Source organism: Dryas octopetala, chromosome 3, assembly GCF_963921425.1.
Source record: "Dryas octopetala chromosome 3, drDryOcto1.1, whole genome shotgun sequence".
Lineage (NCBI taxonomy): Eukaryota > Viridiplantae > Streptophyta > Magnoliopsida > Rosales > Rosaceae > Dryas > Dryas octopetala.
In genome coordinates, this window is record NC_141368.1 from 17,486,764 (window position 1) to 17,547,711 (window position 60,948).

A 60,948-nucleotide genomic window follows, 5' to 3' on the forward strand; every position below is an offset into this window, starting at 1 on the left:
AAGAAAAGAGAAGAAGAAAGAGAAAGAAGAAAAAAAAAAAAAAAAGTCCAGCAGCTAGACTAGATTGCCTAGACATAACCGAAACCCAAAGGAAGAAAATAAGAAAGAAAGAAGAAGAAGAGAAAGAGAGGTTGGAAACTCTAGTAAGGTTAGAAATTGAAATTTCATCTTAGAAGTTTTCTTTAAACTTTCCATAAACTAACCTCTTTTGTCATCTATGGTTTTTCTTTACTGTAGGAACTCACAGCTTTTAGCCTCTATAGAACTCAAGGGGGGTATAAAGAAAGGTGAGTTTAAGGAACGAATAATGCTATATTTACCACATTCTTATACCATATTTTTATATCATCTTACGTGTCATTATTTTATTAGACAAAGTTTTTCTTTTTCTTTTTGAATTTTTGTTTTTATTTTTTAGTGTCCAATGCATGAATGCCATGTAAGTTGTCACATAAGGTGGTATAAAATTATGGTATATAAATGTGGGATGTCTAGCACTACTGTTAAGGAACCCATGGAAACATGGGTGTCCTTAACAAATTTTTTTTCTAAAACTTGTTGTTTTATAATTTTATTTACACACCTTTCTTTTATGTTGTAAAACTAAAAATTAGGTTGTAGATAGCCTTATTATAGCCTTAGAAACATGTTTTGCGGTTTGGAATTGAAGGAAAATAAAAAACAAAGAAATATGAAAAATCTGGAAATTTTTCCAGAAAATTCACATGTTCGTATGGCCTCATTTTGAGCCTTATAACTTGAGTTTTAACCGTCCGTTTTTCATGTTCTTTATATGGTTGTAAAGAGGTGATGCAAAGCTTTAAAACAAGTATAAGTTTGCTCAATTTGGTGAAGGTTTGATAGGTCAAAAGTCGAGTAAAAAATGAGATAAAAAAACTGAAAAAATCTGGAAAACATGGACTGTATAAATAAGACGATGAACAGTGACTGGCCAGCCACCCCACTCGCACCGCCGGCGCGTGATGGCGCGTGCGGCTGTTTCCGACGCCGTTTTCGCCCAATTTTTCACCCTCCTAACTCTATTTTTCGATACGAGTCCAATGGTACAAGTTTCGCGTCAATCCGACACCTCTAAGTTAGAGTGTGAGTTACACTCTCCTTAAAAAGAGAGTGAAATAAATTTAAATTTAATCAAGTTATATCTAAACTATATTTTTAAACTTTTTAAACCCGAACACATAGGAACTAACCAAGAAGGAACTCGTGCTCAAGAAATTAAGGTAGGGTCTCTATTTCCCCAATGATTGGACTATATTACAATTAATCCTTGTGTCATGTTGTATGATTTATTTTCTTGTGATCATTTATCTTTATTACTTGTGATGTTATTTCTTCATTAAATGTATCAAGTGCATTATATTTGTGAATAAGCTTTTATTATTAATCTTGTGTGTGCACTGTGAAATTCTTAAGTCTGTGATACACTCAAATTGCGTAAGGTTAAATTATTATGCAGGTACTATTTAATTTCTCTATACATGCATTAATGTTTATCTTTACATGCATAATCTTAAGTGCATAAGAAAAGTGTGATTGTGAACAAGGTTAAGAAAATGAGTAATTGAGACACCAAGAAGAGAGGGAGATGAACTTGGTGGTCTCGTGATTTATTAGAGATACCATGGAGAAAGGGAGATGTACCTGGTGATCTCATGATTTGTGGAAGAATTATTGAAGAAAAAGTGGAATTAATTATATTCAAAATATTTGGCTTTAAGGGACGGACGGGTGTTGGCTCATACTTGGGACATTCGGGGCCACAGTGGAAGGATGCACGGTATGGGACGTGTAGGCCTGTTTGTCTTGGGTATGTGTCAACGGGAATGGTTAAGGAGTGAGTACACACATTCTCATTGCATATAATTGAAATCATTATCTGTATTTATTTTCTTTTACTGAGACATTGATTAAATGTGATAACTGGCCATGAGAGATCACTATACCCTACTGAGCCTTAAAAGCTCACACCCTAATAAATCATGCAGGTGACGAAAATATGACCAATGATGTGGAATACCCAAGGGAAATTTAGAGAATTGCTGGAGTACTATGTTTTGTTTGTTTATCAATACATTGTAATATATAAGAAGATGAACATCTAGTATGGTACTCTTGGAATAGTAGTTTGCTAAAAAAAGTCTATTTTTCATTTTCACTTTACTTAATCTCTTCAATTATTTTATATTATTTTATTTTATTTTCTTCTCACGTCTTAATTGTAGAAAAATTTTTTATTAATTTGCGATTAGGACGTAAGTCACGCTTCACTCCTAGATATTAGATTTTATTCAGGATTGGGGTGTGACAAATAAGCTATACAATAAAGTGGCCGAACATTTGCTAAACTGTATTCTAAAAAGTACTGTGTTTTAAAAACATTTTCTTAGTGTTTGGTAAATTTTAACGTTAGAGCAATAGACATTATACTAAAAATGTTTTTTTACTCATTTGTTTGACAAAGGACACACCTTTTATTTGTATTTATACATTTTTTTCTAAATATTTTTCTTAAGTTTCATTAAGCTTTAAAAAATCAATTAATTACAAAAAAGTCCACATGCATGTCACAGCTACACCAAATGCATTATGTTTTGCAATGCTGATGCAAGTAAACTACCTAGGCAAAAGCTTGGTTCCAACCAAGGGTTCAAATTTCGATTTTAGGGGGGGTCTAAATCGAAACGTATAATCGCCAATTTTTCGTGATAATTTCGCCGAAATTATCAAAATCCTCGAAATTTCGGCAGGTGAGATCGAGGGAGAAAGAGAGGGCGGCGAAGGAGAAAGAGATGAGGGGCTTGAAGAAATTGGTTTTTGGTGGGTTTCTGCGGCAGGGGGAGATGAGGGAGAAAGAGAAGAGGGTGAGGGTGAGGGTGAAGGTGGGCTGGTGATGGAGATGTAGAGAGAGAGAGAGAGAGAGAGAAAATCACAGGCGGCGAAGAAGGAGAAGAATAAATGAAAAGAAAGGAGAGGAAGGAAAGAAAAGGAGAAAAAGAGAGTCACGGGAAAAGAAAAAAAAAAGAAAACAAAAAAGAAAACAAAAAAGAAAAAACAAATAAAAGGTTTTCTTTTGATTGGGATTTGGGGCTTTTGGGCAATTGGAAAGAAAAAAAAATGATTTGGGTTTCATTTGGCCATTTAACAGTATACTAATTTCATTTATTCATTATACTAATTTTATTTAACAGTATTTACCTTCAGCATATATTATATTCATCTTATATCACATGAATCTTACTATATAATTTAATTTCTTCAATGTTTTTTATCAATGCAGTAGATAATATGTTAAATAAACATATGGTAAAGTTTTCATTCAAAATTTTCGTATTTTGATAGCAATTTCTGGCGTTTTCGTTTAATTTCTGTCGAAATTTAAAAATCTTCGAAACCCGAAATTTTATTCCTTGGTTCCAACACACATATTAAGGGGACAAAGTCATGATTATGCACTAAACCAAGGACACCTCTCATTGCAAAATCATATAATACCTGCAAAAAGCAAGGACTTGAGGAAACAAAAGAACCAATTTTCAATCTATTTTCTTCCTAAATATGGTACATTTATATTTATGAAAGAAAATATTAGAAATTCAATTTTCAGGTTAATAAAGCTATGAATAGAAGGGAAAAAAGAATATAAGATTGCCCATCACTAAACCGCACGGCACATCTTCGTTTTCAATCATTTCACAAACTTCATTCATGACTAAATATGATTTGTGACCACCGATTACCTCAGCTTGTTTCTTGCCATCTTTCCCAACTGTTACAAATCATCCTCATTAGTAGAGCCCAAGGAATTAAAAAGGGGAGGAGGAATAGCCCAAGTTCCTCAGAGATATCTTATCGATATGGAATTTACCTGTATAGTTGGCATCTTCTGCCCTGATATGGAAGCCCACCATGTAAAGATGCATGAAAAGAACATAACTGTTAATCAACATTCTTCAAACATATATGGTCGAAGCAGGCAAAATAATGGAATAGACAAGTTTAAGAATCTCCCATGGTTGTATTGTCACAAGCAAGCAGAATTTCAGATTTTGGAAGCACATCATGTACAAAGACTTAACTTTATAAAGTTGACATAGATAGCATTGGGGTACGTAGTTCACAAAGTTCAAAAGTCATATAGCTTTTCACATCACCCCACCTCTCTCTCTCTCTCTCTCTCTCACGAGCACATGCAAACAAATTAACTCATTTAAATGATGTCCGCAACTACAAACTAAATCAAACCCATAAACTTATGAAGAATATAGATCACTTCACTAATCGGTTACAACGATTTCCATGACTAATGATGAAAAAACCTTGTGCATGACATAGTAGACTTTGACTGTTAGTCATTACTGAATTACTGTGAAGCTGTACACTTGGCAATCGATAATATATACATTCAGTACCCGTAGAAGGTTCAACAATAAAACACTTCAGCTCAAACTTACATGACCCTACTTCCATACAAGTCATGCTGGCATACTCTTCAGTCCTTACTCATTTGACTCCACACTTTCACAACTATTATCTATATGTCAGAATCTGTAATCATCTTCATCCTCTTTTTGGAACTTGTCTCTGCTGAGAGTGATAACTCACTTAATCAGCACTTGGTTTTGTTTAGCACATTTAGGAGGTGGCATACCCAGCCTGCACAGATTATATAGGGCAAAAGGCACTGGTCAGGTTCTTGAACCTAACCACCCTGAAAATTCCCTGCTAAAGATTTGACATTATTTTATAAGTTTTGATATCGTAGGAATTCTTAAGTTAACAGGGATAATGTCAGTTCCATCAATCAAATGATAGACAAAACAATCACCAGACCGTATATGCCAAACCTCACAAAGTAACTCAGTTACATGTTTAGGTTCACAATTCCAAAATACAAACTCAATTTAGATTAGCATATGTTCTATCGAGCCTGTTATTATCTTCTCCACTTTATTGTATAAGAGAATTGATTACACAGTGACTAACATAGGTAAAAGTATTAGTTATACTGATAGCGTTTAGGTAGATAGGAATAATAAGTATATATTACAATATTTTGAGCACGATGAAAAACTTACAGTGACCTCAGCATGAGCGACAAGCTTGTATGGAACAGAACTGACATCAATACAATAGAACGGCAATCTACAGCAAATCAATTTCAATTTAGATTTATTGTCCATTGTAGAGCCAGAAAGATTTATAGCATAGTACTCCTACATTATCACAGTACATACGTATATATTACACACACACGCATGTACATACATTAACTAGTATGCATGCATGTATTTACATATGACACAAGTCTCCCTTTGCTTTCAATGTGACATTGTTCAATAAGTGCCAAACTAACCTCGAAGAGTAATCAGCTCCCAACTTCTCCAAGTTTGGTTTCAAGTATATACACTTCCTGCACCAGCTTGCCATCCTACAAATACATGCACCCCCACCCCAGTCACCCATTTCAATAGAAATTTCACGTCGTAAGAAGCGAAATACTGTTTTAAGCAAATTCAATAGAAACTTCTACCAGTTAATCTATTCTTGGACTTGTTGTAAGCAAATTCAGCGTATGACAAAGTGAAGTCTCAATTGTGCTTTTCCTTCACAACTAAGCTTCTTAAGAGATTTCCAAGAGATCAATTTACTACCTCTGTTTGGCCATTCGTTTGAGGATGATGAGAGCTGCTAAATTGAAGATGAGTTCCCATCTTACGCCATACTGTTCTCCAAAAATGACTAATGAACTTGGGGTCTCGATCAGAGGTAATGGACTTAGGAATGCCATAATGGAGTTTAACAACCTCTTTAAAGTACAAGTCAGCCACATGAGTTGCATAAAATATTTTGTTGCAAGCTAGAAAATGAGCCATTTTAGAAAACCTGTCCACCACCACAAATATGGAATTGACACCATGTTTGGTTTTTGGGAGTCCCAAAACAAAATCCATAAAAATATCCTCCCAAGGCGCTTCAGGGACCGGTAATGGCGTGTACAAACCTGCATTTTGGGACTTACTTTTAGCCACATGACAAACCCGGCATCTCCCCACATGCTTCATCACATCTTTGTACATTTTAGGCCAATGGAAATTAGCTTCAACCAAATCCAATGTCTTATCACGACCAAAATGTCCGCTAAGGCCTCCATCATACAATTCAAATATTATAACTTCGCGCAATGAGCATCTTGGTATGCATAAGCGGCTGCCATAAAATAAATAACCATCATGCAATAAAAATTTGAATGATGTTCCCTCTTGGCAACCAACCCAAGCCTTCTCAAAATCAATATCATCGACATACTGCTCTTTTAATACTTCAAAACAAATCACCATAGCTTGCATAGAAGTCAGCAAAAGAGACATTTGGCTCAATGCATCGGTCACTCTATTTTGGCTGCCAACATTATGTCTTACGATAATAGTAAATTCTTGCAGATAGGCTACCCATTTCGGATGTCGAGCATTCAGCTTATGTCTCCCATTGATGTATTTCAAAGCCTCATGATTAGAAAACACAATGAACTCTCTTTGAATCAAGTAATGTAGCCAATGTCACAAGGCCTGAACAATAGCATAAAATTCCACATCATATGTTGAGTACCGCTTCTTGGCCTCACTTAGTTTCTCACTAAAGAATGTGATTGGCTTTCCTTCTCGGCCAACAAAACACTGATACCTTTGTGGGAGACATCACAATCTAGAGAAAATAGTTTATCAAAATCTGGAAGAGCTAATACTGGGGATTTGATCATCTTTTTTTTCACCAATTGAAAACTTAGCTTCTTCACTCCAATTAAAATTACCACTCTTCAAACAATCAGTAATATTAGATATAATTGAATTGAAATTTCGAATGAATCGCCTAAAAAAAGAGGCCAATCCATTATGGGTGGGAATGGGTCGGTTTTTACCAACAACCGATCAATTACCAACCTATGTTTCCTGCCCGATATGCACCCGACAACCGACCCAACCAAGTCGGGCTGATAATTCCAATCGACCCGTGTAGAGGCGGGTTGGTGTGTATCACACCCTAATTATAGAACTAGCTTCTATAATCAGAATGTGACAATTAAAGGAAAATAATATAAATACAAATAAATTCATTACTTCCAATATACAACAAAACAATATTCAAACTTAATTTACACCATACAATTTGTCTCAGGGTCTTAGATTTTATAGAGCCTCCAAAAGTATGACTAAACGTCAGACTTTGTTCACACTTATTTACAAAGACTATGTCGTGTTACTCCTCTGAAGGGTTTGGATCTTCAATTGCTAGACCTGCAAAGTCTAAGAGGGGTGAGCTCTAACCAACGGCTCAGTAGGGACATTTAACCTTATCATATAAATTTAAAATTAATTATACTGAAGCTCAATGAAACATACAACATGGACATGGAGCAGATAATATATATAATATAATAATCATAATAATGCATGAATGTTATGCTACACTTCCTTAATAATCACTTCAAAAATATAAATTATCACACATCCTAACTTCAGTCTCCGCCGAAGGTCCCAATGCGCCTTGGGAGGTTAGATCATTTTATCCGTCTCAGCTGAAGGGGCTTCACTCCCTACGCACGCTACGAAATGTAAATTTAACTCTCAATCCCTTCTCACCACCAAGACTTCCATTTTTCAATGAATCATACTTCATGTTCAAATAAATGCACAAATAATAATTTATAATAATAACTAATTCCTATCATGCTCAAGCAATTAAAATAATTCATATCTGTCACGTATTAGCACATATATCGCATTTTTCAACAAAGATTCAACAAAATCAAATTTTTGCAGTCAAAGGTTCTCCGGATCCCCCTACCTTGAATAAAGGCTTTCTTCGCTGCTAGAAATAGCCTCGGGTCTCCGGGTCGTTCTCCAAACCTAATCACGTACAAGAAAATAACAAAAAAACCATGATTAAATAATAAATAAAAGTCGCTCACTCTCTAATTCAAATGTGTGTGGTGCACTCGCTAAGCTAAGGGTCTCGAATCGGAAAATGAAGTCCACCATGGGACTCGGAATCGAAAAATACAGTGAAGCGATCGGAGCCGTCGAATGTGCCTCCACGCGCCAGTGGTGCGAGGGGGTGGCTAGTGGCACTGTTCATCATCTTCAACCTTCTTCCCTTGTTTTCTGCAGTTTTCCAACTTTTTCCTAAACTTTGGATCCACGTTTGACCCATCAAATCAGCACCAAATTAAGCAAACTTATTCTCATTTTAAAGCTATGCATCTCCTCTTTACAACCATATAAAGAACATTTAAAACGGAGTTCTAAAACTCAAGATATATGACCTTAAAGTTGGCTAACTGAAAACTACGAATTTTTCCAGAAAATTTCAGATTTTCCCATTTTCAACCAACTTCAAATTCCTTCGATTCTAACTCTCCAAATCAGTTTTTTGGGCTTCTAAAACATGTTTAAAGCCTCTAAATCAAACACCCAACTTCAAACCAAGCTAGAATCAAAACTCCATTAATGAACATAAACTCCAAAATTAGTAAGTACACCCCATCCGAAAGTCTCCTCCATTTACGTACCCTTCATTTCCTATATTAGTATGATCCTATAAACTTCTCTAACTCCAAAATTATACCTCACAAAACAGAAATCAAAACCAAGTTCAAAACTAAGAAATAGAGAGTTGCACAACAAAAGTTTTAAACTCACCTTAACCTCCCTTTCACTTTCTTTCTCACTGTTCTTCCTCCTTCCCTTCTACTTCTCTCTCTCTCTCTCTCTCTCTCTCTCTCTCTCTCTCTCTCTCTTTCTCACTGTTCTTCCTCCTTCTCTCTCTCTCTCTCTCTTCTCTCCTTCTCTTCTGTTTCGGTCTTGATTTAACAACAAACTAAGGTCTTCCCTTTTATTACACCAAGCTTAGTACACTAAGCTTATACCTCAACCACAAACTAATCAAAATATCTAAGAGTGTGGCTTCCATGTTGACAGAGCACAGCAAAAAAAAAACTGTTTTTTTTTTTTTCTTAAGTAACTATAAATAAATAAATTTTATTAAATTATAAACAAAATATGAAATTAAGTATATTGTAATTAACTTTGACTGATCAAACATGATTTTATTTTAAGGTCCATTGATTTTAACTACTAAATTTCTATAACTTTTTAGTTTAGGTACCAAAATTAAATAACATTTTAAATTAGGTACTAGTTGAAAAATCAAACAAATTAATAAAGTAAAAGGTATTAAAATTTACAAATATTACATCACATGCCACTACAATAAAAAAAATAATATTACATCACAAATATTACATTAATTTATACTATATTGTATTAAAAAAAAATTCAATTCAATCACAACTTAATTATGACTGTCTTGGTAAATTGAAAAAGACAATTCACACCACTATACTATATATTATTTTGAGTAAAAGTATTGTTTTGACATCTATTTATACTATATTGTAGTATAATTTCTCTAAAAAAATTCAATTAAGTCACAACCTAACTGTAATTGTCTCACAATTAACTTAGATGTGACTGTCGTTTAGTCACAACTAAATTTGAAGTTGTGAGTGTCGTACAGTTACAACTAAATGTGAAGTTGAGACTACATTAGCAAATTTTTAAGATAATATAAAAGTCTCAAAGACAATTTTGTCAAAACCTTATAAATTTTAACTAACACTCATCATATGTGGGTCAAAGGAGAAATATCTCAAATGGAAAAGGCTCAAATCAAAAGGGCCAACATATTTGTGACCTAATCTAAAAAACTATATTTAAATTTGACAGTTCAATTGAAATATTATATGGTCTTCATGCTATACCAAAAAATTATTAGAATTTAGTATTTAATCCTAATTTTCTATTTATTTTAACCAACCAAAATTAGGTTATTACAAAAGGAATGAACCAAATGTAATATTACATCACATCAATAAAAATGGATCTAGATTGAAAAAGAGCGAATAAAATATAGCTTAACCCAACATCATGTATAGCTTTTGGATGTAAATCTAATTCCTCAAACTATTATTGACTTGTAAAGAAACTCACTACATATAAGATTCCAAACATTAATTTTCTTTGATATTTATTTGTAGTGAAGCTATAATATATCAAGAAAGATGCTATATGCCCCAACTTTTTCTACTAAATAAGTTGAGAAAAAATAATTGGTACATGCATTACATTTTTTATGTTTCAACAGGAAATTTCAATCCCACTTGAAGAAAGTCATCAACAACAACCAACTATAATAAAGTAGAAGACAACTAATTAACTAATTAAAAGATGCAGTCATGCGGCCTCAAAACACACCGAACAAGGGGCGGAGCCCGATTTTGAAATTTGGGGGAGCCAAAAACAAATCACAAAACATCATTTATGGAGAGTGGGAGGCCAAATGCTTTATTATTGAAACTTTCTCTTCAAATTTATTATTTTGTTGCATATATATTAAATCAAAAATTAAAAGTAAATATCAAATTTCAATTATTTTTTGGTATAAGATGAAGACCATATAATTTTTTAATTGAACTACCAAATTTAAATGTAGTTTTTAGATTAGGTCACAAATATATTGGCCCCTTTGATTTGAGCCTTTTCTATTTGACATTTTTATCCTTAGCCCACATATGATGAGTGTTAGTTAAAATTTATAAGGTTTTGACAAAATTGCCCTTGAGACTTTTATATTATCTTGAAAATTTGCTAATGTAGTTTCAACTTCACATTTAGTTGTGACTATACGACACTCACAACTTTAAATTTAGTTGTGACTGAACGACAGTCACATTTAAGTTATGAGACAGTTACTGTTAAGTTGTGATTTAATTGAATTTTTTTTAAAAAAATTATACTACAATATAGTATAAATAGATGTCAAAATAATACTTTTACTCAAAATAATATATAGTATAGTGGTGTGAGTTGTCTCTTTCAATTTACCAAGACAGTCACAGCTAAGTTGTGACTGGATTGATTTTTTTTTTAATACAATATAGTATAAATTAATGTAATATTTGTGATGTAATATTATTTTTATTTTTTTATTATAGTGGCATATGATGTAATATATGTAAATTTTAATACTTTTTACTTTATTAATTTGTTTAACTTTTCAATTAATACTTAATTTAAAATGATATTTAATTTTAATATTTAAACTAAAAAATTATTAAAATTTAATAGTTAAAATTAATTAACCTTATATTATAATATAAGGGGAAAAATATTGGGGAGGCCATGGACCACTTCTGGTCAATGAATAGCTCCTCCCCTGCACCGAACTATTTAGATCGGAATTTGATTATCTATTTTTCTTGTTTATACTTGTTTTTTATTCTAATCGTATAATACTCACATATTTCCAGTTGCTTATCCTTGAACATAAACCCCCAAATTCAGATACTAATAATCCATTCCAAATTCCAGTTGCTTGCTACTTGATGATATTATAATTGTGCTCTGTCTCTGCCATCACTCTTTCAATTCAATTACTTGTATTCCAATTCCATGAATGCTGCTACTACTGCATTGCTGCCATCGCACATCTCGGTCCCCTTAGACCTCTCATGTCCCCAAACCCGTAAGCTCAACCTTCTCTTCCATGGCCGCCATCGCTCCAACAAACCCCTACCAAGTTTCCGCCACCGGACTCTCGTATTCTCTTGTGCCCAGAATCTCAATCCACATTTGCCGCCGCCGCCAGAGCCGCCCACCTCCACCGCGTCTCAGTCTCTCCTTCGGCTTGCCGCCTCTGCCGCCCTCTTTTTTGGGCTTGGGTTTTGCTGTTGGGGCGCTTCGGCCCAGTGTCCGCCGCCTCTTCTTGTCGGCGAGCCTCGGGCTGCGGTGCTTGAGGAGCACAAAGCTCAAGGTAATTTCCCAAAGCAGCTCATTTTGGGAAATTTGAAAAATTAGTTAAATTTTTTAGAAACTCGTTCGAGTCGCACAGAGCTCGAGAACTAGTGGAGGGTTATATTTTTTAAGACTCTAAAAAAAAGGCTAAAAGTTTTCAATGTAAACAAAAAATGGTTAATTCTCAAAATATCCCCTGATTTTAGTGTTTTGTTCGGTGAGGAAGGCTTGTTTAGCGTGACTGTAATTGTACATTTGATGAACACAGGTGATGGTGAAGTGGGAAACTCTGAGAATTTGGAAAAGTTAGAAGATAACAAGATGGAAGCAGCATTCGGAGCATGGAAGTCTAAGACTTATGCTTTGACTGTCCCTTTGAGAGTTGCTGCTCTACGTGGCTCTGTACCTCCTTCATGGGTCAAGGTCTGCGGCGCATTTTGTTTTCGGTGTTTTATCCTTTGACATGGAATTTGGTCTTTGGTTTGATGGGTAGCTGGTTTTGTAAAGCTTAGATGATTGTGTGGTTCATAACTTAACTTTCTTCCTGACTTGTAGGATTTTATGCAATCTCAAGGAAGGAGATCAAAGCTTCAGTTGAAGTCCCATGCAAGTCTTGAGGGCATCTTTTCTGATCTATCAATGGCCTTTAGCAAAGGTAATGTTGGGCCTTCATCTGTTGTGGCAGCTGACATTGTTAGTGTTGGGGACTCTTGGCTCAGTTATGCCATTAACAAGGCTATAATTGAGCCCATTCAAGGGGTAGAAGACCAGGACTGGTTTAAAGGATTGAGTGACAAATGGAAAGTAAGAATACAACTGTTCTTTTATATCCTCTTGTTTCCTGATTCCTTGAAAGTGTGTTCTGCTGGATCCCTGTTTTACTCATTAAGTAATGCTAGCTATGCTCATTTTCTAGTCATGTCATGTCATGTCATTTCATTTTTTTTTTTTTTTTGTGCTGTGCAAATACAAAAAGTCATGTTGAAATGCAACACATGTTTCTGTGTCTACAAATCAGAGGAATAAATGGATTACTGTATTAGTAATATCCATGTGATAGAATATATCATTAGCTTTCTCATATATATTGAATGAATTACCAAGAGGATAGGCCCTGAGAACTACAGGTATTGGTCTGCATTTCTTCTTTTGCTGATTTTACTTAAGAAGAAGGCTAATATATCCTGTTGCTATTTCCATAACCGACATTATGCTTCCTAAATGAAGTGTCGGGAGACATTATCCCTCCACATATCATGTACTGCAGGGTACTATCAACATGTAGATGATATGTGGAGTGAAAACCTGCTTAGATGTTTCACCTGGCATGCCAGACCTCGGAATCAATATCTGTTAGGTGGTGTGGTTGCTTTCCTATTGCACATCAGTATCTGTTGTGGAGTCAACAGTGTTCCATATATCCATTCTTAGTCAAGATCAGTTAATTCTATGAAATTTTTGAGTTTTGATTTTGTAAGTTTCCATAATTTGTTTAAGCTTTGACTTGCACTGGGTGTTCTGTTTTGAACTGGCAATGCCTTTTTGTTCCATTTGAAATCCCTTTACAGTGTTTTACTTTTACTAAAAAAGTCTCAGGTATATCTACGCAGGAACTCTGAGGGGAGAATTGATTCTGATGGTAAAATATGGGCTGCTCCGTATCGCTGGGGCTGCATGGTGATAGCATACAAAAAAAGTAAATTTCAAAAGCATAACTTGGCTCCTATAGAGGTAACTTGTCTCTGAAGCCATTTTATTATGTTACTTCTTTTAACTGAGAGAGCTTGTAATATGGATATGATAGCTCTTTTCTCTCAAAACATAACAATTCCATTGATACACATGATATGCTATGGAGATGGGGAAAATATTATAAAAGAAATCGGAAAACTGATTTAAGGGCTAATATAGTGGTTTGGCAGGAATACCTGCTGGAACTTGCTTAAAGAAGCTGAAACTTATGTTACTGTGACATACTGGTTTTTGTTTGCATCAGGCGTATTTTGGTTTTTATCTTTTATTTTCTGAAAATTATATCTTATATACAACATTCTAAGAGTTGGTAAACCACTATTGTAGGACTGGGAGGATTTATGGCGACCTGAACTTGCAAGAAGGATTTCAATGGTTGATTCTCCTAGAGAGGTTATTGGTGCGGTTTTGAAGTATATGGGAGCATCATACAACACAAGAGACATCCATTTGCAAGTTGATGGTGGGAGAGATGCTGTCAGGCACAATCTGGCTTTACTTGCAGAACAGGTATTGAGATAAGATCTGAGTTGTAACAGATGCTCACTTGATAAATCAATGGAAAATTTTATTGCTTTGAGAATATAAGTGTTTGGACATGCTGTTACAGGTGGGTGAGGAGAGTAAAATGGTATGGGATCTAACTTGATACCACTCAATTATATCATACAAAATTCTCTAATGCAGTTAACTGCAATGCAGATACGCAAAAACTGCTCTGAGGGTTTGAATGCCTGTGCTTGAGCGTTCAAATGCTTGCATATCCGCACTGCGGTTAACAACATCATAGAAAAAATCCCATTCATCACTTAGATTTTAGGTTTTAATTACTGTTTCCCAAAACGCGAGAGTTAAAATCTAAGCTCTAAACGCAGTTAAGCAACCCTGTTGACTGTAATGAATGGGATCAAAATGGAAAAAATTTAGAAACTGGCTGCCAATCACTGCTGATTGATCGGTAGACAATCCAGAATTTATGAAATTCTGGATGTCCGGACATCAGAATAGTTATATATATTGCCTCTTGGTGAGTTTGGTCATGGCTAGTCTGACTTCTAACTTGATATGGTTTGTTGCTTTGAGTTGATGTTAATTTTGTAGTTTGCGCCTCTTTGAATGGTGGAGTTGCATGATATGCATTCTAACTCAAGTACTGGATATGTTCTACCTTTAGAGCTTTTGAGTTGAGGCATTTGTTAATATTTTGAGTTTAGGATTTTATAATATGCAATAACGTATGGCTTTGCATAAGTATGCTCTGTGTTTCCGATTCAATTAGTTTGAGAGCATGTGATTTAGTTAACTGCTTTAGTTTGTCTTTTTTTGGCCTATTGGATAGCTACAATAAGGGGATAGCTCTCTGCACCCAAGTTAGTTATTTTCATTATTTCAAATTCTTTTGCTTTAGCCTCTCATTTTTTTTGAAGCTTTTTTTCTTTTCTTGAATTTTTACGAAATATGGGAGATAGGCGTTAATCTTCCAAAAATGACCCCACTGATCACTCTGTTTTCTTCTATTTATCCAGTCATAAATGAGTGGACATTTCCAAATAGGAATCAATTTCAAAGTGGATATTTAGTTCAAAATGAGTAGATATACCAAGTATTTTCAATTGGGTTTCAAAGGGCTTTTTACATATATTTTCAAGAAATTTGGGGAATGGACATCAGTTTTAGAAATAGTCCTCAAAATATTCTACTTTAGGGAATGCTATTTGTAGTGGTGACTTGCATAGTTCTGAAAATTCATGTGATCAACATGTCTCAAATATGATCAGAAAGAGAATAGTCATGCAGAAGGTTGATTATTCTGTTCAAATTTATATTATGACATGCTCATTGGCTTATGTAGGTCCGTGTATTTGACAGTGTACACTATTTAAAAGCATTTGGGGTTGGGGATGTGTGGGTGGCTGTAGGGTGGAGCAGTGATGTTCTTCCTGTTGCCAAACGCATGTCTGATGTTGCAGTAATTGTTCCCAAATCGGGAGCTAGTATATGGGCAGATCTATGGGTACGTCCTACATCATGTTATCTCGCTTAGACATTTATGTTGTCTTCTATATGGTATCTTCTCCTAGATATCGACTTATATTTTCTGTTTCTAGGCAATCCCTGCTGTCTCTCGACTTGAAACAAATCGAATTGGGGGGCGAGTTAGAGGGCCGTCTCCGCTCATCCATCAATGGATAGAGTTCTGCCTGCAAACTGCTAGAGCACTCCCTTTTAAGCAAGAGGTAATCCCTGGAGCATCTCCTTCTCTGCTTGATAGTGCTCCAGCTGATGGTTTGAAAGGCCTCACCAAGGGTAAGCCAAGGCTGGACACAAACCTCATTGCAGGAGTACCTCCACCTCAGATTTTGGCAAGGAGTGAATTTTTGGAGCCATTAACTGATGCTACACTATCAGATTATCAATGGTTGATTGCTAGTATGCAGAAATCTAAACTTGGTTTGATAGCTAGTATGCACTGTTATATCTCATCATTGATTCACAATTTTTTGCCGAAGCTGCATCAAAGCTAACACAATTATGAATCATAGGACACGAGTGTTCTATGATGAGAATTAATTCATTTGTTTATATGCAATGCGGTACTCATTGGTATCTTTGCTGGAACGGCAGAATACTAAGAGAATATTATGAAGGAACTACTTGAGTAGTGCAGTGTAAAAAATCAATGTATTAGTAGATAGGTTGTACTTGAGATTCTAATCCAAAATATGAGCATGATTCTAGAATATATGGTATTACTTTCTTGCTAAGCCCGAACATGAGAAATTCTCTTGTAAGTATGACAAAAGTCAGCATACATGAGCATGTGAAATTTGAGCCCTTGGATTGCAAGATGTTAATTTAAATAAAATAGGTGTTTTGCAATCCAATCGCCCAGCCTTCTCATGCTTATGTATATTTATGAGAAACCTTTTTCATGCTTATAAGAAAATTTCTGGCAAATATATTGTATTTCAATATTTGTCTATCTAATAGATGGTGAGATTAAACTATTTGTACACATCAAGACTCATAAGCAGACTTTGGTATATATATGGCAGCTTTCTCTGATAAGCATGTCCAATGCATTATAACATTGCCACTTTCACTGGTGCTGTAATTGGACTTTAGTGATGATTTTTGGGCTTATGTGGATTGTTGCCACGTGGCACGTGCTGTTTATGGTCAAAAAAACCCATTAATCTTGGATGTCATACGACTCATACATGCATGATATAATGATGAGTTGTTAATTCCCAGAAAACAAATAATGGATTGACTTTTAAGGGCGCAACTCTCAGGATTTGGGGTAAAATGAGATTTAGGACCTTGAAAACTGTTCACAAATGATATTTTAAAGAGGTCTGCCTAAATTGAGTTTTTGGGATCATATCAACATTAATGTACTAGATCTCATCAGAATTCCGCAGTTAAGTGGGTGCGAATAGTACTAAGATGAGCAAGGAATAAAATTTCGGATTTCGAGGAAATTTCGATGGAAATTTCAACGAAAATTTCGAAAAATTTTAAATTTCGACATAAATTAGACAGAAATGACGGAAATTACTATCAAACTACGGAAATTTTAAATGAAACTGTACCATATGTTTATTTAACATATTATCTACTATATTGATAAAAAATATTGAAGAAACCAAATTATATAGTAAGTTTCATGTGATATAAGATGAATATAATGTGCGCTGAAGGCAAATACTGTTAAATAGAATTAGTATAATGAATAAATGAAATTAGTATATTCTTTATACTTTATAATCTATACACTAAATCCTAATATTAAACTCTATATACCCTAATTTTATACTCTATAATTTATACACTAAACCCTATATATTTTATAATGTATACTCTATATTGTTTAGAATATAATATATGATATTAGAGTTTAGGCCTTTTAAGATATTTTAAATTATTTTTTTATATAAAAATATATTAGATTTAAAAACAACTAAACAAAACCCCAAAACGGCCAAACGAAACTCCAAATATTTTTTTTTCTTTCCAATTGCCCAAAGGCCCTAAACCCTAATCATTCCTAAATTTTTTTTTTCTCTCCTTTTCTTTTATTTTCTTTTTTCTTTTTTTTTTCTTTTTTCTTTTTTTTTCTTTTTTCTTTTCTTTTTTTCTTTTCTTTTTTTCTTTTCCTTTCTTTTTTCTTTTTTTTCCTTCTTTTCCTTTCTTTTTTCTTTCTTTCCTTCTTTTCCCATCTCCTTCCTTTTCTCCCCGTAAGAAGACTCCAGAGACTCCCCACTTTTTTCTTTTTTCTTTTTTCTTTTTTCTTTCTTTCTTTCTTTCCTCTTCCTTTTCCTTTCCTATTTCCTTCCTTTTCTCCCCGTAAGCCTTCATCCAGTGGCCATTCTCCCTGTAAGTCTTCCTCTAGTGGCCATTCTCCCCGTAAGTCTTCATCCAGTGGCCATCTTCTCTCTCCATTTCCATTATTTCAGTTACCTTTTCTTTCTCTCTCCCTCTAACTCATCTAATCTCTTCTCTCTCCTCCCTCTCTTCTCTCCGCGCCGATCTCCTCTCCCCGGTGACGACAGGCGACAAGGCTGGCTCTCCTTTTTCTCCCGTCTCTTCCACTGGTCGCTGCCTCCTGTCTCAGTCGAAAATTTCGTCGAAATTTCGAGAATTTCGGGAAATTTTTGAAATTTTGGCGAAATTTTTCGAAATATTTGTAATATAGTGTTAAAATTTCCATACCCCTAAAAATCAAAATTTAACACCTTGAAGATGAGTGACCTCTTGGAAAGATCTTGTGTTGCACCTCTATCTTTAATTCGACAAAAAAAAACTCATGCTTGTCGTTCTTTTTAATTAGTTAAACTGATTAGAGGTCCACGAAAAAAACTCAATGTGATTATGTTCATATTAATACTATGTTTTACTTCTACTTTGAATCTGATTCGAAACATTGATTGTGGTTGATTTTTTCTTAAGGTGCAAGCAAGGTCTTAAATTTCGGTATCAACAAAAATTTCGGTGGTCCAAAAATACAAAAATTCGAGAAAATATCAATATATGTAATGGGCCCATTACTACTGTTGAAATGGACCCATTTCAAACCAATCCGACCGATGATGTCGGTGAAACCAACAATGTCGGGTCAGTAGGTCGGTTACCAACATCATTAGTCAGATTAGTACGAAATGGGCCCATTCCGACAGTAGTTGATTGGTAGGCGGTTGGGGCCTATCGGTTCGGTAACCGAACCCATAATTTTTTATTTAGCTGGTTTTCCAGTTAAAAATCTTTAAAAAACTAGACTTTGGAGTAATTTATTATAATTACTATATATGTGGTTTTAATTAAATTGCAGAAACAAGTCACACATATTAACTAAAGGAAAAATGTTGTTTACCCGGTTACCCCAACAATTTTTTTTTTTCTAACTTGTGTATTTTAATTTACATGACATCAATCAATTTATTCGACAATGTTTATCTTTTTATTTTTTTATTTTTTAGAATTCAATATAGGAATGTCATGTAAGTTGAGAAAGAGTAGTTGGGGCAAATAGCATTGTCCGAAACAATGGGTAACCTACATGGAAGCGGAATCCCTAAAAATTAGGGTACTTATTTGATGGTAAATGTAGTAGTTAGGGATGAGGAATGACAAAGTTCCTCATCCCCAAGAAAAATTATAGGGTATAACCGATATACTGTCACGTGGTATAACCAATCCAACGTATAATGATATTATGTGTTTATATTAGTAGGAAATATTATTAATAATATGCACACATATTATAACACATAGATTGGTTATACTACATGAAAGTGTATCGGTTATACAGAATAATTTTTAAAGCACGCTGAGGAGCCACAACATGATAAAGCTGGTATAGTAATACGTACCATTCCCCATCCTACCCCCGCTTCATCTACCTGTTTAAGATTCTGTCTCATTTTGAGTTAATTTCTACTTAAAAGTACCCTATAGTACTTAATCATGTGTATTGATTAAAAACCTCTGCTCTTATCCTAACTCTAGGTTCACTCTATGTCACAAACTAACGGGAAGGACAAAGAAAGAACTCACAACCAACCTTGAAATAATTGAGTTCCTTTTTATTTTCTGACGTGTTCAGTATACAACATCATCAACCTAGACTCTTTACTGCTTTTGAATACAACAGACTGGATTGACTTCTTCCAACTTGGTTACGTGTTGTTAATCAATATTAATTGCATGTCCATGTTTTTTTATACGAGGCTTAATTACACCAAGTCACCAATGCTCTCTACAACTTTTCTCATATCGTACATTGCATATGAAACTTCATTTGTCTCACTACAACCGACTAATTTTAAGATGTATAACGCAGTAAAAGTTACAACTTTTTTCTAAAAACATAAAAACACAGGCTGCATGATTCTTTGGCCAATCATCGGCGTGTCTTGCCGATAGAACGGCACAGCTGCAGCGTCATTAAAAGAATAAAACTTAATGGCTCAATTACAAAATGCACCCACCAATTATGAGGATTATTTCATATTAGTTCATAAATAAAAAAATGTTTCAAATTAGTACACTAACTAATAGAAAGTTACAAAATAGCACATGCGTTACAAATTCCGTCAATAAGGCGTTAAATTCTAATGTAGACAATGCTAATATGAATTTTTTGAATAATGTGAAAATTAAATTTGCACCACATGGATTAATGATAACAAGTTTAAGGGTTTTAAAGTTTTTTTTAAGTTTTTTTTTTATCGATCAATATGACATTATAAATCCATGTATAGCAAATTTGGTGTCTACATTATTAAAAAAATCCACGTCATCGTTGTCCAAAGTGGCATTTAATTGTCTTTCTTGACAGAATTCATAACAAATGTGTTATTTTATAACTTTTTATTAGTTAGTGTACTAATTTGAAATTTTTTTTTGTTCGTGGACCAATTTGAAATACCCCTTATAGTTGGTGGTTGCATTTGTAATTGAGCCAAATTAAATCTATGAATTTTTTTTACTCAAATACATAATTAATTTTTCCGAGGATTTGGTATAACTATAAACTATATATCATTACTAATTTACTACCAAGATGAAGCATAGTTAATTATATGCTAATACAAGGAAACCGCAAGTGATGAAATTTATTTAAGCCTTAGTCACCTCAAACAAAGCATGTATGGTAGAGTACGTACGTAATTAAACAATATATGCATATATATATATATCTTAATTAAAGACTTAATTGTTCGATCCTTTCATGGAAAATTAAGGAATTAAACAATGCAGATTTGAAGAAGCAAATGCTAAAAACTGAGGATCTTTTTCCAACACAGCCATTTGCTTTTCCTCCAAAGTCACCCATGCTTCAATGCCCTTACCCCATTGTGTTTCAACCAACACTGTGAGGTTCTTACACGCAGCTCCAACTTTCCCTATGGCCCCAATCCAAAGCGGCCTCCCCCATCCAAAATCCAATTCTTTAAAAATACCAGTCCAGCTGCTGAATGCATAAATCTCTACTTCTATGGAATGCGCATCCTCTAACAAATTAAGGATGGCAGAAATGCCTTCATATCCCTCTTCCCCTTTCAGTGTGTCCAAGTAATCACTGTTAAATTCCTTGAGAGATTCATTTAACAGATCCACCAAGCCACACAACTCATGAGTATCTGTTGTCCCCTCGGTTGGGTCGGCTATCGCGGGGGCCCACCACATGACATTTCCAATTACATCGGATGACATTTTTGGCTTCATTCGTGGCCTCAAGTTCACTGCATGCAATAGTATGGAAGTCTTTGGTGGACCTGTAATAATAACGCTAGCTAGAGTTATTAAATTTGTTTAAATCACCCATAAGGGACATATATATATCCATTCTAAAAAGGTGGTGAAGACCTGGCCTATTTATACTGAGTAAGAGGCCCTCACCTTTTACAATTACCCTAATATGGGAAAAAACCCGAAAAAAGCTTCAATGGCACGTGGCCAAATATAGCACAAACATGCTAGGGTTGAAAAAATTTAGTTAGTGTTACAATACAATACTCACCTAATAATGCCTTAGAAGCAGCCATTGCATGTTTCCAAATGAAACACGTGAGGGCCTCAACACGTGTTGGTTTTGGCACGTCTTCACTTGTGGCTTTGGCACGTAAGGTTGATATGGCTTCAGCATCAAACAAAAATATCCTTGTAACATAATGATCCTCGTCGTCCTTGAACCACATACTATCCATTAAGGCTAGGCCCTTCTGGGGCAGCGAATCTCTTGGTGGAAAAGTTGACGAGGCTTGGGAGAGATTAGGGAGGATAATCTTTTCATGGAACCCACGAAAAATAGAAACCCAAGACTTGAGGAAACTGTTCGCCGTTTCCCCATCAATTATCTTGTGAGACAAGGAAACGCCAAGTGCTATTCCACCGCAAGCGAAAAGGGTCACTTGAACACCGAATAAGGGTAGCTTCTCAGAATCATCGGTTTCCTTGCGGTGTGGATGGAATGGAATGAGCTTGTTCAGCAACTCGGTTTCTTGAGGCTTAAGAAACTCAAGCATTGGACACTCAACTCGGGCTTCAAGGTATGGAACACCCGAGTCGAAATCATCGATGTAAAGGTTATTTTTAACCCTTCCTGAAAATGGGTAGTAAAGAATGAGGGTCTGTGCGAGGGATTTTTTCAAGTGGGTTAGGGTTTGGGGGACATTGAAGTTGGGATCAGTAATGGGTTAGAAAAACAACATTGGAACATAAGTCCTAGGAGTGAGCTGATCAAAGATGGAAAGTTTGTGTGGTTTTAGGTGGTGAAGTGAAGAGGATGTGGGTTTGATGGTATCTCTGGAAATAATACTCACCTCCATGTTCACCAATTTTCTAATGAACGTACCAAACAAGAAAACGCTATACATATATATATTATCGCAAAGAGGCCTTGTATTTATAAGACAATTGATTTGTTGGATGCTGATGCATTTGGTGGGGCTGATTGCGCGCGAAAGTCTAATCTACAAATTGATACAGTAGAGATTATAAAAATATGTAGCTTGGGTTGTCTATACTTATATATGTGTAGACAGGAACCACAGAGTTATAAAGGAAGATGGATTCTTAACTTTTTTTTTCTCTACTTATTTATGCTTAACTTTTAATCTTAATTAGTTATGTATTTATTATGGAGTAAAAAATAAAATGAATTTATAATACCTTTTAAATGTGAGTGTAGTTAAATAAATCCTAAAATTTATATTATATGATTAAAATCAAAACAGTAAAAGTAAGACAAATAGATAATTCAATTCCGATCTAAATAGTTCGGTGTCTTTTGAGGCCGCATGACTGCATCTTTTAGTTAGCAGCCTTCTACTTATTAGTTGGTTGCATGTTGATGACTTTCTTAATGTACCAATTATGATCAATTAATAAAACTGACCAATTTAGTTAGAGAATTATGATTTCCTGAAGAGGCCTTGTATTTATAAGACAATTAATTTGTTGGATGCTGATGCATTTGGTGGGGCTGATTGCGAAAGTCTAATCTACAAATTGATACAGTACGTAGAGAATATAAAAATATTTAGCTTGGGTTGTCTATACCTATATATGTGTAGACAGGAACCAAAGAGGTATAAACGAAGATCTTTACTTGTTTTTTCTCAATTTATTTATGCTTAATTTTTAATCTTAATTAGTTATGTATTTATTATTTAAGTTTATGGAGCAAAAAATGAAATAAATTTGTAATACTTTTTAAATGTGAGTGTAGTTAAATAAATCTTTAGATTTATATTACATGATGAAGATCAAAACAAGTAAAAAAAAAAGATAAGTAGATAATTCAATTCCGATCTAAATAGTTCGGTGTGTTTTGAGGCCGCATCACTGCATCGATCTTTTAGTTAGCAGCCTTCTAATTTATTAGTTGGTTGTTGCTGATGACTTCTTAATGTACCAATTATGATCAATTAATGGTCAATTAATAAAATTGTCCAAAGTAGTTAGAGAATTATGATTTGCTGAAGAGGCCTTGTAAGACAATTAATTTATTGGATGCTGATGCATTTGGTGGGGCTGATTGCAAAAGTCTAATCTACAAATTGATACAGTACGTAGAGAATATAAAAATATATAGCTTAATTGGGTTGTCTATACCTATATATGTTTTACAGGTACCATAGAGGTATAAGGTTTTTTCACTCAAATATCACCTGGATTATAAGGGGTGTGTTCCCGTACCACTTAAACTTTTTTTTTTTTTTTATCAATTTATCACCTAAAGTTATCAATATGTGCCAATATGACACCTGTTATCCATATTTATGTTAAATTATTAACTTTTTTCTCAAATTTCCTTGTTTGCCCTTAAGTATAATTAAATATTATTTGTTAAATTCGTTAAAAATAGCTTAGGTCTTGAAAAAAATCATCGAAAAATCATACGAACTCATCTCAGTGAGTACTAATTCTCTAAGGGGTCAAAATATTATTTTTGATTTCCAAACTATTTTTGAAAATCACAACTTCTTAAAATAAATTATTAAAATCTCAAATAAAATTTAAAAAATTTACAAGGTCTCACATCGGGGGTGAGTGGATTGGCTGGATTTGTTTTTGCTTTTTTTTTTTTTTTTTTTTTCAGATATTCTATAACATGAATTGACAATAGTACCCTTTAAGTTAACAGAAAAATTGACAGAAATAGATAACAAGTGCCACATTAGCACATATTGATAACTTCAGGTGGTAAATTGGCAAAAAAAAAAAAAAAAAGTTTGGGTGGTACAGGAGCACACTCCCTATAGTCCAGGTGGTATTTGAGTAAAAAAGCCAAGGTATAAACAATCTAGATCTTTCACTTGTTTTTTATCTACTTATTTATGCTAGCTTTGCTTTTAAGCTTAAGTAGTCATGTATTTATTATTTAAGTTTATGGAGCAAAAAATGAAATGAATTTGTAATACTTTTTAGATCGATGTGAGTGTACGTAGTACATAAACTTTTAGATTTATATTATACGATTAGGATCAAAACAAGTAAAAACAAGAAAAATAGAGAATCCAATTCCAATCTAAATAGTTCGGTGCAGGAGGAGGAGCTATTCATAGACCAGAAGTGGCCATAGCCCCCCCCCCCCCCCCAATATTTTTTTAATATATATGACAAAATAATATATTTGAAGAGAAAGTTTCAATAATTAAGCATTTGGCCCCCCACTCTCCATAAATTATGTTTTGTGATTTGTTTTTGTCCCCCCCCCCCCCCTCCCCAAATTTCAAAATCTGGCTTCGCCCCTGGTTTGGTGTGTTTTGAGGTCGCATGACTGCATCTTTTAATTAGTTAATTAGTTGCCTTCTACTTAGGGGTGTGTTTCGAATAGATTTGATCGGAAATAGAGTGTTCCAATTCCAATTCAAAAAATTTCGGAATGAAATTTTGATTCAAAAAAATCGGAATTTCAATATCTCATTCCAATTCGGAATTTTTGGATTTTTTCAGAACTTTTGGATAAAAATTTGAAATTTTCAGATAAAAAATCAGAATCTTCACATTACCTTTTGTTATTAGTAAAAACAAACAAAAAAAATTAGTAATTACACGTATAAAAAATGTGGGTGTTTTTATTAGCATTTATGTTATTATGGTACACATATATTTATAATGTACATATGTTTATATTAATAGTATTAGTTATTTTTAAAAAAATATATATGTATGTGTATGTTTGAAACAAATAACAAATTAATGAAATATATAGTAAAAAACTAAATAATGATATAATATTAATATAAATACGGAATAAATTGAAATAATTTCGGAAATATCGAATTGGAATACCGTTGAAAATTTTAGAATTTTTTTTATCGGAATTTGGATTAGATCGGAATTTACAGATAGAAGAAAATGATGCATGTGCAAATAAATGATCTTGAAATAGAACTACCCCAGCAAGAAATTAGAAGATCTAGTACGTAGAGAAAGAAAACCTACCACACTACCAGATTTCGTGTACTTAAATGAGACAGATTTAGATACTTTTGTTTTTGAGGATCCAGTTAATTTTAAACAAGCAATGGCAAGTGACAATTTTGGTCAGTGGCTTGAGGCCATGCAAAATGAGCTACAATCTATGGAAAGCAACAAAGTGTGGGAGTTAGTAGAACCGAGACAAGGCATAAGGGCTATAGGCTGCAAGTGGGTGTTTAAAACCAAGAGAGACTCTAAGGGCAATGTTGAGAGACACAAGGCAATGATGGTAGCTAAGGCTTTCACACAGTAAGAAGGCATTGACTTTAGTGAAACTTTTTCTCCAATTTCAACTAAGGATGCTTTTAGAATTATCATGGTACTAGTGGCCCATTTTGATTTGTTTTTACATCAAATGGATGTTAAAACAGCTTTCCTTAATGGAGAACTGAGTGAGGAAATTTATATGCAACAGCCTGAGGGGTTTATAGAAGATGATAGTAAGTATTTAGTGTGTAAGTTGAAAAAATCTATCTATAGACTTAAGCAGGCTTCAAGGCAATGGTATTTGAAGTTTGACAAAATTATAACTTCACATGGATTTGTTGAGAATAGGTTAGATGAGTGCATTTACTTAAAATTCAGTGGGAGTAAATTCATTTTTCTTGTTCTTTATGTGGATGACATATTGCTGGCTAGTAGTGATGAAAGTCTTTTGCAAGAAACTAAAGGTTTTCTGTCCAATAATTTTGAGATGAAAGATCTAGGTAAGGCTGCCTATGTATTGGGGATTGAGATACATCTAGATAAAGCTAAAGGACTGTTAGGTTTATCACATAAGGCTTACATTGACAAAGTATTAAAGAAATTCAATATGCAGGGCAGCAATAGTGTTGAGGTTCCTATTTCAAAGGGAGAGAAATTAAGCAAAAATGATAGTCCAAAGAATGACATCGAGAGGGCGGAAATGAAAGACAAACCTTATGCTTCTGAGGTGGGAAGCATCATGTATGCATAGGTCTGCACTTGACTTGATTTGGCATTTCCTATCAGTGTACTAGGCAGATATCAATCTGATCCAGGCCTTGCACATTGGAAGGCTGCCAAAAAGGTTCTAAGGTACATGCAAAGGACCAAAGACCATATGCTAGTTTTTAAGAAATCAGAGAAATTAGAATTAGTTGGCTACTTAGATTCTAATTTTGGAGGGTGTCCAGACACTTCCAAGTCTTCTTCAAGCTTTGTTTTTATGTTGGGAGGAGGTGTTGTAGCTTGGAAAAGTGTAAAGAAATCGACAGTGGCTATTTCCAATGACATCGATCGGATGACATTTGTGGCTTCATTTTGCCTCTCATGTTCACTGCATGCGCTACTATGGAAGTCTTTGGTGAACCTGTAACAATAATCTTACTAAATTTGCTTCTTATATAAATTCCTACTAAATTTACTTCATAGATAATTAATCTTTACGTGCCTATATATTTAATAATTAGAAAATTAAGATTAAATACCAAATTCTAATAATTTTTTGGTATACCATGAACACCATATAATATTTCAATTGAACTACTAAATTTAAATCTAGTTTTTTAGATTAGGTCACAAACATGTTGGTCCTTTTGATTTGAGCTTTTTCTGTTTGACATTTTTGTCCTTTGCTCCACATATGATGGATGTTAGTTAAAATTTATAAGGTTTTGACAAAATTGCCCTTGAGGCATTTATATTATCTTAAAAATTTGCTAATGTAGTCTCAATTTCACATTTAGTTGTGACTGTACTACACTCACAACTTCAAATTTTGTTGTGACTGAATGACAGTCACATCTAAGTTGTGACTTAATTGAATTATTTTTTAGAGAAATTATACAATAATATAATATAATATAGAGGTCAAAACAATACTTTTACTCAAAATAATACATAGTATAGTGATGTGAGTTGTCTCTTTCAATTTACCAAGACAATCACAGTTAAGTTGTGACTGGATTGATTTTTTTTAAAAATACAATATAGTATAAATTAATGTAATATTTGTGATCTAACATTTTTTTATTGCAGTGGCATGTGATATAATATTTGTAAATTCTAATAACTTTTACTTTATTATTTTGTTTGACTTTTCAACTAGTACATAATCTAAAATGCCATTTAATTTTGGTACCTAAACTAAAAAGTTATTGAAATTTAGTAGTTAAAATCAACGGACCTTTTAATAATTTGTCAGTACACATATCAGTATCTTAATTAATTACTAATTATTATATCTAAATAAAGTGAGGAATGGACCGTGTTGATGCTTGAAAATTGCGTAAGTGATCAACAAGGAATAAAATTTCGGGTTTCGAGGAAATTTCGAAGATTTTTAAATTTTGACAAAAATTAGATGGAAATGACGGAAATTTTGAATGAAACTTGACCATATGTTTATTTAACATATTATCTACTAAATTGATAAAAAAAACATTGAATAAATCAAATTATATAGTAGGTTTCATGTGATATAAGGTGAATATAATGCGCGCTGGAACAAATACTGTTAAATAAAATTAGTATAATGAATAAATAAAATTAGTATATTCTTTATACTGTATAATTTAATTATACACTAAATCTAAACCCTAATACTCTATATATTCTATATACCCCAATACTCTTTATACTCTATAATGTATACATTAAACCTTATATACTCTATATTTTTTAGGATATTAGGTTTTAAGCCCTTTAGGATACTTTTATTTATTTTTTTATATAGAAATGTATTAAAGTTTAAGGTTTAAAATAACTAAAAGAAATCTCAAACCTTTTTTTTTTCTTTCCAATTGCCCAAAGGCCCTAAACCCCCCCTCATTTTTTTTCTTTCCTTACTTTTTTTTCCCCGTGCCTCTCTCTTCAGTCTTTTTTTTTTTTTTTTAATCTTTCCTTCTTCTTTTTTTCGTGTCTCTTACCTAGCCAAGCTTTGTCTTCACTAAGTGTAACAATCCAAATTTTGGATTATGGTAATTTTGTTACTTAAATTTTTCAAATTTGTTTTAAGGTTTGTTTAAAGGAATTAGAAATTTCTTTAAATTTATTTTAACTAACTTAGACCTTTGGTTGTGGTTCTAGAGCTTAATTGTGTGGAAATGAATTTTAGAAAATGAAAATTCAAGAATTTGACGATTATTATTTTTTTCATAATTAAATTATAAGAGTAAGATTTTTCATAATTTTTTTGAAAGCAATTTGACTATTTTAAGGTTATAAGAAATTAGTACTCATCAATACGAGTCCGTAGAATTTTTTGGTGAATTATTTGGAGTCTCGAGCTATTTTTGGTGAATTTCCGAAGTTGGAGAAAATAGAAAATATGAAAATTTCGATAATTTCGATAAATTTCGGTAAATTACGCCGAAATTTTGAAAATTTCAGCGAAATCTTCCTGAAAAATTATTAAACATGTGTTTCGATTTCGACACCCTAAAAAAACGAAATTTCGCAGAAAATTTCGAATTTTAATTCCTTAGTACTGATCAATGAAATTAATATGCCAACAATCACACAAAGAAATATGCCAAGGTTCTTGGATTTCAACCCAATAGTGTAGTACGTTGACTTTAGATTTAAACTCATGCTTTTTTTTTTTTCTTTTGATTTAGGCCCATTTTTATTTTGCATACCTATTTTGCCCTTAAGATAAATAATGGAAATAAATTGAAGATTCATAATTTGAGGCATTTATTATTCGTAAGTTTAAATTTTGGATGTTTTATCGCCGAAATTTTAATTATGACACCTGTATCAAATTCAAAAAATTATTAGAAATTATGAAAATCAACATATATATATATACTCAACTGTCATGAAAAATGAAGAAGCAAAATATATCTCTAATCTACTCCTAAGGTTTATAAATATAAATCATAATATAAGAATATTATTGGAAGAAGAAGAGTGTTTATACTTTATACTATCTTCTTCTTCTCTACCTACTATACAAGGACACACAACCAAACATGACGTATAGATAACCTACCTATAGTATAAGGAGAAAACCTCAAATCTAGGAAAATTTCGTATTTATACAACCTCACGTATAGGTAAATTTCATATACATACAACGTACCTTACGTATAGGTACGTAAATTTCGTATTTATACAACCTAATCAATCACATGGTGCATACAAATAGATAAACAAAAAAAACCTAATCAATAGATACAAATACATGAGTGCTTAACCTCACATAGATGAGATGTTTTACCTCAAACGAAGATAAAATAATCTTCAATACCTGTAAACTATATTTGGTTGACGATGATAAACCCATACTCCTTTTCCATCGCAAAATCATAAAAAACAAACATCAAGAATCGCACAGATCTGAATATGATCCACAAAAACAGTTTAAAAACCTAAAAAAAAAAATTAAGAAAAGATAATTAAAGGAACATCACGAAAAAAGGCTTTTTATTAGGTATACTAACAGGCTTTGTAGGCGTAGTGACAAAAACCACCGAAAATTAAAAATTAAAAAAAGTCATAATTTTATTTACCTTTCACCAAAGAGCTTCGTGGTCGACGAAGAACGGCCACAAGAACAAGTGATACAATGATAACCTAACTCGAATGAAACATAATTAATATTCAAAATAATAAATTAATAACCAATTAAATGATATACGAAATCAACTTAAAATGAAAGGTAATTAGTATGAAAATCATAATTAAAAATTTCTTAATATAAGGAATTAATTGACACAACATTAAAACTAGTCATTTGTGAACTCAAGGACAAAATGAGCATTCAAAATAAATAAATAAAATACAGCAAAAATAGTAATCCAACGTGGCAAGATGAAAGAGGACCTAAATTGATAACAAAAAAACAGTGGATTAAATCCAAAATCAACAAGCGTAACAGAGTTTTTATCCAATTAAGTGATAAAATTAATATGCCAACAATCACACAAAGAAATATGCCACATAACGTGGTTCACCTGATGGATATGACAGGACTACGTTCAAGGGGTTGTGTTTGGGTTTTTGCACTATAAACAAATGTAGATTACAACGTACAAGAGACGCAGATCAACCATTAGAGAGAGAGATCCCTTCTAAGAGGGTGAGAACCCTATTTATACTGGATAGGAGGCACTCATCGATCTCTTACCATTATCTAAATGTTGGATATGACACAACAAAGACACAAAGACCTAACATGCACACAAACATGGTTGCCCCAAGTTGAATAAAAAAATGTTGCCACATTACTTGGTGAAAAAATTTTAATATACAAAACTTAGTTAGTGTAACTATATAATCACCTGATTATGCCTGAGAAGCAGCCATTGCATGTTTCCAAAGGAAACCCATGAGGGCCTCAACACGTGTTGGTTTTGGCGCGTGTTCGCCTGTGGCTTTAGCACGTAAGGTTGCTATTGCTTCAGCATCAAACACAAACCTCCTTGTAGCATAATTATCCTTCTTGAACCACAAGCTATCCACTAAATCTAGATACTTCTGGGGCAACGAATCTCTTGGTGGAAAAGTTGACGAGGCTTGGGAGAGATTAAGGAGTATAATTTTCTCACGGGACCCACGAAAAATAGACACCCAAGACTTGAGGAAAGCGTTAGCCGTTTCCCCATTAAATATCTTGTGAGATAAAGAAATGCCAAGTGCTATTCCACCGCAAGCGAAAAGGTTCACTTGAACAGCGAATAAGGCTAGCTTCTCAGTATCATCAGTTTCCTTGCGAAATGGATGGAATGGAATGAACCGGTTTAGCAACTCGGTTTCTTTAAGGTTAAGACACTAAGCATTGGACACTCGACTCGGGCTTCAAGGTATGGAACACCCGAGTCGAAATCATCGATGTAAAGGTTCCTTTTAACCCGTACTAAAAATGGGTAGTACAGATTGAGGGTCTGTGCGAGGAGTTTTTCAAGTGGGTTAAGGTTTGGGGGACATTGAAGTTGGGATCAATAATGGGATAGAAAAACAACATTGGAACACAAGTCATGGGACACTACAACAAATATGGCCTATGCTCACCTTGAAGAGAAACTATTTTAGAGTTAGTGGCTATTAACATTTTTTTTCATCACTAATTAATATTTTGGTTATTTTAAAAATTATGGTAGAGTTAATAGTTGCCTTAAGTCCCACTAATTTGTAATATAGTTGACTAATAAGTAGCAACAAAAAAATTGAAACCAAATTGATAGATTAGTGAAGATAATTATTCCTTCCCCACTCCAAATTCAACCAAAAGGGACAAAGGTGGGATTAATAAAATGTTTATAATTATTATTTCCCACTTAATACTCAACCTATAGAAATAATAATTACAAACCCATCCCACTATTACAGCCCATTCCCACTCCTAAGCCCATTTCCACTAAAAAAAGACTCTAGTGGCTTAAAAAAAAAAAATCTTATGTACTCAAAACCTAACTCCCTTTTCATTTTTTTTTTTCAGATGCGCCTCCCTCATCTCTCTTTCTCTCACAATCTCAACTCTTGCCTCCCTCTATCTCTCCCGACCTCACCTCACCTCACCTCACCTCCCATTCCCTTTCCCTCTCACTCACTCCCTTTCTCTCATGACCTCATCGTTTCATTTATCTTCTTTTTTCTTTCACAAAAGTATATCGTAACATATTTTTCTGTCCTTTCTCCTTCCTAGGGTTTGGATTCGATGGCGAAGAAGAGAAAGTCGAACGCCATAACCGGAGCCCTCATCACCAAGTTCTCTCTTGGGCTCACTGGTAAGCGCTTCAACCCGATGCATTTTTATTTCCCTTTTTCAAATCAAAATGTTTGTAGAGGAAGATGCCAAAAACTCACCCTTTGTTCATTTTTTTTGTTCAGGTTCTTTTCCTAGGTAAATGTCAATGCACTTATGCTGCCTTATGATTAGATTTGTTTTAATTTGATTGGAAAACTTGATGCTTGTATTCCAGTTTCAGCTTATTGTGATTTCTTTTATTTATTTATATTTTTAGCTATGTCCTTGATGCAATGAGGGTTGTCAATGAGTCAAATACAATGTAGTTTTTGGGGTTTTGGATGCCTGTGTACTATTATTTGTGTTACTCTGTTAAAACACTAACAAGCTTATTCATGTATTTGCATTACTGTGTGCTTTCGAGATTGATCTCTTCATCTTATAATATTTTGCAATTTGGAAAAACATGATGTGGCAGTGAGTTCCATTATTTTATTGCTTTGTGGAAAGGATATGGTTTTTTACTGCTTTATTGATTTTTTTAGTTAAATGGAAGAATTCATTTGCTTTTTTTTTCTACTCAATTGTAGGAGGATTTTTATGTGCCTTTGAACAATATGGGAAATGGAAATTGATGAAATAAGGAAGAAGAGAGGACATGGGTTGTGCTGAATGTTCATGTGCAGTTGATCCTAATGATGTTGTCCTCAATATCTTGCAATGCAGGCACAGGTTGTTCATTCTATGCGAAGCAATTAATGAGTAGAAGTTTTAATTTTATCATATATCAGCTTTCCTTCCTTAAGTGTAGGCTGCAATGAGCTGATTTGATTCGGTTTGTTTCAAGCTGCTTAGTGTGAAGGTGATAGAAGGACTACAATGAGCAAAGTAAAAAAAATGAAAGGTTTCTATTTAATGAGGTATGCATCTCATTAAACAACCTCCATTCAGGACTGCAATGAGCAACCTCCATTCAGGTTGCTCATTAACTGACTGAGCAACCTCCATTCAGGTTTCTATTTCAAGCTGCTTAATTCTTTCTTAATTAAACAATTTAAAGATGGAATGTCATGCCTTCACACTCACTTATTGAATTTCTTATCATATCTTGCAATGTTATACTATAAGATTGATAATAACAATTTACTGTTATTGGTAAGGATGAAGACATTTTATATAACTTATTGGGTGAATAAAGTTGTTACAATTTTCATCACTATCTCTATTTTTTTTATTTTTTTTGTGAATTGTAGGATGTAAACTTGGAAGGTTGTGAGGAAAACAGCGGGATCTAGTGCTCTAAACACCAACAAATGCAAATGTCCATGAGTTGGTGATAGCTCTAGTGTACAGTAGATTATTTTTTTCTCTATATACATTGATCTATATGTTTTTGGCAATGTGGGGGTTCTCTATTTATGAGGGTCAGTTTTTCCCTTTCGGTTGTATTCTTTTGTAAATTGGTGTAAAGAAAACTTATGAATTCCTGCATGGAATGAGTTGTAATGTAGGATTTAATTGACATTGTGTTGTGGTCTGACTTTGTGCATAATTCTTGTTGCAATGTAAGTATCAGCAAGCACCATTGGAAAATAATAGGGTGGGAAAAGGGTTTGCAAATAGCCCAGAACTGAAAAACTGCAGTTCAAATAGCTGCAATTTTAATTTGGTGGCAAAATGCATTTTGAATCCTAATTAATTAGTCACCAAAGTCCATGGAGATTGTTTAATAATATAAATGTTCTACAAATTGAGTAACTATCTACAACATTGGTGGAGGCAGAACTTGTCAGCAGAAAAGTACAGTTTTAGTCTATAAACTCCACCATTCCAAAAAAATGGTTTGCTTAGCCACTTTGCCACCCCATTCTGAACAACCATCAACCTAAAGGTGACTGCAGGGTGGCAATTTCTAAATCACAACCAATGATAGTGATTGCTACAGCAATAGCTAACAGAAAAAAATAGTGATGATAAGGGGGAAATGGTGTAGTGGGAGTGAGCTGATCAAAGATGCAAAGTTTGTGAGGTTTTAGTTGGTGAAATGAAGAGGATGTGGGCCGGTTTGATGGTATCTCTGGAAATAATACTCACCTCCATGTTCACCAATTTGCTAATGAACCAAACAATAAAACAGATACATATATATTTTGAATTGCTTTGCTGAAGAGGCCTTGTATTTATAAGACAATTTGTTGGATGCTGATATATGTATGCAGGAACTACATAGGTATAAATGAATGTGGATTTTTTACTTGTTTTCTCTTTGCTTGTTTATATTTTGACTTTTAATTTTAGTCATGTATTTATTATTTTAGTATATGGACCAAAAAATGAAATGAATTTGTAATACTTTTTGAGTGTGAGTGCAGTTACATAAACCGGCCCCTTAGATTTATATACACGGTGAAGATCAAAATAAGTAAAAATAAAACAAGTACATAATTCAATTCCAATCTAATCGTTCGGTGCGTTTTGAGGTGGCATGAGTGCATGACTACGTCCTTTCGAAATTTCTACGGCCTTCTAATTTATTATAGTTCATTGTTGTCGATGACTTTCTTCAAGTGGGATTGAAATTTCCTTTGATACATATGAAAATGTCAGTGACAATTTACGTATATATATATATATTGCATAAATATATATTGCCACACTGCTCGTCATTAACATTAACAGAATATTGCACCGTCTTGACACAATCGATAACAAGTGCAATCCATCGCTGAGAGAAGCCCAATCTTTCCATCACCTTTTGCAAACAAGCCCACTCTACCCTATCATAAGCCTTAGCCATATCAAGCTTCAAAGCTAACTTAGGAGCGCCAGAACGTCCCTGTTTTTTAATAGAGTGCATCACCTCAAAAGCTACTGTAACATTATCTAGACTATAGCGGCCTAGGGTAAAAGAGTAATGTTATTTGGACCAAATGAAATGACCAAATGAGAGGGACCAAATGAGGTGCCACTTGAAAAGGTGGTCATCATCTCCATGTGATCCTCATCTCTACATCTCCCCAAGTGACATCTTACTTGGTCTCTCTCATTTGGTCACTTAATTTAGTCCAAATACCATTACTCAGAGCTTTTTTACCCGTTTGTAATTCAGAAATAATAAAAGGCAATTCTTGCTTCCAAGGTTGTACCAAAGCCTTAGAGATGAGATTATAGAGAACATTACACAGAGCTATATATATGGGCCGATAGTCCTGAACCATATATGGAAATTTATTTTTTGGAACTAGAAGTATTACGGTCACCTTCCTTGAGCCACTGTACACGCGACCGTTGCTTCCACATAATTTTGTCACATTCCAATAAATCATTATAGCGTCTTGCAGCTATCTTTCGATCATTAACACACTCCTCAGTAGCAGTGTTTTCAGACGCAAAAATGTAACGCGAGGCATTTTAGTCTCATAACTGGCTTCCTTCAACCACATCGCCTCAAAATGAAAGGGCCTAGAAGATGAAGGGCGCCGAAAAGAAAAAGAAGGTACATATATCAACCTTACACTCCAAAAGCAGAGGGCTGTGATCCCAAGGGGGTAGAAAATTAAATGTCTCAATCGAACATGCCTCTAACTTCTTGTTGACAAAATATTTATCAACTTTAAGTCTTTAATATCCATCTTCAATTGATTAATAAGATCAATCAAGCTATTGACAATCTAAAAAATAAATGGAATAAGCTGTAAACGAATTGCATCTAATTGCCCTTGATACCTCGTATTGACAAAGCTACTTCCAGAAACTAAATTAATGTTACTTTTAGGAGAATCTGACAACCAAGGGATGGGTGCCTCTAGTCCTGCAGATATATCCACATGATCAAAATGGGTTTGCAATAGGCCATACTAGCTTATCGACATACAACAAAGTGTAATGGTGGAATTGCCGATATATTGTTCCTAAAATACATTGCTGTTGTATATATGTGGGCTAGGCTTTTTGTTTTTTTTTTTTTTTGGTCGAAATGGGCTAGGCTTATTCACACGTATAAACTCATCAAGACAAAGATCAGTATAGTCACCACCATCATTAGACACATCAGAACTATGGCCATCAACTCCAATCCCATCCTATGATCCAAGGGTTATCATGCATACCGGAAGGACGAAAAAAGTTATTCATGATCACCGTAAAGAATTTAGTTCCCACAAATTTATGATAATTAAATCTCTAAATTTTCACTCGGACCACCAAATTTAGGAGTGAACATTAAATCCGAAAAATTCCTTCATCTTTATCAATGAACTCGCCAACATCCTCACGAGGATTATCGGCACAATCACCTGCAAATTCAAACAGTTTTTCTAATCCGAAATCATCAAGATCATTAGGATCAGCATAAGTCTTCTCACTGGTTGTCTCCCCTTGAAGATCCCTTTCTATCGAGGGATTCCTCATTTAAGGGTAAATATAAGTGTTTTTCAAAAATATTTTGTTCGTCTATTTATTTGATCAAAGTTAGATAGCTTAATAGTTTCCGATTTATCTAATTTTTTGCAAAGATGATTTTTGAATAAACACCTAAAAAATAGACGGATTATTGAAATACTATATAGAGTGGATTATTGAAACACCTAAAATTATTTAAGGGACCCCTAAATTGAATGGACCTATAAATATATATATATATAACTTGCTAACTTATATATATATAGAGAGAAATTTTCAAGTAAGGATGTCCTTACTTTAAGAAAAGTAAGAACATCATTTTCAGACCTACAATATATTCAATCATTGGAATCGTTCATATTAATTTTAGAACATCATTCAAAAATCACCCTTACAAAAAAATTAGTCAAATCGAAAATTGTGTAATCAGTTTATTATAGCTAAAATCATTTCAATTTTTTTCGACGGATTGTATTTGTTTACACACTTTAGATGACCAAATAATAACTGATTTGGCTAATTTTTTACAGAGAATGACTCTTAAGGAAGAACCTAAAACATGAACAATTTTGATTATGGAATTGCACTGTCAAGTGCTATCGAGAGAGAATGTTCTTACTTTTCTTAAAGTAAGAGTATCCTTACTTTAACGAGATTGTATATATATATATATATATATAGGGATAGGATCATTGGACAAATAGTTTGATAAATACTTTAACAAATTTTTTTAGCCTTTAGATCTTGGAGTTAAGATCCAATTTACACACTTTAACAAATAGTTTGACAATACTTTAACAACGTCATATATATATATATATATAATTTTTCTCTAGGAAGGATGCGTCCGCATTCTTTTTTTTTTTTTTTTTTTTTTTTGGTCCATTAGATTCTAGGGTTGGACCACTAATAATGTCAATGAGAAGGACCAGGGGCAGACCCAGGATTTAAAATTGGGTAGGCTAAACTTTCAAGCTAGTTTCTCATTATTTCTAGTGAAAACTTTTTGTGAAATTTTGACAGCATCTCATTTGTTTTTACAACATTTCCCAAATTTACACAACCTGTTAATTAAGCACTTCTATTGTTTACTATTAAACAAAACTCGACCGCACTAGTGAATTTCATTAATAAACAACAAATATATACCTAGTTAAGGAGGACATAATGAGCTTTACTCCTCAAATGCATATTCATACCAAGAAAAAACAATAAAAAAACATATAATGTAAATACAAAATAACACGTCCTACTTAAGTAAGCCCCATAATTTCAAGGGTTATAACTTATGCTGCATAATTTTCAATAAACCAATAAGCAAGTGAAATCTCAAATGTTGGATTATGAACCCCAGCAGATATAGACTATAACTTCTACCCCTTTCATTAGTAATTACATATATAGAGTAGCATCCCTAGCTAGTCAACTTGATCATTCCTAACACATCCTTTTATGAAATCTCATCTTAGCTATTAGCCGTACTCTTCAGCAATTACATACGAATAAAAAGAATCCCATTAAGAAATTTTTGGGTTAAATAGAATCACCTAATAAGAACTAAAAAATTGAGGGAGGTGATTGAACACCTTAATATTGCTCCCTATAATCTATACACACCTCTCTTCCTCTCATTACACACCCCCTTTAACTATATTTTGTGAAATGACAAAAATCACCTACCGTTAAATTAACATAAAAGACAAAGAAACTTAAAAAAGCACAAAACAACCAAAAAAATGGACCACCGATTCATGCCTTTGTCGGCCTCCTCCCACCCACCATCGTCTGCGCCCGCAGTCCCTCGCCACCAGCCCATCTCCTCCTTCCTCTCTCTCTCTCTCTCTCTCTCTCTCTCTCTCTCTCTCTCTCTCTCTTTAGAAAGAGAGAGGGAAGCAAAAGAGAGAAAGAGATAGGGAAGAGAAAGAGAGAGATGGAGAAGGAGGAGGTGCGCCGGTGACAGAATCCGGTGACGTCCGACAATAGTGTGTAGGGGTGGGCTGGGTATTTGGGTATTCTTAGACTCTCTTTTTTTGCCAAATAACACTTTTGGTCCTTGTACTTTTATGAAATTTTTACTTTGGTCATGTTCTTTTAATTTTGACAATTTCAGTCCTGTACTTTTGATATAATAGCAATTTAGTCCAAATCATTAATCTCGTTTAAATTGATGATGAAAAATTCAACGTGCATTGCACGTGAATAACATTTTAAAGATCTTACTCCAATTGGATGCCTATATAAGCTCATACTTGCCTACAATCAATAAGAAAAAATAAGAAGTTTCAACGTCAAACTGAATATGTTAAATGGCTAGTAGAGGATTAAATAGGCACCTATGTAGACTCAAAGATTCGAAATGTCACTCATATGCGAAACATGTGCTTCCACGTTGGATTTTCCATCAGCAATTTCAGCGGTGTTAACTATTTGGACTTAATTGTTTTGATATAGAAAATACAGGACCAAAATTGCCAAAAATAAAAGTACATGACCAAAAATAAATATTTCGTAAAAATATACGAACCAAAAGTGTCATTTGGTCTCTCTTTTTTTTCTATGTAGCCATGTAGGTAAGGTTATTTGGAAATTTTTGGTGTTTTTAGTGATCAATTAAAAAAATGAAAAAAGTAGTATAGGGCATACGTAAGAGTAAATCGTGTGTAATGATCTTTAGATAATGTTTTTAAGTAAGTCACCATTTTACCCTTATAATTATATTTTTCACACTCAATTTCTTTTATATTTAGAACACCGATTACCATAAATGAAATATTTCTGTTCTCAAACATCCTACAGCTACAGTTTGCACGAAAATGTTGGTAAATTGAACATTTTAACGTACAAGAATTCTACAGCAGCCAAAATGGCTATGAAGATCCATCAATCTTTATCCCATTAACTTTAACGTAGATGTACTTAAAACGAGTATCATGACTGGTCGAAATAAAAAACCACCAAAACAACGATATTAGCATCAGCTTTCTAATCTGCATCCATTTCTTCCAATGCTGCTCTAGCTGCTGTCTTTGCTTCCTCTAGAAGATTATCTGGAACCTGAAAATGGGAAAAACAAATAAACTTATTAATTTGCATAATGGCAACACAGACTCTCATCATAGAACTACGAACAAACTATAATATATATGGAATAGCGAACACACAAGAAACAGAGGGGCAATCTTGGCCAAAAAAAAAACTGAGGGGCAATGGAGAATCATTGGTTCAGAATCATCAGAACCTTTAAATCAATTTAAATAAAAGAATAAATGTGGGGCTTAAACCGCAGAAATTCAATAAGATATCATACATTGTGGAAAAAGCTTGCAAGAAAAGAAGTATACCAGCAACATGTCAAAACCAACACTTACACAAAGAAGAAACCATCAAGACTCTAACACTACAGCCCTCCATTAAGACATAACGACGGAAAACCGAATCCCAAGGGATGCCCAAAAACGGACTCTTTCCCCTTAACATCAAATATATTCCTATTTCTTTCTATCCATACTACCCAAAGAACAGCCATAAGGGCACACCTCCCCAATACCACACCCCTCTTTCTATCCATACTATCTCCAGATTACATGAGAGAGATTAAAAGGAGAAAGACGAGTTATCCATTAATTGCCTTGAAAATGATTTGCATAAAAAATACTGTAGAAGCGCCTCCAACTTCCAAACTCTCTGATTCCCCATAGACTGGACCAAAGAAAGACAAGATAGCAGCAGAACTAACTTCCCAGTCTCTTGATAATTTATATTTATTTGAATCCCAAAATCCCAACCCAAAGGAAGAGATGACGAATTTCCACACATTGTAGAGATAGGATAATTGTGGAATTGAGACTACATATAGAAATGAAGGAAGAGTATAGAAAGCTGCTTCCCCAACCAACACTCTTCCCCAAACCTTACCTTTTCCCAACCCCAAACCAACAATAAGAAAAAGAAGGAAGGCCTTAAGAAATATCTTTCCAAGGACATCGACCCACTAGTCACAATGTTGGAATTGCAGAAAAGCCTCATTTGCTCGTATTTGCTCTTAATGACAGCATACCAAAGGGATTCCCTCTCTAATGGAAACCTCCACAACCATTTTCCAAGTAAAGCCTCATTTTTCTTCACCAAATTCCTCACCCCTAAGCCACCTTTGTCGTTTGCCTAAGGCCACTATTTCCCATATAACGACATGATCCGTCTTCCCCTCCTCCAGCCCTTCCAACAAAAAATTTCTCATCAACCTCTCTAGTCTCTTAGCCACATTGTTGGGAATTCTGAACAGTGAAATAATATGTGGGTAAAACTACATAATAACAATTGATTTAATGTCAATCAACCCCCACTTGACTAAAGCGCTTTCTTCCAACCGTCTACCCTCCTCTCCACCTCTTCCACCACCGATCCCAAAAGCTAATTGCCTTGGAATTACCTTCAAGTGGCAAGCCCAAATATTTCACTGGTCATCTCCCGATATCATCCCAGAGTTTAGGCCAATTCCTCCACTTTTCCTTTCCAGGGGTTTATCCCCACAATCGAACACTTGGCTCTATTGATCTTCAACCCCTAGTCAGCCCCAAGAAATTCTAAAACCATTAAACAATTCCTTCCTTAAATTATGAACCTTCTTGTACAAACCTTTTTGTTCCAGCAAATAATCCAAAAAAATCGACTCCACATGGTCCTTTTTTCTCTTTTCCCACTTCCTCCACAACCTCATCTGCAATTAAAACTGCATCTAATATCTGTCTTCCTTTTACAAACACCATTGCTACAAATATAATGAAAAGGAGAAGGCTCCACACATAGCTCAATACATTTGTGAGATCCATTATAGAAATGTATAATTCTACATCCTAGATATAGATTCTTGCTCTTGGGCCATTCAACTGATATGTGACATATAGTGATACGTTAATTAAAAAAAAAAAAAAAGCTTTTGGAAATATTTTATCTGAAAAAATTGCAAAAGGATGACATGAGAAACAAATAGGTAACTAGGTTGCCCAAGCTAGTGACCACTGGAGCAGGCCGTATGGAAAATCAATTTGAAATTTGCAAGTTTCTTCAACGCAAAGAAAAATTCAGAAATTTTTTCAACTCTAAAATTCAGATACCTTCTGATGCTGGCGGTTTGATTCATCACAGACCCAGCTCATTTCTAATTCAAAGTCCTTGTCCTTAGCCTCATCGTGTATTCCATAAATGCTGCTTAGCATAATTGAATATTTCAGTTAGTAATTTAGCATCATTAGGAGATTTATAAACACATGAAAGGCTTGTGGTCATCTTCCAGTACAATAACAATTCTGGAAAAGGAGGAAGAAAAAGCATAACATGATAAATTTTATATTAGATCATTTTTTACAAGCAGCACATTATTTCATGATATAAATTTTTCATGGCCAACTCAAAAACTAAATAGCATATGAGATAATCAAGTGTTTGAAACAAAGAAAATATACTAGCTTTAAAAAGAACTACGTGCATAAAGAAACCCAAATTGATAATTTTAACATTTACATGCATTATGCCACTGCTTCTTTGAGGATCTAAGTTGAGGAGTTGTATACCATTTGTTAAATCAAATATTGACTTTAACACATTGTTAGTGAAAGTGAGTGAGATGCATCCAAACCATCTATATCCAATTAACAGTTGATATACAAAGTCCTCAACCTAGGTTCTCATTACATGACCTCCTATTGTATGTGTGTGCGTGTATTGATGAAAAACAGAACTGCTTTTGAACTTAATTAAAAGGTACAAAAAAAACCTTCTTTGCATATCAAACGCCCATATCTGAAATAGTGGTTGAGAAACAGACCCTTATTTAAAGACCTTACAAGAAAATAGTTCTATGCAAATGTGTAAGGTCTATACCTAGATATCATCATTGTAAATTACAATATGAAAGATAACAAAATAATTATAAAGGATGCCACTCACATCTTGGCTACTTCAATAACGCCTTGCCGACAAGTCATTTCTGAAAGCTTCAACTTTTCAATCTCTCTGTCATTACATGATATAAATATACTAATATCGTCATTCAGATTTCTCAGCAGAATAAAAATACAATCAAGATAAACAAAAAAGAATTTCAATTAATGAAGAGTTTAACATTAATGCCCTAGTCAAAATGTTATACCGACACATGCTCAAGCATCCTTGTTGTTAGCATAGGCTGTTTAAAGCCTGGTAGACTGGTTTTTATTTAAATTTTGATTGTCATGATCCAATGCTTATGGTCTGGTAATTAATAATGGTCAGATTAGCTTAATTCAAGGTTGATTTCTAGAGCAGATTTTACGTCTTGGGAGTCCTATATAAGATACTCACATATTCTCTTCATAAGCAATGAAATACATTGATTCTTTTCTCCCTTTCTAAAGTTTCTTTTTCGACCTGATATCATAGTGAGATGCTCCTGAGACCTAAAATCCCTTCCACCTAATTCTACCCTATTTTGACAGCAAAACAGAAAAGGAAAAACAAACAAAACAACATAGCTCTACCGCCACCGTTCATAGGTTCATCTCTTCTACAATCATTACTCAAATTTTGATCTTATGATTATTTGTCTCCATTTAAATTTCTTACTATCTCTTTCCCTTCTGTCACTATTCCACAATCCTATACAGAGGCCCATTCTCACCAATACAGACCACCACCCTACACAGTACACATCCCTTGGATCCAATTGAGACCCTCCACATGGACCACACCCCACCTCACATATGATGAATACTCAAATGACAGTTATCTAATCACAACAAAATACTTCATAAAGTGAGTAATGAAATACTACAGATGATGGTGTGCAGCTTGAAAACTGTAAACTCTCAAGGAATTGAAATTTTCCATCATGAAATGATTGATAATTCAAAGTAGTATCCAGAAGTAAGGACTTCACCATCTAAAGTTATCCATTTGCAATCGGGTTTTCAGAAGATTATATGAGTAAGAGTGAATGCAGGCCTTAAAACATTCGATTTTAATACTTTGACCTAAGAAGTAAGAATTATGGTAGTAAAAAGCTGAGGAATGGTCAAGACAAGAGCCAATCTGATTGGTTTTGCATCACATTTGCAAGTTCTTAAAGGTAAAAATCTAGAGTGCTTAGAGCGTAGAATCCTTGGGCTGGTTGAGATATGACTCAAGTATTTTAATCAAACTTCTTCTGAAAGGGAGTAGGATACAGTGTATCCGTGTTAGACATACTTAGACATTTATGGGTATAGGAAATTCCAAAGAGACTTAGGTAACCAAATATTTTCTTTAATGTTTTGTTGGTTCATGTATCCTTATTTAATGGACGTGTCTCTAGAGTTATATATGTGTCAGCATAAATAAATGGTGATTTGTAAGAGGGAAGAGATTGAAGTTTAATCAGAAAAATAAAACGTCTGTGTATGTATATGTATGTGTGTGCCTATTTTCTCTGCATGAAATGGTGCTTAAATCATGCATTTCGCTTAAACATGTTGAGATTAGCAACATGAGTGATACATTCACCCCTGGTTGAGTGAGTTACAGGTTAAACATTCTGTTGATATGACCCTTTACACCAATTTCATCCATCCCTTCAACCCACCCTACATCAACAAGACTAGTGGGCCACACAGAGGTTATTCCACAAAATCTCAAACTTACAAAATACCCCTGGTCCTTGAAACTAGAGAAAACACATGTAAACCCAACCACCAGCTTACCAATGTTCAGAAACATAAAAAGAAGACTCAATAGCAATTAAGATAGGGTTGGAAGGATGCTAATCAGGCTCTAAACTAAAAAGCATAAAGCCACAAATAAATAATTGGGTGATTTTTAGTCTTGCTAGAGGTTATTCCAAAAAAATAATCAGGAAATTACCAAAAAAAACCCTGGTCCATAAAACTTGAGGAAAATCATATAAACCCAACTCCCAGCTTACTAATGTTCAGTAACATAAATACAAGACTCAATAGTAATTAAGATAGGCTTGGAAGGATGCCAATCCGGCTCTAAACTAAAATAAACCATAAAGCCACAAATAAACAATTTGGTGATCTTTAGTCTTATTTTTCCTTGAAATTATCGTGGCCTGCATCATCTACACTACCTATGCCCAAAAAAATCACAGATATACTCTTATTCATATAAATCTCAGAAACTTCTAACCTCAGATTAAAACACACTTAAAATCATAATATAATTTCATAATTATTAGATAATTCAAAGGGTCCCAAAATTTTATATGACCTGCACCCTTTATTCTGCAAATTTGCATCACTATTGACAAACCCATTAGTGCACACTCAAAAAATCTGTCCAGCCATCAATTCATAGGATAGACAGGAATTTTTGTTGACAGTTTTGGGTTGACTTGCCTGATGGCTGTATTTGGTACGCAAGTTTTCATAGAGAGTAACATAGACCAAATTGTAAATTTGAATGCTTGGGCCCACAATAATAAAATCAAGACAATATTTCCCACAAAAAAAATTGTTATGATGCTGCAGTTTCTTGTCAGAAAATTCAGAAAACAAACAAAACTCAACTTACGTTTTAGCAGCCTGCCTTCCCTTTCCGATTGCAGCACCAAAATACCTCTGCAAGGAATGCAGAAACCCAGATTCATACAAAAAACAACCAAGAAAATTACAATGCTAGATGAAAAGGTCAAGAATAAAAACTTTTTTAAAATCAGTAACAAGATACAAAATAAACTTACATAAGAAACACCGGAAGGTTCAACCATGTACAATTGTGGCCCATCTCTGTCATAACCTCCAAGGATTATCCCACAACCAAAAGGTCTGCATACCAATTCAGAACCACAGACAATAAGAGGAGGTAAAAAGAACTTTAAAATGACAACAATGAAGTGTGAATTATCATCAAACCTGAGCCACCAATATAGTGTACACAAATGCACATAACTAGCAACACGTTCAGCAAGTTCCTTAACAGGAATCGGTTCACCATAAACACTGCAGAAAGGGTCATAAAAAATTAGATAAACATGTAGGTATAAATAAATAAAAGATATCAGGCTATTTGGATTTCAGGTGGATAAGTGGATTCCTTAGGTCAATTTTAGGGGCCCATCCTATGTATATTGAAGGGCCAATCATCAAATAGAAATTGGTAACCATTCTAAGAATGAGGAAGAGAAAAAAAAGAGTAAAGGAGAACAATTGATACAATTATCCATGCATACTATTATCACAGGATCTTTGCAAAACTTGTTCCCCAACCAGATTGTCTAGAAAATTCACAAGTTTACTAACGAACCAACCTCTCCATTCCATTATTATTAGGCATCAAACAACACTAAACAAGTCCTGAAAACACAAGTGAAGAGACCAACAAAACGTTTTCATTGTTTAAAAGGTGCTACCACTTTTAAACTATTACTATATGTCCCAACGGACATTATATTAATTTCAAATATAGTATGGTATACGGTTCAGGATGAGATCATAACAAACCCCTAACAAGTGAAACAAGAAATTCTGAAATACTGTGCTATCATTAAAAAAAACAAAGGAAAAGAACATCATGATTTATAACTAATAAGTACATGTTCAGCCAGTAGACAATCCAGACCCATATTATGTTCCAGCCCCATGCTACTGTGCTTTCATAAAAATAAAAAACATTAAAAAAAAAAGGACACATGTTTTAATAAATACATGTTTTGCCAGTAGACAATCCAGACCCATGTTCTGTCAAGTCAGTCAACACAGGTCTTCAAGGGTAGCAACTGGTTGAGGCAGCATAGTGTCTACACATTTTTCTGTATGTTCGTGTGTTAAACGTGTGCGTGTGCGTGTGTGTATGCATGTATGTGTGTGTGTGACATGCACACTCATGAGTGTTCATGAGGGCACGTGTGTAATCACGTAAACACAAAAGTCTAATCCAAACAAGAAATTGGAGTCTTCTATTGACTCAATCAACTAAATGATATGCTAAAGTAATGATTTACTAAGCAAGACAATAATGAAATATACTCATAGTAATTGGCTAGACCAATCACATAGTAATATTTGAACCAATCATATAGTAGTATTCAAATACAGTTTTCCAACTAAACAAACCTGTCCACTCAAATTATACTAGTGTGACAAATTGATGAAGAGAAGGAAGGGGAAAAGGGGAGATTAGACTTATGCAAAGACAACTGGGAGAGAGAGAGAGAGAGAGCTGTAACCACGTTTGTATGTTCCAAATAAAAAAACCTTTTTTCCTTTTCCTGTTTCTTTTATAGGAAAAATACAAAAGAAAAAAAAAAAAAAAAAAAAAAAAAAGCAAACCTTTCATAGTTGGTCGCTTCAGACTTGGTCCTGGCAACAATTTGCCTGCCATCTGCTGCTAATCCTGCCACTGCCTGTAATTGGATAACATTAGAAAATTCATTAAAAACTAAATGTGAAAATAAGATCTTTGAGGCTAAGATTGATAGGATTATTGAACCACCAAATTTATCAGACATATCTCATGAGATATCATAAAAACTAGAGTTGCAACAAATTATATGAAAGATTTTGCAGCTTCATCTTTTATTTGTGAATATCAAACATTCTATGAATATCTCAATGTATTCTCCATGAACTAAGGAGCTAAAAGCTGTATCAAATTACAGTGAGCAATTGATCATCAATTTGTGAACAGTCGACCGACTTTATGAGCCCCAAGATTGTTATAACTTTAAGGGTTACATACAAAAATGGTCCATGAACTTTACAGTGAATCTCAATTTGGTCCACTAACTATAAAAAGTGTCAATTTGATCCATAAACTTTTCAAGTTGTACCAAAGCAGTACAAACGTTAACTTCTATCAAAAAATTTATTGAAAACTGGTCATGTGCACAGCAAGTGACCACATTTTCAAAGTCATTTTAGTCCATTCATCACATTTTCATGTGACCAATTCCGTTAATTTTCAGATAGAAAGTAACATTTGTACTGGTTTGATACAACTTAGAAAGTTTGTGGACCAAATTGACACTTTTTATAGTTAATGGACCAAATTGAGATTCACTGTAAAGTTCGTGGACCATTTTTGTATTTAATCCTAACTTTAAAATAAAGTTCATCTTATTGAAGCAGAAAGAGAAACACTCCTTTTCTTTTCAAAAAAGACCCAGAGGCCACAACAACACAACTTCCAGATATGAGATAAGCCAACCGCAAAATTGAACTCCAGCTTCCCATAATAATGCTATAGTGTGATTTGGTTAAAATTTAAAACTTAAGTAATACTGTTGATGCCTATATTAGGACAAATTTGATATTTTTCTTATACATTCTGCTTTCTCATCAAATTCCTCTTCTCCTACACCACACACCTTCCTCCTTTTCCTTAATAACTCGTCATTATTTCATTTTTTTATGAGAAATACCAATTTTCCCATTACAAGTGATCATGGTGCCCATTACCGATCTAAAACAATGACCACAACATAATGTTGGCAGCCTTAATTAACAACAAATGAAATAATAATTAATAGATAAGTGAAAATCCTTTAAAAAGTGAACCGTTATTAAGCTTCTTAGCAGTTGGTAAGACTAGGTACAGTCCTTCTTTCACTTATTTTATATTTAAATCCTAATGACCCATTATTAAGCTTCCTTTTAGAGTTACATATAGCAGCTTAGTCATGCAAGATTTCGGAGTAAATCATCTAAGAAAATGGTTAAAAAATAATAATTACCATGCCGGAGTGGCGATGAACAGAATGAATTCTTCTATTGGAACCGGGCAGCATCATCTTCGATGCTATAAGCTTTTCCACACCCTGCAATTCAAAATCAAAAGTACCCATGTTTGAATATCCGACAGGGTGAGACCAAGAATACCCAAAAATAAGTAAAAAAAAAAAAAAATTATTAAAAGAGGAAAAGGAAAAAACTTTACCATAACAACGCCGTCCTTGCATTTGATCCCAATAACAGTCCTGAAAAAAAATTTCACTTTACTATTACAAAACCGCTCAAGTCCCAAATCAGAAGCAAAAAAATCCTAGGGATTGAAAATTTGGGCAGCGATTGCATTTTGTGAAGAACCAAAATAGGGTTAAGAGAAAAGGTACCCAGAGTTGTCAACGGCTTTGGCGGCGTACTCGATCTGGAAGACGCGGCCATCGGGCGAAAATGTGGTGACTGAGAGATCGTAACCGGTTCCTATGCTGCTCATCTTCTTCTCTTTCTCTTTCTCTTTGGGGGTTGGGTTTGGGGTTCTCTCTTCTGCTGCTGCTGAGTGACCCGACTGAGACAGCTACAAATAGGGAGAGACGCTGGCTTTCTTTTCAAGAAATAAATAGACCAACACGCAAATAGGCAAAATGGCAAAATGACTTTTGGTTTTATTTGGGCCCGGATCTCTCTTGAATTACATCAATTGGCAAACTTTTAAGGCTCAATTACAAAATACTCCTTGGGGTTATTTCAAATTAGTCTGACAACAACTAAATCTTTCATATTAGCACCTGCCGGCTGCCGCTTACTGCTTACATGGACTCCATCTAGTTCAGAAACCTGACCCGCTCGGCCACCTCCTCATGCAAGGTTGGCGTCTTCTTGCACGTCTTCGACCAATGATCATCCATCTAGCCTCCATTGCAAATCCTATACGATGGCTCAAATCCGAAAACATCTAAACCCTTTCCAAATATTTTTCTTGATTTTTTTGCGAACTCTTAATGTTTTTCAATGATAATATCAGTACAAATCAACTCTTCTCCTCATGGGCTTCAAACCTAGGGGTGGTAGAGGTTCGGTAACCGAACCGAAATGACTCAACCGATCACCGACTAACCATCGGCGATATGGCCAGCTTTGCCACCGACAAGGTCAGTATCAGTTCAACTCAATCGGATGCGGTGGCTAGGACTTCACCCTCTTCTCTCTGCAACTCCAACTCCAGCATGACATCAGCCGCAGCACCTTCAGTCACAGTCACCGGCCTGCTGCAACTCCAACTCTGCATGGCGCCGATCCGACCACTCAGACTCACCACTGTTGCACCCACTCCATGGAGCTTCATTGCTGCCAAGCCCGAGCTCATCGTAAGAAAAAGAAGAAGAAAAAGAAGCAACAGCAGGAGAAGAAGACAAAAGGGTCGGTCAGTATCGGTTGGCTGACGGTTCGGGATTTCCTAACCGCCACCGACAAGGGTCGGTGACGCTAATTGGTTCGATGTTTCGCCACCTCGGTTGTTTGCGATTTGTTTTATTTGTCCGAAGATTTCTCCAGCCCTATTCAAAAACATATTTTATTTTGGCTTAATTATGTTTTTACCACCCAAAGTTTGAGTTGATTTTCACTTTACCATGCAGATGTTTATTTGTCTCATTTTATCACCTACAACTATTCTCATGTCTCACTTTACCTTTTTTTGTCAATTTCGTCATCCAAACTGTTAAAACGTTGACATGGCAGGGGCATTCTTGTCATTTCATCCACTTGGACAAATAAATAAATAAAAATTTTAATGTTTAAAAGATTGGTAATGTGTCAACTACATGGCCATTGTGGCGGTAAGTTGCCATGTGAAAAAAAAAATTAATAAAAAATATAATATTCTAAAGCTAAAAAAAAAAAAAAACTCATCTCCTCCCTCCCTCCCTTTCCCCACCCCTTACCACCACCGCCATCTCTTCCCTCCCCTTCCCCCACCCCCATGTCGTCGGCGACTTCCTCCAAAATTATCAAAGTTTTCACAAGCCAGATCTTGATCTAAAAAGATGCACAATATAGTGGAAATATTCCAAAATATATGCAATGGATTAAGATATGATTGGCAACTTCCCCCAAAATTATCGAAGTTTTCACAAACCAGATCTTGATCTAAAAAAATGCACAATATAGTGGAAAATATTCCAAAATATATGCAATGGATTAAGATATGAGCATGACCACAAGAAAAAAGATTAAGAAATGTGAGTCAAAATATATAAGAACCTAAGCCAAAAGCAAAGATATGCACAAATTCACATAAAAACCAACACCACCAAATCATGTAAATTATACAACTCCAATTCACATAAGTTCAAGATCACGCAAAACCCATTAGATCTGAGACAATGCATCAAACCCAACAACCCAAAAGATCCAATACAACACAAGACACATGTCTACCGGCAGCAAGAAAAAGAGGCAAAAAAAAAAGATAGGGAAAGAGAGAGGAGAGAGGAGAGAGGAAGTGAGAGAAAGAGAGGGAGAAAGGTCACCGGCAGTGAGAGGCGATGCCAGCATGTTGAAGATAGTCGGAACCAAAACCCATTAGATTGTTGGGAATCTAAGATCTAATGGGTTTTGCATCATTGTCTTCAAACGTTAAGGCAAAATTGAGAAAAATAAGGAAAATTTGGAAGTTACAGAATTTTTTTTAGAATACAATGAACAGTACCCGCCAGCACCCCCACTCGCACCACCGGCGCGTGGTGGCCCGTGCAATGGCGTACGACGGCTCCGGTTGCAAAGGAAAGGTCCTTCAGCATTATGCTTTCGATTCCGAGTCCGATGGTGGCCTCCGTGTTGCGAGCCGAGACCTCTAACTTAGCGTTTGCACGACACACACTAGGATTGGAGAGTGAGCGACTTTTGTTCTTTATTTAATTGTGGGTTTTTGTTATTTTCTTGCACGGGTTTAGGCTTGGAGAATGATCGGAAGGTACGGGACAACCTCTAGCGGCGAGTTAAGCACAAGTTCGAGGTAGGGGGATCTGGAAACCTTTGATTGCAAACTTGATCATATTGAATCTTTGTTGAAGAATATTATGTGTGCTAATACATAAATTATATGAATTATCTGAATGACTTGAGCATGGTATTTATTAGTTAATTATATATATTAAATAGTAATGCATTACCTGAATGTGCATATATTTGAATGTGAAGCATAATTCATTGAGAATTGAGGTTATGGTGGTGAGAAGATATTGTGAGTTAAATTTATATTTCGTAGTGTGGGCGGGGAGAAGCTCCTTCAGCAGAAACTGATAAAACAATCTAAACCCTAAGGCGCATTGGAACCTTTGGTTGCGATCGAAGTTACAATATCTTGCATTTCAATTGCGATTGAAGTGAAGATATATTGCAATTTACTTTTCAAGGAATTAATAAAGAAGTGTAGCATAATATTCATGCATCAGTAATATTACTATATATATTTATATATATTATCTGTTATATGTTGTGTATTTTCACTGAGTTTCAGTTTAATCAATTTTGCTTGAAAATGGTCGGATGTCTCTACTGAGTCATTGGTTAGAGCTCACCCCCTCATAAACTTTGCAGGTATTGTAACGAGAGATAGTGCGAAGTCGACTTGGAGTAATTAAGGTAATTAGGCGTGAACCAAGTCGGAGTTGGTTTTGATTTTGAAACTAAGAAGGATTTAATAATGTACAAAAATACGATTTATTTTCTAAATTAAGCTTGAATCCAGTCGTAGCACAAGAATAGTACAAAGTTTATCTCTATTTATTTATTATTTATTTTTTATCACATTTTGGTTATAGAAGTTAATTCTATAATTAGATTGTGATTCACACTTTAATCCGAGATTAATTCTTAATTCTGGATTGGGGTGTGACATATCTCGTTGCCAAGGAGGCATAGATTTAATGTTTTTTTTTTTTTACGATTATGATTTTATTTGAAGAATAATAGGATAACTTAGTAGTAATTAGCTTGACTGAAGGGTCTCATAAAGTATGTTAAAAATTTATGTAGAAGAAGTCGAAATTTATGCGGAAATTATTGAAATTATTAATAATCATGCTATATGCTTTTAAAAAGGATGCCTCAATGTGCTTGCAATGAAAAGGATAGTTTGGATACTTTGGGTAAGTCTAATTCAATAATTTTGTTATATAGGCAATACTATTTATCAAGTGGCTTATACTATAGCAAATGTGGGCAATGGTCAGTATTTATATAAAAAATTAGCAAAAGAGGTGCTATTACCCTAAAAGTTTTAAATTTTGAGATGAGAATGACTTCTTTGTTTAATTATCTTTTTTCTTACTCTCTGTATTTTCATTGAGTGGATTCCTTGTCCACTGATGTGTATTTTGGGTTAATGGGCACCTTGTCCTCTGTTATGGTATACTTTCATTTTTATTAAATGAAAGTATGTTTCCTATATAAAAAATGTACATGAGCACAGAGCACTCCTTGCTTGTGCGACAGGCTAGGATGGACTTCCCCCATTTCTTTCTGTAATATTTAGTGATTTGTTTCTCTAATATTTTTGGGGCCTTCATTTTTTTTTTCCAGGCTACCTGTGACTATGCATCCAGTGTGGCACTTTTTGTTGACTTTTTCTGATAAACTTGAGAACAATATAGGCAATCCTGCTAATAGGATTGGTTCATGTGGCAGATTTTTATATTTTCTTTTCTTTTTTAATTTATCAAAAAAAATAAAATAAAAGGTGTTGTTATTTTCTTTTATCATCTTTTCACATTTCCAATTCTACTAATACTTAATTTGAGAAACATCTTTGAATATCGTTTATTTTTTAAACAAAAAATTCTGAGTGAATGTTTATAAAAAAAAAATTTAAGCAGTAGAATACAAGAACCGCATTGTAGTTAATTTTTATTTCCTTTTATGTAAAGGAGTTTTTTTTTTTCTTTTCTTTTTAAACCCATTTGTACCGGATATGTTTAACAGATTGGTTTCTACTTGAACTAATGAGCAGCTGGAAATGCCAGGATTCATTACTGGTAATTTATCCCTCATGTTTTTCTTTTTTCTCTCCCCTTATTGTGAAATATTGTCTTTATCAATTCTTATGAAAATTCTTGTGCATTGGCTACCCAAGCTTATCAGTAATAGTCAGAAATAAATACTACATAGAACTCTCTCTCTCTCTCTTTCTTAATTACATACTGGTACAATCTTCACAGACCATGAATTTTCGGTATATACAGAAGAAATAATTACTCTATATTACACTTTACTTATTGTTTGTAACATGTAATACACATATTTAAAATATTTAACAATCAAGTCACTTTGAGAGTGGATTGGTTACCCATTTTTTGGTACCCAAGCAATCCACTGGTAGCTAATTTTTTAATTTTTTCAAAACTCTCTTAAACTCTCTAATGTATCTCTCTCTCTCTCTCTCTCTCTCTCTCTCTCTCTCTCTCTCTCTCTCATTTCTAAAATTTATCTTCTCTTTCTCTCTCCCCAAGCACTCTCTATGTGTTCTCTCTTGCTCTCCCTTGCTGCAACTTTCCTCAACGGCGTGTGTGTGCATCCGGCCATGGATGGCGACAAGAGAACCACCCTTGAGTTCCTCTATCTTCCCTCTTCATTCCTGTGAGCTCGGAACACCCAACAATTCCCAGACCCGATCGGAGCCCCGATGTTGACTCTGATCTCGGCCTTGTCGCAACGTTGCCGAAAAACAAGCCAAGTTCTTCACTATAACAGCGCCTAGAAAGTTATTGGGAAAACCAACTCCACCCTCATGCCTTCTTTATCAGTAGTAGGTTCTTGATTTTTTTTGTTTAATTCAGTTTCTGAAACTGCAGTTTTCTACAGTTTCTGGAACTGTAAGTGAACTGAAACTGTATAAACTGCAGTTTCTAAAACTCCAAGTGAACTAAAACTGCAGAAACTATAATTTCTGGAATTGCAAATGAACTGAAACTGTAGTTTATTGAAGTTGCAGACTTGCAGTTGCAGTTACTAACTGCAAGTGAAACTGCAGTTTATTAGAGTTGCAGACTTGCAGACTTGCAGTTTCAGTTTCCGTTTTTTGGTGATGCGTTGATGCTGTTATTTTGGAAGGTATCTGCATGCTATGTTTTTGTTATGTCTTTTTTTTTATGGTATTTTGGGATCTAATGGTGGTGGTGTAGTGTCCGTATGGTATTTTAGGATCTAGTGGTAGTGTGGTGTCCGCAAATGAAGAATGAGTTTGTGATAATTGGTCCGCAAAGGAAAAATGGAGCTTTAGGTGATTTTGGTTAATAAAATTATATGTCAATACCTGTATATTAACGGACTCTATATAGAAAGAATAGAAAAACTGAATTTGCATTTTCAAAAGTAAAATCTATGATTTCTATATTTAGCAGTAACAAGCTGGTCTTGCTCCAACCAGGATGTTGGATATGTTTGCTTCCTGATTTGGATGTCCAGTCCAAGAGAGTCTTATCTGATTCGCTAAGTTTGGCCCTAATATTATACTTTTGAACCTATTGCTCCATTGCTTGCAATTCTCTGTACTCTACTAGTTTCATTCTCTTTTAAAAAAAAAATTCTACTGGTTTCTTTCTTCCCATAACCTCATACATGTATGGATACTTTTCCTGGTTGAGCTATTCCGCTCTTCAAAGTGCCTGTTCAAGTTTTGGTACAGAGCTAGTTGTTTTATTATCTACTGCATTGATAAAAAAAAAAATATTGAAAAAATTAAATTATATAGTAAATTTCATGTGATATAAGATGAATTTAATGCGCGCTGAAGACAAATACTGTTAAATAAAATTAATATAATGAATAAATGAAATTAATATATTATTTATACTCTATAATTTATGCACTAAATATACTAAATCCTATATACCCTAATACTTTTTATACTTTATAATCTATACACTAAACCCTATATACTTTATAATTTATACTCTATATTGTTTAAGATATCGTATAAGATATTAGAGTTTAAGCCCTTTAAGGTATTTTTAATTATTTTTTATATAAAAATGTATTAGAGTTTACTGATTTAGGGTTTAAAAACAACAAAACAAAACCCCAAAACGGCCAAACGAAACCCCAAACCATTTTTTTATTTCCAATTACCCAAAAACTGCAATCAAAAGTAAACCTTTTATTTTTTTTTCTTTCTCTGCCTCTCTCTCTCTCTCTCTCTCTCTCTCTCTCTCTCTCTCTTTCTCTCTCTCTCTCTCACTCTTATTCCTCTATCTCTCTCTGTGCATCTCCATCACCAGCCACCCTCACCCTCATCTCTTTCTCCCTCATTTCCCTCTGCCACCACTCTCTCTTTCTCCCTCAATCTCAGTCACCAAAATTTCACCAAAATTTTGAGAATTTTGTTGAAATTTCGAGAACTTTAATAATTTCGACAAAATTATCACAAAAAATTAACAATTATGCGTTTTGATTTAGACCCACTAATATCGAAATTTAAACCCTTGATGCCAAGTAAGTTGAGAATACGTAAGTAGCATCTTCCTATTATAAAAGTTTGTTAATTCTTTATTACTTTTTCATGAAAGCATCAATAGTGTAAACCAAATTGCCATGTGGACAATCCAGTTTTTCAACGGAGAGATTAGACAAAAAGGAATCAAAATTTCAGGACCCTAGAATTTGGAAAACAAATTGAATGACAAAAATGAGAATTGAGAAAAAGTTTAAGAACCGTAGCTAGAACATACCCTATTATTTTTATTTCCAAATTTACCCTTTCAAAGTTGACTCTATAGACACTCAATTGTCTCTCTCATATGGATCCTCTTTCAATCTTCTTATGGTATTCTTCTCCATTAATTGTGCAGCGAAGTAGGATATAGGCTTATTCTCGCTTTCTCTGCGCCCCCCCCCCCCGCCATCATCTTAAATCACTCTCTCTCTCTCTCTCTCTCTCTCTCTCTCTCTCTCTCTCTCTCTCTCACAGTAGGATATAGGCTTCTTCTCCCTCCCTTCCTACCTACAACTTTGTCCTGGTACAAACAAGTTATGACAAGTCTAAGTTGACATAGTAAAGGAGGTATAGATGAGGGAGGTTCAATTGAGGGATCCATTAAATAAACTTATTTCCTTATAAGGCCCATTATTTAAGTCGTCTCTATTTTCCGAGCACTCTGTAAAAAAAAATAATAATAATAAATAAACAAATAGACTGTTAAGACATCCAATTGTGACTAATACTAAAATAATCACCATTTAATCAAATGGTTAAATGATCTTTAATCTGACTAAATTTTGTGAGGATGATTTTTGAATAATAACTTTAAAAAGTAGACTGAGTGAGGCAATATTTAATCGTAATAATAAGAATAAAAGAAAAGAGAGGGGGAGGGGAGAGAGAGAGAGAGAGAGAGAGAGAGAGAGAGAGATCTAGTTGACAACAAAGGGCCATACAATAGAATAACTAGTAGAATTTCAGAAGTATTCCAATCCAAACGTCATCTCATCGGATGCCAAGGAGGAAAAATCCAGGTATAGAAGAATATCAAAGAAAGATATGAAATGCAAAGAATAAAGAAAAAATAAACAAATAGTTCAACAAGAGAATCAGCCATCCAGTGAATTAGGTGTGAACGAGTGGAGCAACAATCCCATTAGTACAGTATTTCTCCCCCTCAAACGTCCAATAATTCCATTCAGTCCAAAGTTAGACATTGGGGCAGGTCTAAAGGAAACACCTGCTAACCCAAATGACAATTATAGGCCAGCAACAAGCAAAATATTTATTGCAAATATCATACAAATGTGACAAACTTTTATTCAAACTAAGCAAACAATCTCTTTGCCACAAACAAAGCCAATTCTTGAATGTAAACAAGGTGCTTGATTTCGAAAAGAAAATGAACAGTAAAGGGGTCATCAGATTGCTGAGTAGTTGTTGCTAACCTTAAGTAAGAGCTTAAGTAGAAGGCCATGTACAAAAACCTTAATAAAAATGAAAGTGTACATAACAGAGGACAAGGTGCCCACTGACATACAAAGTCTGTTATTCTATTTTATTTTTTGAAAAGAAACTAACCAAAAATACACATCAGTGGACAAGGAATCCACTCAATGAAAATACAGAGAATAAGAAAAGAGATAATCAAACAAAGAAGCATCAGAATTGAGATTAAGATACCCCAACACTCCATGATGGAACTAACAAGCAGCAGCCTTCCAATTAAGAAGAATGGCGGAAAGGAAGCTATCTCTATATTCTGTGGAAACCGAAGCCCAAAGCGATTACCAAAATCTGACCCTATCCCGAAGCTCATAGAACTCCAACCCTTTAAAATCTTCAAAAATTCTTCTTTCTCTTTCCATCCATATACCCAAAGAATGGCTACTACACTGCACCCCCACAAAACTTTAGCTTTCTTTCGACCCTTAAACCGCAGGGTCTTTTCATACATCAAAGAATCCTTTGGTTACCCAGCTCACCCCAAACTTTTTAAAAATTGAGCCACAACTTCAAAGCTACTAGACAGTGCAGGGAAAAATGATCAGAAACTCCCCACCCTTTTTACACATGATGCAAGATTGGAGAGAAAGCCAAGCCCAAGGCCTTCGTATGTTTTTTGATATACAGAGTCTATTGATCAACTCCTAAGAATAATTAGAACCACCAAAAACAATCAAGAAAAGAGAAAAAACCACTCTAAGATAGAGTTGTTGCCCAATCAGAAAACGAATACTGCCATATCTACCCACCCCCCCCCCCCCCCCCCCCCTCCCTCTTATATATAACTAAAGAAAGGACATGATAGCAATGAGAACACCCAGCCTCCACCATAACAAGTGCCAGCATCATTAGCCACTTCACAAATGAACTGACCAGCTGATGCTTGACAAGTTTTCAGGCCAGTGGTTCCATGTCAGCTCATCCTCAACTTTGATCCAATAAAGCATATCTCAAAGTGCTAGTAATTCTCATGCTATTCCTCAATATTTGGTGCTGGAAGTTTAACCATCAAAAAGTCTCATCTCAAAAGAATAGTGATCTACGGAAAATTACAAAGTATTTTTCTCTATGCAATCTAGACAAATGGAAAGAAGTCATTCTCATCTCAAAATTTAAAATTTAGTAACTTGGAAGCATATTTGCAAATTGGCTGTCATGTTGGAACATTAATATTGACAAATGCATAGAATACACAGGGAAACCACCCCCCCACCAAAAGAAAGGACCAGTAAACAGTGAAGACAAATTACTAACATCAAATGGTAGTAACTCTACCTTTTCCCCTTTTCTTATAAAAATCCATGGTTCAATATATTCCAAGGACTCCTTATCCCTTTTTTACTATGACATATTTCAAAAGAAAAATGCATGGCAAATGAATATAATGATAAAAAAAATTGAAAGTACAGTAATAAAGGTTTCTGTCTGTCTGCAACAAAACAAATCTATTGCAGATTCCTGCAGGACAGCCGCCGATCGATTGCCAAGGCAAAACGGTGAAAGAAAACTTCAGCCAGATCCTGTGCCTGTCTTTTTTTTTTGGCAGTTTTCAATCCACAAATAATTTTCAAAAGTTTTTGCCTGGCAGATCAATCCACATTGCCCCTGCTCCACATCCTAAGCTCCAAAACAGAACTAGACTCGTGTCTGCAAACCGCTTCACCATAATCAGTTTTGTCTTGTTACTTGGTCAGAAAATTATACTCCTAGAACCACCAAATATATGAATTATAACAGTACCAATATACATGAATGCCAGAAAATCAGACAACAAAAGCGTCAAAGTTCAAAAAGCACATTATGAACCTATACCAATAACAACAATACTAATGCTACTAAAACTAGCGCACTAATAATTAGACAGAAAGTTAAAAAATCCTACCTCAAATTGCAAAGAAAGTCAGAAATCATAAAACTTGGAGCTTGTATTTTTGGTACATCTCCAAAAGCTCAGGGGCAGATTCTTCATATCCCTTAACAAACTTGCTCACAAACTTGTCCTCGGAAAGCAAAAGTGCGCTGCCAACACTTTTCTTGGCTATAAGGCCCTTGGAAATCAAATGGTACAATATCGACAACCTCGGCAATACCCTTTTCTGAAGGTTCAAGGAAATCACAGTTGGGTAATTAGAAATGTCAAGCACACCCCACCCCAACTTGTTCATGAAAATATCCAATCCCCTCCTCAGTTGCTCCTCAGACGAAGTCATGAACAAAGGTTGCTTCAAGAACATAGCCCAAATCTCCGCCTCCGACCACCCGAAGCTCTTAAACACCTCAAATTTCGAAACCCACTTGCTCTCTCTCATCGAGGAACGCGTTCTCACGGCATGGAGGAACATCAAGCTACACGGGTCGAAACCCAGTTCCTTAATCTCCCTCACAGTCCTACTGAACACCTCGGAGTCCCGCGAAAGCGTTCGTGAGAACCTCGTCAACATTACCATAATGCTTCTGTGAGGGACATTGTGTTGTCTTAGAGTTTCAATGTTCGAACCCATATAGTCACGAAACCTGTGCAAAACCCACGCACCACGCTTATCCGACAAGAGTGAGATGATGTCGGAAGTAGACCCAAAGAAACTCTTGAGGAACCTAAAACAAGGCACAATCTTTTTGTCCAAGCTTCGTCGCAAAATGGTGGGGTCAGTGGAGATTAGGCTTGCAAGGACTTCACCCGAAATGCCATTTTTGACGAAAAATTCGAGCTTGGGGTTGAGGATTTTTTCAGGGTTGGATAAGAGGAGGGAGGGGTTCTTGGAGAAGATGGTGGCTATGTGGGTGGGGGTGAAACCGTAGTGGTCGAAGAGGGAGAGGACTGAGAAGAGCTTGTCGGTGGGTCGGCCATGGATATAGTTGGAGACTTTGAGAGCTGAGTCTGGGGTGAAGCCGAAAGTGTTTGTGAGATAGTCTAGTGTTGTTGGAGAGTGGAATTGAGAGAGTGTGGTGAGGGATCTGAGGACTGTTGAAATGTTGAAATTGGTATCGAGGAGGATTGTGGTTTGTCGAAGATGGGAAGAGGTTTTGAAGATGAATCGATTCAATCGAAGCATTGGGTTGTGTATTTTCTGTCTCAGTGGTTCCAACTGTATAAGAAGCAGACGCAGATTGTGGGGTGTCGAAATCGAAACCTAGTTTTGTTAAATTTTCGGGATAATTTCGCCGAAATTTTCGCCGGTGATCTGGTTTTGGACTTTTGGGTTTTTGGAGAGGAGGCTGGGTTTTGGGAGAAAAAGATGGTTTTGGGAGAAAAATGGGGCGGTGGCAGGGGGCGGCAGGGGGGAGATCGAGGGAGAAAGAGGAGGGGGCGGCGGCAGGGGGAGATGAGGGAGAAAGTGGTGAGGGTGAGGACGGGTTGGTGATGGATTGGAGAGAGAGAGAGAGAGAGAGAGAGAGAGAGAGAGAGGATGAAGAAGAAAAACAGTGGAGGCGTGGAGCTGGAGACTCGGGGGGAAAGGAAAGGAAAGGGAAGGAAGGAAAGAAAAAGAAGAAAAAAAAAAAAAAAAAACAAATAATAAAAAAGATAAAAAATTAAAAGGTTTAAGGTTTAAGGTTGATTGAGATTTGGGACTTTGGGCAATTGTAAAGAAAAAAAATGGTTTG

General features: G+C 34.7%; 5 protein-coding genes, 1 long non-coding RNA gene and 1 pseudogene across 14 annotated transcripts; 2 read left to right on the top strand and 5 right to left on the bottom strand.

The window, feature by feature from the left end:
• Positions 1-3,504: 3,504 nt before the first annotated feature.
• On the bottom strand, positions 3,505-8,808 carry LOC147291465 (uncharacterized). Of its 5 annotated transcripts, XM_086237815.1 has the most exons (6): positions 8,019-8,770; positions 7,864-7,925; positions 5,673-6,723; positions 5,375-5,449; positions 5,097-5,163; positions 3,505-4,674 (listed from the first exon to the last, which is right to left on the bottom strand). In XM_086237815.1, the coding sequence occupies exons 3-6, from the start codon at positions 5,858-5,860 to the stop codon at positions 4,654-4,656; spliced, it is 351 nt and encodes a 116-aa protein (XP_086093941.1). In that variant the 5' UTR covers positions 5,861-6,723; positions 7,864-7,925; positions 8,019-8,770; the 3' UTR covers positions 3,505-4,653. The 5 variants fall into 5 exon arrangements, 3 of the variants coding, with proteins under 3 accessions (XP_086093941.1, XP_086093942.1, XP_086093943.1); XR_015121310.1 differs by lacking the exons at positions 5,375-5,449; positions 5,673-6,723 and having other exon boundaries at positions 8,718-8,808; XM_086237816.1 differs by lacking the exons at positions 5,375-5,449; positions 5,673-6,723 and having other exon boundaries at positions 3,505-3,909; positions 8,080-8,770.
• Positions 8,809-11,298: 2,490 nt separating this feature from the next.
• Positions 11,299-16,363, top strand: LOC147291466 (putrescine-binding periplasmic protein-like protein). The gene is made up of 7 exons (XM_086236917.1): positions 11,299-11,889; positions 12,139-12,293; positions 12,426-12,674; positions 13,467-13,601; positions 13,950-14,132; positions 15,475-15,636; positions 15,731-16,363. The coding sequence occupies exons 1-7, from the start codon at positions 11,529-11,531 to the stop codon at positions 16,145-16,147; spliced, it is 1,662 nt and encodes a 553-aa protein (XP_086093043.1). The 5' UTR covers positions 11,299-11,528; the 3' UTR covers positions 16,148-16,363.
• Positions 16,364-20,864: 4,501 nt separating this feature from the next.
• Positions 20,865-22,472, bottom strand: LOC147291467 (akuammiline synthase 2-like). Its single transcript, XM_086235949.1, has 2 exons — positions 21,649-22,472; positions 20,865-21,403 (listed from the first exon to the last, which is right to left on the bottom strand). Exons 1-2 carry the CDS (start codon positions 22,151-22,153, stop codon positions 20,865-20,867), a joined length of 1,044 nt encoding a protein of 347 aa, XP_086092075.1. The 5' UTR covers positions 22,154-22,472.
• A 4,385-nt stretch (positions 22,473-26,857) lies between these two features.
• LOC147291468 (akuammiline synthase 2-like) lies at positions 26,858-34,374 on the bottom strand (annotated as a pseudogene).
• Positions 31,949-33,798, top strand: LOC147291469 (uncharacterized). 3 transcript variants are annotated; one of them, XR_015121339.1, is made up of 5 exons: positions 31,949-32,311; positions 32,415-32,427; positions 32,862-33,003; positions 33,119-33,283; positions 33,525-33,798. It is a non-coding gene; the product is annotated as an uncharacterized LOC147291469 (long non-coding RNA). The 3 variants fall into 3 exon arrangements; XR_015121340.1 differs by lacking the exon at positions 32,415-32,427 and having other exon boundaries at positions 33,127-33,283; XR_015121338.1 differs by lacking the exon at positions 32,415-32,427 and having other exon boundaries at positions 31,953-32,311.
• A 5,029-nt stretch (positions 34,375-39,403) lies between the features above and the next one.
• On the bottom strand, positions 39,404-48,956 carry PAG1 (20S proteasome alpha subunit G1). Its single transcript, XM_086235254.1, has 10 exons — positions 48,755-48,956; positions 48,580-48,619; positions 48,377-48,460; positions 46,974-47,047; positions 45,558-45,644; positions 45,386-45,470; positions 45,217-45,263; positions 42,619-42,684; positions 41,787-41,877; positions 39,404-39,726 (listed from the first exon to the last, which is right to left on the bottom strand). The coding sequence occupies exons 1-10, from the start codon at positions 48,856-48,858 to the stop codon at positions 39,655-39,657; spliced, it is 750 nt and encodes a 249-aa protein (XP_086091380.1). The 5' UTR covers positions 48,859-48,956; the 3' UTR covers positions 39,404-39,654.
• Positions 48,957-56,899: 7,943 nt separating this feature from the next.
• Positions 56,900-60,720, bottom strand: LOC147291471 (uncharacterized). 3 transcript variants are annotated; one of them, XM_086237093.1, is made up of 2 exons: positions 59,228-60,720; positions 56,900-57,079 (listed from the first exon to the last, which is right to left on the bottom strand). In XM_086237093.1, exon 1 carries the CDS (start codon positions 60,396-60,398, stop codon positions 59,253-59,255), a length of 1,146 nt encoding a protein of 381 aa, XP_086093219.1. In that variant the 5' UTR covers positions 60,399-60,720; the 3' UTR covers positions 56,900-57,079; positions 59,228-59,252. The 3 variants fall into 3 exon arrangements, with proteins under 3 accessions (XP_086093219.1, XP_086093218.1, XP_086093217.1); XM_086237092.1 differs by lacking the exon at positions 56,900-57,079 and adding an exon at positions 58,502-58,992; XM_086237091.1 differs by lacking the exon at positions 56,900-57,079 and adding an exon at positions 58,502-59,051.
• Between the last annotated feature and the right edge of the window lie 228 nt (positions 60,721-60,948).

Coding starts and splice junctions, on each gene's coding strand:
- PAG1 (XM_086235254.1), bottom strand. CDS start 48,858: ATGAGCAGCATAGGAACCGGTTACGATCTCTCAGTCACCACATTTTCG. Junction 42,685..45,216: donor GGAAGGCAGGCTGCTAAAAC/GTAAGTTGAGTT, acceptor ATGTAATGACAG/AGAGATTGAAAAGTTGAAGC. Junction 41,878..42,618: donor GTTATTGAAGTAGCCAAGAT/GTGAGTGGCATC, acceptor TATGCTAAGCAG/CATTTATGGAATACACGATG.
- LOC147291466 (XM_086236917.1), top strand. CDS start 11,529: ATGAATGCTGCTACTACTGCATTGCTGCCATCGCACATCTCGGTCCCC. Junction 12,294..12,425: donor TACCTCCTTCATGGGTCAAG/GTCTGCGGCGCA, acceptor CCTGACTTGTAG/GATTTTATGCAATCTCAAGG. Junction 14,133..15,474: donor TGGCTTTACTTGCAGAACAG/GTATTGAGATAA, acceptor TGGCTTATGTAG/GTCCGTGTATTTGACAGTGT.
- LOC147291471 (XM_086237093.1), bottom strand. CDS start 60,398: ATGCTTCGATTGAATCGATTCATCTTCAAAACCTCTTCCCATCTTCGA.
- LOC147291465 (XM_086237815.1), bottom strand. CDS start 5,860: ATGCAACTCATGTGGCTGACTTGTACTTTAAAGAGGTTGTTAAACTCC. Junction 5,450..5,672: donor AAACGAATGGCCAAACAGAG/GTAGTAAATTGA, acceptor ATGTATTTGTAG/GATGGCAAGCTGGTGCAGGA. Junction 4,675..5,096: donor TCGCTCATGCTGAGGTCACT/GTAAGTTTTTCA, acceptor TAATCTGTGCAG/GCTGGGTATGCCACCTCCTA.
- LOC147291467 (XM_086235949.1), bottom strand. CDS start 22,153: ATGCTTGAGTTTCTTAAGCCTCAAGAAACCGAGTTGCTGAACAAGCTC. Junction 21,404..21,648: donor TGCTTCTAAGGCATTATTAG/GTGAGTATTGTA, acceptor TTATTATTACAG/GTCCACCAAAGACTTCCATA.